The 57,542-nt window shown below is 38.3% G+C and overlaps 1 protein-coding gene across 5 annotated transcripts; it reads left to right on the plus strand.

Annotated features, from left to right (window-relative positions):
* The first annotated feature begins 2,619 nt into the window (after positions 1–2,619).
* On the plus strand, positions 2,620–41,897 carry LOC111155472 (lysophospholipase I). 5 transcript variants are annotated; one of them, XM_022515638.1, is made up of 9 exons: positions 2,620–2,737; positions 3,646–3,677; positions 24,644–24,709; positions 26,573–26,620; positions 28,905–28,975; positions 31,866–31,939; positions 34,418–34,519; positions 36,172–36,306; positions 40,146–41,897. In XM_022515638.1, the coding sequence occupies exons 1-9, from the start codon at positions 2,669–2,671 to the stop codon at positions 40,197–40,199; spliced, it is 651 nt and encodes a 216-aa protein (XP_022371346.1). In that variant the 5' UTR covers positions 2,620–2,668; the 3' UTR covers positions 40,200–41,897. The 5 variants fall into 5 exon arrangements, with proteins under 5 accessions (XP_022371346.1, XP_022371349.1, XP_022371345.1 ...); XM_022515637.1 differs by having other exon boundaries at positions 2,621–2,737; positions 36,130–36,306; XM_022515641.1 differs by lacking the exon at positions 34,418–34,519 and having other exon boundaries at positions 36,130–36,306.
* The last annotated feature ends 15,645 nt before the right edge of the window (positions 41,898–57,542 follow it).

The following is a 57,542-nucleotide window of genomic DNA, read 5'->3' on the forward strand; positions in this document are numbered from 1 at the left end:
AGGGCTGTCCCTGACAGAGAGGGCGACCCTTCTAGCTTTATAGACTAGCAGACTAGCTTTTATAGAACAAAGGAGAACAAAGGCCATGTGGTTGGGCCTGGCCATGCACAGGTGGCCAATGAAATTGTAAAACACAGAGAAAGCTGCACAGTCATGCTAGGTGACCAATTGAATTACAATTTACCCTAGTAGACATTTGAACCAGCCTATCACCTTGGTTAGAATTGGCACCCGAAAGGTGCCCAAAGGGCAGGGCCCATACTCCTTGGTAGCTAGGAGACAGTATGCGCCCCCACTGATTGAATACCTCCACCTGGTCTGACCCACTCTTGTATTTGGACTTTGTTACCTGGGACTGGTTTCCGGGACTTGTTTTTAAGTAAGTTCCGGGGGGGGGGGGCAGGGTCAATTTAAGTTTTACAAAAAATGGCAGTTCCACCGGGGTGGGGATGCTCTGGCTGAATATGCCCTTACATTCCTATTCACTTACTTGACATTTCTGTGTGCTGGTGGCTTCATGCTTTTCCTGGTGTAGGTCTGGTATATTCTTGCCCAATTTTTCCTGAATATATTTTTTAAAACTTCTATCGTGAATATTTTTTTCTTCCATTACTTATTCTAACCAGCTAGTATTTGTAGCTAGAAAAACTACTCATTTTTGTATATTGATTTAGTAATTAGTGATATTGCATAATTTTCTTGTAAATTTTAAATAGCTTTTGTTAAATTTTCCCTTTGTGTGGGAAACAAAGGCAAAGAAAAAATTAAGTTTCCTTACTGCCTACAGCCCCTTGACAAGTCCTGTGAAACCGGTAGAGCTACTTTCCTCTGGGAGCTCAGCTGCCTCTATGTTAAAATTTTTTGCTAAGGGCAAAAGGCAATCTTTCCTTAACATTATCCAAACCCCCAGGATCCTATAAGTCTACTTTAACATATAAAAATTCCTTTGGAAACTTCCTTTATCTCTACACCACTAGATACATGTTAGCAATCATTTCCTAAACATATGACCTACTGATATACATCTGAAGGGTCTAATGACTAGGGTTTTACTATAGAGTAATAAATGACCTTTTCCTAACCATAGCTAGAGTCCCCCCGCCCCCCCCTTTCACCCCCACCCCCCAATCCTCTCCCCAGGCTTTCACAAACCCACCTTTTTGTACCATATCCATCTCAAGATTTTTTCTTGGCCATCTCCTACAAACCCCAACCATTTCCTACATCATAGTCATCTGAAAATAATGATAATTTTGTCTTTTTTCAATTATATTTATTTCATTCCCTTACCTGAGGAAGAGAGATCACAAAGTTACTTAGAACACAAGTTCTAAGAACTCGTGCTTAGACACAAAGAACACAAAGTTACTTAGATAATGTAGGACTTGGGAGAACCTTGCAGGATAGGGAAAGAGGGACGGGTGACTGAAATACATCAAATTGAGCTGTCCTACTCCCCACTATTGGAAGTTAATTGTTAGAACCCATGCGTGGCCCCTGGAGCTCTACATACCACATCATAGAAAGATTCGCATACTAGGGAACAAGTTATGTTCACAGTAACAGCCACAGATAGCTTTTCTCTGTTTATATCACAACCAAATACTTAAAAGCCTGACATAAACACATGTACTCTAAGGTGAAATAAGTCACATTACCATTTTCAATAAATCAGCATTAATTTACCATTTCTGAATTCTCAGCACTCAAAACCACCATAGGAGTCATTAAAAAATAGTATGATTAAGATTCCCCAAACCTTCAGCATCTGGTTATCATGTGAATTAAAGTAGAGTGAGTTTTTTTTTTTTAAAGATTTTATTTATTTATTTGACAGAGAGAGATCACAAGTAGACAGAGAGGCAGGCAGAGAGAGAGAGAGAGGGAAGCAGGCTCCCTGCTGAACAGAGAGCCCAATGCCGAACTCGATCCCAGGACCCCTGAGATCATGACCTGAGCGGAAGGCAGCGGCTTAACCCACTGAGCCACCCAGGTGCTCTAGAGTGAGTTTTTTAAAGCCTTTTTTTTTTTTTTTTTTTTTTTGATCACCAACTTCCTTCCCTGTCTTAGACTACCCCCTAATGATTGTATACCTCCTTTAAGTTTCTCCACTGAATCCTTCTGAAGGTCAGGGCATTTTGCCTTTAAGTGTTTCAGTCTCTTATCCCCTCACAAATCCTACTGAATATACCCCCTACATTAGGAAACAAAGGAGTATCTGCGGCCGGATACGACTGCCTTTGGGGATAATTCTTTTCTCTACGCGGCCCCAAGAGCGGAAGATAAAGCCAGGCTCCAGGGACCACGCAACCCGCCTGGGACTGAGAGCCTTCCAGCCGGGGGGCCACCCGCACCAACAAGTGCTGGCCGCGGAGCAGGAGAAGGTCAGCTCCGGTCGGTTCTCGTTCTCAGCCAATCAGCGGAAGGAGATGCGGGGCATTGTGACACGCCGAGAAGAGAGCGGCGGGGGCGGGGCAGGCTGACAGGCCCCTCCATGCGCGGGCACGCGGAACCGGCGCAAGGCGGCGCGGCGCCTCATTGGCGCGCACGCGCCTGAGCGCGCGCCCGGAGGGGCGGGCCGGGACTCGCCGCTCGCACGCCCTTGGGCCAGGGCCGGGCGCCCGCTGTCCGTTTTGCCTCCAACGCGCGCAGTCAGTGGAGCTGGTGTATGTGCGGCAATAACATGTCTGCCCCGCTTCCCGCCACCGTGCCTGCCGTCCGGAAAGCCACCGCTGCGGTGAGTGGCGGCGAGTAGGGTCGGAGGGGCCTCTCGGCCCGCTGCGGGCTACCGCCTTTGGCGCGGGTTTGGCGTCGCAGGCTGGTGGGCGACCGGTGGGTGGGGACGCTCTGCCCTGCGGGTGCGGAGGGAGTGTGATGAGATGGGGAAGGCTGGTCCGGCGCCGGTCGGTGCTGTCTGGAGAGAGCGATGGGCTCGCGGCCGGGGTGGGGGATTCACGTCCCACTCCTCCCCTCCCACCCGCCACTGGCAGCCCCCGACCCCGAGTCCTCCTCCGCATTGCGGAGTGAGTGCGGCCCGCGGGACCCCCGGACCTTCCCCACCCCCACCCCGGCTCCGGCTTGGAGGCGCTGGCGTTAGTGGAGAGGCGCCCTAAGTCGAGGTGGCTTTATCTCGTGTTTCTGTCTCATTGGTGGATGAGAGAATGATTTTCTTGCCTTGCACTCTTGTTCTAAATTAAAGAAGTTGGAAGATTTCGTGTCTCACAAAATCAGAGGTGCTGTTTTTTCTTTTCCCCTAATGTAACTTGTGTATGAGGATCTCAAACTTGTTTTTAAACCACCCCCCTCCTTTTTGCGATGGAAAACTTCTACAGCTTTTGTGAGAGACTTCAGTGGTTTGACTAGAAAGAGACAAACTCTTTTTCTTCGAATGTGGTTGGTGATCATGGGCACTGACGAATGTCTGAGACCTTTAAGCTCTAAAACGCAACGTTAATTATCTTAGGAACTCAAGGAGAGAAGTTAAGGATTTTTTTTTATTGAAGAGGTCTGTAGAGATTAACTAACTTGCTGAGGGCAGTGCTCTGTAATTGTAGGATCCACCTTAACCAAAGCTTCAGTGTGTAACAACAGTTCGGTGTGGGTTTATTTAGGCATTGCTTATTAATTTTTCCTCTTCTCTTATAGGTGATTTTCCTTCATGGATTGGGAGATACAGGGTAGGTACATTCGTTACAGTAATGAAATGGGGTTATGCAACTGTATACTATGAAAAGTTTATTTAAGGACACTAGGAATGTAGAAAAGATTGGTAGTCCTACTTACAATCCAAGAATAATAATAATAATAACAACTTTTTCTTTTTTGAAAACTCCCAGAATTTTTCTCTTATCATCTTAAATTTCTCATTTTTCAACTCATGTTCCTGGAACATATTAAAATTGCAAACTCCTTGAATTGCTGTGGTTATTAGATGCCGGAGTAGAATGTTTGTAGAGACAGTGTGCAACTGAGAGCTCTACAGGAGTTAAAATTTCAGGGCACGTTGAGAAGTAGTTGATTTTGATAAGGAAGTAATAGCAATATGAGGTATACAACATTCTGATTGAGTGCTTAGGTATTCCCTTAAAAGAAAAAAGCAGTGGAAGTGCAGGAGAGGCCCCTGAAAGATTTGGAGTCTGATCAAACGAATTATGTTGTGCTAACTTTAGATATATGATTTGTCTTTCCCTTAGGCTTTTTCTCTATTGAGATGTTTTGTTTTTAATTTAAAGCTGTGATTATCAGGGCACCTAGCTGGCTCAGCCGGTAGAGCTTGCAGCCCTTAGGCTCAGGCTGGTGAGTTCAAGCCCCACATTGGTATGGAGCAGTAACAAGCAGTTATTTCCTATTTGAAACTCTGGCAAAAGTGTTGTTACGAAATTACAAAACTGGAGGAAAACTGCAGATAAATACATTTTAATAAAGTAGCCAAAAAAACCCCCAAAACCCCTAACTATTAAATCTTTACAAAGAGGCATTGCGCTAGATTGTCAAAAGTGATTCCTAATCTTTTTATTTTAAGATTTTATTTATTTGACAGACAGAGATCACAAGTAGGCAGAGGGGCAGGCACAGAGAGAGAGGAGGAAGTGGGCTCCCTGCTGAGCAGAGAGCCCGATGTGGGGCTCGATCCCAGGACCCTGGCATCAAGACTTGAGCTGAAGGCAGAGGCTTTAACCCACTGAGCCACCCAGGCGCCCCGTGATTCCTAATCTTTAATGCCTACTAAGGTGAAGTACATGACACATAACCTTGTATGGAGTTAGGGAAAAGATTGGGGGACTCTTGCTGGCAATCAGGTAGTCCTGTGAAAATGATAGACCTATTTTAACGATTTAACTGAAGAGAGGCTCAGAGAAGCTCTCTTTTATGACCAAACCCTTGTTGCTGAGAGTTAGGGAGAGTTAGGTAGAGAGTTGCTACCCTGTAACTTTCCCATCAAGGAGATCCAGACCTGAATAATCAGTCCAAGAGAAGCAAGCTTCAGTGTAGGAAGGTTCTTTGTGGACCCCAAATTAGCCAAATTCCAGCACTGAAATTGAAGAGTGAACACGATGAAGGAAATGATATTAAAAATACCAAGAGCATTCATGACATCTTGACTAAGAATTAAGTTTATATAAAAAATTAAAGGTCTCCAATTCTAAAAATACTTTGTGAGATAGTACTAAAGAAAAACTGACTCAGAATTCCTGGGTTGCTCAGTTGGTTAAGCATCTGAATGAATCAGGCTGATGAGATGAAGCCCTCCATTGGGGGGAGGCCATGGAACCTGCTTAAGATTCTCTCCCTCTGCCTCTGCTCCCCACCCATCTTTCTCTTTCTCTCTCTCCCCTTCTCTAAAAAAAAAAAAGGCCAAAAAAAAAAAGAAGAAGAAGAAAACCTGACTCTAAGTTTGTTCCATGTTTATATTTGTCAGGTTAACTTGGAGGATGATGGGGATTAAGTGATTCAGTTTGTTGCTATTAAAATGGGCAGCTTTTGCCCTTTCTTTGGTTAAGGTTCTTTTTTGTAGAACTAGCCTTAGGTTTCAAGGTCTGTGTCTTTTAGATTCCCCATGAAAAAATTGGTGGCCAAATAAAATTGAAAGACCTGTATAATTATTTTGTCAATTCTAATATGTAATTTTCCTTATATTTTTAAGTTTCTGAGATTGGTGCTCATTTTACTACATGTATGTTTATTGTGGTGGTGATTTTTTTTCCTTAAAAATCTATTTTTTCCGTGGTTTCCCTCTTATGTCTTAGTGTCTAGGAAATATGATATGGCATATTCTGAAAAAGCCTACGCAGTAAAACATACGCAGTAGAGTGTTTAAAGCTCTGAAAAGTTTTAGTTTAAAGAAATATGACAACCAAAGTGTTCCTAGTAACCTGTATAATTAACTGTGAAACTAGTATTCAAATTAATATATTTTATTATTTATTTATTTAAAGTATTTTGTTTATTTATTTGACACAGAGAGATCACAAGTAGGGAGAGAGGCAGGCAGAGAGAGAGAGAGAGAGAGGAGGAGGAGAAGGAAGTTGGCTCCCTGCCAAGCAGAGAGCCCAATGCGGGACTCAATCCCAGGACCCTGAGATCATGACCTGAGCCAAAGGCAGAGGCTTAACCCACTGAGCCACCCAGGCGCCCTCAAATTAATATGTTTTAGACTATATTGTATGGCATGAGATAGATCACAGTTTTCCTTCTAAAGTAAAACCGACTTGTTATGATTATGAAAATGTTATATTTGTATTATAAAAGAATTCAAACTGTAAGTATGAGAATGAGAATTGGTTGAAATCCTAAAACCCAGAGATATGTGTTTTTGATAGCATTTTAAAAAATGTTTTATTTTTGTCAAGTAAATAAATAAATCTTTTAAAAAAATGTTTTATTTTGAATTATTTTCAAATTTATGGAAGAGCTCCAAGAATAGAGATTTCTCAATACCTTTTACTCAGATCCACTGATCCCTGTTTACTGAATGTGTTACTGTATTTGCTGAAATCCCTGAGAGTAAATTGCAGTTACTTTAATTCTTTTTGTTTGTTTATTTGACAGAGATAGAGTCAGCCAGAGAGGGAACACAAGCAGGGGGAGAGAGAGAAGCAGGCCTTCTGCAGGGCAGGGAGTCCAAACGCGGAGCTTGAACGCGGAGCTTGATCCCAGGATCCCGGGATCATGACATGAGCCAAAGGCAGATGCTTAATAATTAAGTCACCTAGTCACCCCTACCTTGATCCTTTATTTCCACACCTTAGCATGTATTCCCTAAGAACAAGGAGAGTCTCTCGTGTAACCACAGAAGAGTTATCACATTCAGGAAATTTAGCCCTTAGTTAATATTATCATCTAACATACTACATATTCAAACTTTGCAAATTGTCCCAGTAATGTCCTTTATAGTAATCCGCTCTCTTTGGAATCCAATTCCCAGTCACACATTTTGCATTTAGCTGTTATATCTCTTAAGTCAGGAACAATTCCTCAGCTCTTCTTTGTCTTTCATGACACTGACATTTGCAGAGATGAGGGTAGTCCCTGAGATTAGGTTTATTTGCCATTTCCTCATGATTAGATTCATTAGATTAGTTTATGCACTTCTGGTACAAATTCCATATAGGCGATATGTCCTGTTCAGTGCATCATGTTAGGAGACATATGATAGCCTTTGTCCCATTACTGATGCTAACTTGGATCACTTGATTAAAGTGGTAATTTCCAGGTTTCTCTGCTGCAGTTATTTTCCCTTTGTAGTTAAAAAGCAAGTTGTAGGGAAATACTTTCAGACTTTGTAAATTGTATGATAAACTTTCATCCAATATTTTCAGCATCCATTGGTGATTCTTGTTTGACTCAATTGTTAACATGATTTGATTGTCTAAGTCTGTCACACTTTATTAGTTTGCCCCTCCCCATTTAATACAGACTATAGATTTGTGTAATGAGTTATATTTCATCATTGTTAGTTTTAAAATTTTTAACTTTTTCTTTTAAAATAACTTCAAATTTACATAAATATTGCAGAAATAGTGTTCAGATCTCCTCATACCCTTTCAGATCACCCAATTAACATATCTGAAACAGGGGCGCCTGGGTGGCTCAGTGGGTTAAAGCCTCTGCCTTCGGCTCAGGTCGTGATCCCAGGGTTCTGGGATCGAGCCTGGCATCAGGCTCTCTGCTCGGCGGGGAGCCTGCTTCCCCCCTCTCTCTTTCTGCCTGCCTCTCTGCCTGCTTGTGATCTCTGTCTGTCAAATAAATAAATAAAATCTTAAAAAATATATATCTGAAACATTGGGCATATTGTAGAAATATCGCCTCATTACTCCATAAAATTTTAGTGTGTATTTTGTAAACACAAGGACATTTCCACATCACCACAGTATAACCATCCATCAGGAAGTTAACATTGATCTAATGCTATCATCAAATTTCTTGGTTCTATTGCATTTTTTTGGTTTGACCCAGTCATGGCCTTTTATGGGCCCAGGATCCAATCCAGGATCACATGTTGCATTCAGTTATCATGTGTCCTTAGTGTTTCCTTCAGTCTAAAGCAGTCTTTGTCTTGCATGACCTTTACTTTGTAGACTGTCCTTCAGCTTGGGTTTATGTGATGTCTCCTGACTTAAGCTTTTTTGACAGGAATATCACAGAGATGTTGCTATGTTTGTCTCAGAGGATTGTATCAGGTGCACACTATGTTGATTTTCGTTCCTTTACTGATAATGTTATATTTTTTCACCTGGTTAAGGTGGTATTTGCCCCGTTTCTCCACAGTAAAATTAATAAGGGTATTTACTTAAAAATATTTTGTGGGGAGATGCTTTGATATTATGAAAACATGTTTCTCACTAAATTTTAACCTACAGATTTAGTGTCCATTAATGATTTTTATCTCTATCTATTATTGTGATAGTTCCAGATAATGATCTTTAAAAAAAAAAATCCTTCGTTCTAGATTTATTCATTGGCAGCTCTCTCTTCTCCCTTATTTATTATGTATGCATGTATTCATTTATTCATATTAGTGTCAAATCAGGACAGACTCTTGGATTGCTCTTTTACTCTGAGGGTTACAAACCGTTAAATCGGTCATATTTTTGATGGTCACGTCATCCTATACTTGGCTATTAGAAGCCCCTTCATCCTGTTCTGATATCTTTGGGACATGCCCCATCATTCTTTGAGCACTTTCTTGCTTTCCAGTGCAGCAGGGTCTTTTCCACGATCATCTTATATTTTTCCTGCTTCAGTCCTGGGATTCAGCCATTTTTTTCAAGAGCCCCAGTTCCTTTCAGTAGAGAATATTTAGGAACCAATATCTGGGTGCTTTATGTGCTAATTTGTAGAATCATTACTTCTAGATCCTTTCAATGGACAGAGCAGGAGTGTAGCTGCATTAATATACATGTGTAGGCACACATCTATATCAATTTAGATATTTTCATATATTAAAATTAGGGGGTGTATTCTGATTCCTCCAGTTCTAGTCAGCACCACTGGGTTTATTCTAGCCTTCCCCCCTTTCCATATTTGTAATTCTGTGAGAAACCTTGCTTCTGTTCTGGCAGTTCTGGCCAGAAGTGCACTGTGGCATTGCCTCCCACCCCTCTAGGTGTCCCAGCCCACAGCTTAGCTTCAAACTGGTAACAACTCCCTCATCTTACCCCCGTCCCAGCTGACACCTGAAAACTCAGTTTCAGTTAAGGGGAGCAGAAAGGAGAAAAGGCCAGGTGGAAATCTTGGCCTTTTTGTAAACTTACCCTTCCTTTCATATATTCCAGGAGTTACTGGTCTGTGTTACCAATCTATGTGTGAGTTTTCTAGGCTGTGGAGATTGTAAAGCTTAGAAAACAAAGTTTCAGAAGAAAAAAAAATAAGAATAAAACAAAAGTTTCAAAGACAGAAACTGGTTAAGTAGATTAAGCCTTACTGAGAGATCAATACAGAGAGTATTGAAAATAATATTGAATTGGCAACATGGGTATATTTTACGACCATTTGTTTGCAAGTCCTTCTATAATCAAGAACTAAGAGAATTATAGAATGTTATTTGGAGATCATTCAGTTATAAGGACTAGGAAACTGTTCAACTAGTTTAAGCAAAAAGTGGTATTTATGGAAGGGCATAAGGATAGCTGTCTTGTATATAAACTCCATGAAGGCAAAGATTTTTTTTTTATTTCCTTGATATATAACTGACATGCTATAAAATTCACCTGAGAACACAGATATTTTCTATTTAACTTAACACTGCATCCCATGGCTTGGACAGTACTGGATATGTAGAACAACTATCCATTGAGTAAATAAATGAATGAGGAATTAAGGGGGAAAACATATAATGGTTATTAGTCACGAAGTATATTGTTTTCCTAGGGCTGCCATAGTTAAAAACCATAAACTAGATGACTTCAAGCAACAGAAAATTATTTGCACAGTTAAATAGGCTAGCAGTACAAAATCAAGGTGTCAGAAGGACTATATGAACTCCCTCAAAGGCTTTAGGGGAGAATCCTTTGCCTTTTCCAGGTTTGATGGCTCCTGGCATTCTTTGGCTTGTGGCAGTATACTCCAATCTTCTGCCTCCCTCAGACATGACCTTTTTGCTATTTAGCTGTGTTCTGTTCTTTTCTTTTCTCCTTTCTTCCTTTTCTTTTTTATTTTCCCGTTCCTTTCTTCCTTCCTTTCTTTTTTATTCCTCATAGCTAATAAGGATACCAGTTAGTAGATTTTTTTTTTTATGGTTGGTATATTGACAGGCCATTTGGATAGCCTTTTTTTTTTTTTTTTTTTTTGGTAAAGATTTAATTTATTCATTTGACAGAGAGAGATCACAGTTAAGCAGAGAAACAGAGAGAGAAGGGGGGAAGCAGGTTCCCTGCTGAGCAGAGAGCCTGATGTGGGGCTCAATCCCAGGACCCTGAGATCATGACCTGAGCCAAAGGCAGAGGCTTAACCCACTGAGCCACTCAGGCGCCCCTTGGATAGCCTTTAACAAAATAATCAGCTCTCCCAAACATCCAGACTTTTTTTTTTTCATTTTTAAAAAAATGAAACATATATAATGTATTATTTGCTGCAGGGGTACAGGTCTGTGAATCATCAGGCTTACGTACTTCACAGCACTCACCATAGCATATACCCTTGACAATGTCCATAACCCAGCCACCCTATCCCTACTCTGTTTTGTGAGATTAAGAGTCTCTAATGGTTTGTCTCCCTCCCAGTCCCATCTTGTTTTATTTTTTCCTTTCCTACCCCCCAAACCCCCCACTTTGCTTCTCAAATTTCTCATATCAGGGAGATCATGTGATAATTGTCTTTCTCTGATTAACTTATTTCGCTCAGCATTATACCCTCTAATTCCATCCATGTCATTGCAAATGGCAAGATTTCATTTCTTCTGATGGCTGCATAGTATTCCATTGTGTATATATACACCATATCTTTATCCATTCATCTGTTGATGGACATTTAGGTTCTTTCCATAGTTTGGCTGTTGTGGACATTGCTGCTATAAACATTCGGGTGCACATGCCCCTTTGGATCACTACATTTGTATCTTTTTTTTTTTTTTTTAATTTATTTGACAGAGATCACAAGTAGGCAGAGAGGCAGGCAGAGAGAGAGGAAGGGAAGCAGTCTCCCTGCTGAGCAGAGAGCCCGATGCGGGGCTCGATCCCAGGACCCTGAGATCATGACCTGAGCCGAAGGCAAAGGCTTTAACCCACTGAGCCACCCAGGCGCCCCACTACATTTTTATCTTTAGGGTAAATACTCTGTAGTGCGATTGCTGAGTCATAGGGTAGCTCTATTTTCAACTTTTTGAGGAAACTCCATGCTGTTTTCCAGAGTAGCTGCACCAGCTTGCATTCCCACCGACAGTGTAGGAGGGTTCCCCTTTCTCTGCATCCTCGCCAACATCTGTTGTTTCCTGACTTGTTAATTTTAGCCATTCTGACTGGTGTGAGGTGGTATCTCATTGTGGTTTTGATTTGTATTTCCCTGATGCCAAGTGACGTGGATTACTTTTTCATGTGTCTGTTGGCCATCTGGATATCTTCTTTGTAGAAATGTCTGTCCATGTCCTCTGCCCATTTCTTGATTGGATTATTTGTTCTTTGGGTGTTGAGTTTGAGAAGTTCTGTATAGATTTTGGATACTAGCCCTTTATCTGATATGTCCTTTGCAAATATCTTCTCCCATTCTGTCTGTTGTCTTTTGGTTTTGTTGACTGTTTCCTTCGTTGTGCAAAAACTTTTGATCTTGATGAAGTCCCAATAGTTCATTTTTGCCCTTGCTTTCCTTGCCTTTGCTGATGTTTCTAGGAAGAAGTTGCTGTGGCTGAGGTCAAAGAGGTTGCTGCCTGTGTTCTCGAGGATTTTGATGGATTCCTTTCTCACATTGAGGTCCTTCATCCATTTTGAGTCTATTTTCATGTGTGGTGTAAGGAAATGGTCCAGTTTCATTTTTTTGCATGTGGCTGTCCAATTTTCCTAGCACCATTTGTTGAAGAGACTGTCTTTTCTCCATTGGACTTTCTTTTCTGCTTTGTCAAAGATTAGTTGACCACAGAGTTGAGGGTTTATTTCTGGGCTCTCTATTTTGTTCCATTGATCTATGTGTTTGTTTTTGTGCCAGTACCATACTGTCTTGATGATTACAGCTTTATAATAGAGCTTGAAGTCTGTAATTGTGATGCCATCAACTTTGGCTTTCTTTTTCCTCATTCCTCTGGCTATTCGAGGTCTTTTCTGGTTCCATATAAATTTTAAGATTATTTGTTCCATTTCTTGGAAAAAAATGATGGTATTTTGATAGAGATGGCATTAAACATGTAGGTTGCTTTAGGTAGCATAGATACTTTCAGAATATTTGTTCTTCCAATCCATGAGCATGGGATGTTTTTCCATTTCTTTGTGTCTTCCTCAATTTCTTTCATGAGTACTTTATACTTTTCTGAGTATAGATTTTTTGCCTCTTTGGTTAGGTTTATTCCTAGGTATCTTATGGTTTTGGGTGCAATAGTAAATGGGATCAACTCCTTAATTTCTATTTCTTCTGTCTCGTTGTTGGTGTAGAGAAATGTAACTGATTTCTATGCATTGATTTTATATCCTGACACTTTACTGAATTTCTGTACAAGTGTTAGCAGATTTGAAGTGAAGTCTTTTGGGTTTTCCACATAAAGTATCATATCATCTGCAAAGAGTGATAGTTTGACTCCTTCTTTGCTGATTTGGATGCCTTTAATTTCTTTTTGTTGCCTGATTGCTGAGGCTAGGACCTCTAGTACTGTGTTGAATATCAGTGGTGATAATGGACATCCCTGCCGTATTCCTGACCTTAGCAGTACAGCTCTAATTTTTTCTCCATTGACAATGATATTCACAGTGGGTTTTTCATAGATGGCTCTGATGATATTGAGGTATGTACCCTCTATCCCTACACTTTGAAGGGTTTTGATCAAGAAAGGATTCTGTACTTTGTCAAATGCTTTTTCAGCATCCGTTGAGAGTATCATATGGTTCTTTCTTTTATTAATGTATTGTATCACATTGATTGATTTGTGGATGTTGAACCAACCTTGCAACCCTGGAATAAATGCCACTTGGTCATGGTGAATATCCTTTTATTTTATAGATTTTGTTTATTTATTTGACAGAGAGAGAGAGAGATCACAAGTAGGCAGAGAGGCAGACAGAGAGAGGGGGAAGTAGGCTCCCCGCCGAGCAGAGAGCCCAATGCGGAGCCCGATCCCCGGACCCTGAGATCATGACCTGAACCGAAGTCAAAGGCTTAACCCACTGAGCCACCCAGGCACCCCTGAATAATCCTTTTAATGTACTGTTGGATCCTATTGGCTAGTATTTTGGTGAGAATTTTCCATCTGTGTTCATCAAGGATATTGGTCTGTAGTTTTCTTTTTTGATGGGTTCTTTGTCTGGCCTTGGTAATGCTGGTAATGCTGGCCTTGTAAAATGGGTTTGGAAGTTTTCCTTCCATTTCTATTTTTTGGAACAGTTTCAGGAGAAATAGGTATTAATTCTTCTTTAAATGTTTGGTAGAATTCGCTTGGGAAGCTCTCTGGCCCTGGGCTTTTGTTTGTTTGGAGATTTCTGAGAACTGCTTCAATCTCCTTACTGGTTATAGGTCTGTGCAGGTTTTCTGTTTCTTCCTGGTTCAGTTTTGGTAGTTTATCCATCTCTAGAAATGCATCCATTTCTTCCAGATTGTCAAATTTACTGGCATATGTTTGCTCATAATATGCTCTTATAATTGTTTGTATTTCATTGGTGTTAGTTGTGATCTCTCCTCTTTCATTCATGATTTTATTTATTTGGGTCCTTTCTCTTTTCTTTTTGGTAAGTTTGGCCAGGGGTTTATCAATCTTATTAGTTCTTTCAAAGAACCAGCTCCTAGTTCCGTTGATCTGTTCTACTGTTCTTTTGGTTTCTATTTCATTGGTTTCTGCTCTGATCTTTTATTATTTCTCTTCTCCTGCTAGGTTTATGCTTTCTTTGCTGTTCTTTTTCCAGCTTCTGTCAGTGTAGGGTTAGGTTGTGTACTTGAGACCTTTCTTGTTTCTTGAGAAAGGCTTGCATCGCTATATACCTTCCTCTCAGGACTGCCGTTGCTGTGTCCCACAGATTTTGAACAGTTGTGTTTTCATTTTCATTTGTTTCCATGAAATTTTTCAGTTCTTCTTTACTCTCCTGGTTCACCCATTCACTCTTTAGAAGGATGCTCTTTAGCCTCCATATATTTGAGTTCTTTCCAACTTTCTTCTGTTGATTGAGTCTACCTTCAGAGCATTGTGGTCTGAAAATATGCAGGGAGTGATCCCAGTCTTCCGTTACTGGTTGAGACCTGATTTGTGACCCAGGATGTGATCTATTCTGAAGCATGTTCCATGTGCAGTAGAGAAGAATGTATATTCTCTTGCTTTGGGATGGAATGTTCTGAATATATCTGAGATGTCCATCTTGTCCAGTGTGTTATTTAAGGCCTTTATTTGTCTTTTGCTTGGATGATCTGTCCTTTTCAGTGAGGGGGGGTGTTAAAGTCCCCTACTATTATTGTATTATTGTTGATGTGTTTCTTTGATTTTTTTTTTTTTTTTAAAGATTTTATTTATTTATTTGACAGACGGAGATCACAAGTAGGCAGAGAGGCAGGCAGAGAGAGAGGAGGAAGCAGGCTCCCTGCTGAGCAGAGAGCCCGATGCGGGGCTCGATCCCAGGACCCTGGGATCATGACCTGAGCCGAAGGCAGAGGCTTTAACCCACTGAGCCACCCAGGCGCCCTGTTTCTTTGATTTTGTTATTAATTGGTTTACATATTTGGCTGCTGCCGTGTTAGGGGCATGGATATTTAAAATTGTTAGATCTTCTTGTTGGACTGACCCTTTGAGTATGATATGGTGTCCTTCCTCATCTCTTATTATAGTCTTTGGCTTAAAATCTAATTTATCTGATATTAGGATTGCCACCCGAGGTTCTTTCGATGTCCATTAGCATGGTAAATTGTTTTCCACCCCCTCACTTTAAATCTGGAGGTATCTTTGGGTCTAAAATGAGTTTCTTGTTGACAACATATTGATGGGTTTTCCTTTTTTATTCATTCTAATACCCTGTGTCTTTTGATTGGTGCATTTAGCCCATTAACATTCAGGGTAACTATTGAAAGATACGAATTTTAGTGCCATTGTATTGCCTGTAAGGTGACTGTTATTGTATACTGTCTCTGTTCCTTTCTGGTCTACTACTTTTAGACTTTCTCTTTGCTTAGAGGACTCCTTTCAATATTTCCTGTAGGGCTGGTTTGTGTTTACAAATTCTTTTAGTTTTGTTTGTCTTGGAAGCTTTTTATCTCTCCTGTTTTCAGTGATAGCCTAGCTGGATATAGTTTTCTTGGCTGCATGTTTTTCTCATTTAGTGCTTTCAGTATATCATGCCAGTCCTTTCTGGCCTGCCAGGTCTCTATGGATAAATCTGCTGCCAATCTAATATTTTTACCATTCTATGTTACAGACTTCTTGTCCTGAGCTGCTTTCAGGATTTTCTCTTTGTCACTAAGACTAGTAAGTTTTACTATTAGATGATGGGTGTGGACCCATTTTTATTGATTTTCAGGCAGGTTCTCTGTGCCTCCTGGATTTTGATGCATGTCCATTTGCCATATTAGGGATATTCCTACAATAATTCGCTCCAATATACCCTCTATGCCTCTCTCTCTTCTTCTTCTGGAGTCCTAATTATTCTAATACTGTTTTGTCTTATGGTATCACTTATCTCTTGAATTCTCCCCTCGTGGTCCAGTAGTTGTTTGTCTCTTTTTTGCTCAGCTTCTTTATTCTCTGTCATTTGGTCTTCTATATCACTAATTCTCTCTTCTGCCTCATTTATCATAGCAGTAGGAGCCTCCATTTTTTATTGCACCTCATTAATAGCTTTTTAAATTTCAGCTTGGGTAGATTTTAGTTCTTTTATTTCTCCAGAAAGGGCTTTTAATCTCCAGACAGGGTTTCTCTAATACCTTCCATGCCTTTTTCGAGGCCGCTAGCAATTCTAGATCTGTCATATTACCAATGTCTGTATTGATTAGGTCCCTAGCCTTCAGTACTGCCTCTTGTTCTTTTTTTTTGTGGTGAGTTTTTCTGCTTTGTCATTTTATCCAGATAAGTGTATATGAACAAGAGAACATAATACTAAAAGGGTGGCAAAGACCTCCAAAAAATGTATGCTAACCAAATCAGAAAAGACCCCAAATTGGGGGAAAAAGAAAGAAAGGGGGTAAAAAGAAATTTAAAAAAAAATATATGTATATATACTAGACTGGTGAATAGAACAGAGCCACTCACTTGGTTTTGGGTGTATTTTGGTCTCTTAGAAGAAACTACCTCCCCAAATTTTAAAGAAATAAATACTATGTATTCAAAAATAAGGGTAAACATGATAAACAGATGGAATATGATTGTAAAGGTGAAAATCCAAAAAAAAATTCTGAAAAAGGAATTCATAAGTTGGTTGGAAAAAGAAAGAAGAAAAAAGTGAAGAGAATTTCCTCAGGCTGGAGACTAGAACAAAGAGAATTTGCTCAGACTGGAGACTAGAACAAAGCCCTGTGCTAGATTTAGGGTATATTTTGATCTACTAGAAGAAATGTATCTCAAAATTTTTTAGGGGGAAAAAAAAAAACCTGTATGTATACAAGAAATAAAGTTAGATACAACAAAGGATAAAATATGACTATAATAATGAAGGTTTAAAAAGTTTTTTTTAGAAAGGTATTGTTAAGATAAACTAGTTATAAAATGTTAAAAGGGGAAAGAGGAAATAAAAAGAATTAGAATAGGAAAAAAAATAAACTTAAAAAAATTTAATTAACTTGTTAAGACTAAAGAATCATGGAGAGAAAGCCATGAATTCCATGCTTTGTTTCCCCCTAGCTCTGGAATTCCACTGTTCTCCTTGATCAGTGAGCTTGGTCTTGGCTGGATGTTCTTGCTGATCTTCTGGGGGAGGGACCTGTTGTAGTGATTCTCAAAATGTCTTCCCCTGGGGCAGAATTGCACCACCCTTGCCAGGGGCTGGGCTAAGTAATCTGCTTGGATTCGCTAAGTAACCTGATTGCCCTCCTGTAGAGCTCTGGAGGACAGGAATGAAAATGGCGTCCTCCCAATCTCTGCCCAGAGTAGCCAAGAGCTCGGGACCCCAGTCCTCATTTGGCCCTTGGAGAAAAGGGGTAAATTACTCCCATCTCCCTGGTCTCAGGCTGCGCCCTGAGCTCACCCGGCCTGTGACTGAGTGTTTCTGTCTCTGGCGCACAGCCCCGTTTGGAGTCTCCAAACCCTGCAGATTACTGCCATGCTGCTTTTTTGGTGGAAGAAGGTGGGTCTCCCCGGATATGCTACTTGTGGGGTCTCTGCTCAAAGAGCAGTGGTCCGACTGTGCCACAGATCACAGTTTAAGGTAACCCCAAGCTGAGAGCTCCTTCTTTGGCTCCATCTCTGTAATTGGCCTCCCCGCTGTGTACCTGCAAGCTCTGCTACACTCAGACAACCCCGATCCTTCTGTGACCCCGCAGGATTTGAGACTGCTGTGTCCCCGCGAGAGCTCCACCCCTGCTAGCCTCTGGAGTGATGTCCCTCAGCGGAGCAGACTTTTAAAAGTTTGGATTTTGTGCTCCATTGCTCCACTGCTTGCCAGGAGCCGGCCCCTCCCACCCCAGGTCTATCTTCCCGTTGCTTCAGATTCACTTCTCCGCACGTCCTGTCTTTCAGAAAGTGGTCAGTTTTCTCTTTCTAGAATTGCTGCTCTTCTCTCTGATCTCCTGTTGGGTTTGTAGTTGTTCAGAATGGTTTGATAACTAGCTGAACTCCTGCGACCCGTTGTCATCTCAGTCTGCTACTCCTCCGCCATCTTGACTGACAATCCACCAGTTACTAGATTTAGGGTCCATCCTAATCTTAGCGAATCTCATCTTGATCCTTAACAGATTACATCTGCAAAGAGCCTCTTTCCAAATAAGGGCACATTTTGAGGTTCCAGGTAGATAATAATTTTGTGGGGACTATCCAGTCAACTACACCAAAGGTATTCTCTCCGCTGTTTGTACCCTTGTGGTCTCTCACTTTTGGTTCTTTCTGTATATTTGCACAGTTTTCTCTGCTGACACACTTTCCTTGTCACTCCAAAATGGATCAACCCAGCTCTGACTTTTTATAAACCCTAGTTCTGGTGTTTTTTTAAGAATCTGACCCATCTTGGGTGCCTATGTGGCCCAGTCAGTTACGTGTCTGCCTTTGGCTTGGGTCATGATCCCAGGGTCTTGGGATCAAGTCCTGTATCAGGCTCCCTGCCCAGCAGGGAGTCTTCCTCTCCCTCTACCCCTCTTCCCACTTGATGTCTCAATCTCTCTCTCTCTCAAATCAATAAATTATTAAAAAAAAAAAAAGAATCTGGCCCATCTTGGGTCACTCTTCTCTTAGCTAGGTAGTTGGTGAGACTCACTAGGATGTGTAAGGGTAATTCCATGGCAGTGATAATGCTACTTGGACACAGATGGTGATGAGTTGTGTTTCTTGTGGAATCTTTTGAGTTTTTAGTTCTTTATTACTTTGGAGTAGTGAACATTATGAAAATAGATGTAACTTACTTTGTAGTCTTTTCTAAAAGGACAATTCAGAAGTAAAATAGAGTGAATTTGTAATATTTCTTGGGATGTGCCTTGAAATTCACTTTCTGAACCCATAAAACCTTTGTGTGTGTCTGTTTCATTTTCTTTTTGTTTCTAATAATTAAGTGAAATATATTCTCATTGATCTAGGTTTCTGAACATTAGATTCTATTTAACTGAAGCTTTGTGTAGGTTTCTTAAATCTTGAGGTTTCCACTGACTTTGACAATTATCAAAAGGACAAGTTGGCCATACTTTTGTATAATTCATTTATAGTCAAAGATTTTTATAATCTGTGGGGACCTTTGAAATCATCTAGTACAACCAGCACAGGTTATGGGTGGGAAAACAGAGAACTGGAAAGGCATTGGTTCTCATACTGAAGCATGCATAAAAGTCACATGGAAGGCTTGATTGTTGGTCCCCACCACCTGAGTTTCTGATTCACTGGGTTTAGGATTGGGCCCAGGAATTTGCATTTCTAACAAGTTCCCAGAAGATTCTGCTGGTCCTGGGACCACACTTTTAAAAGCCAGTAGACTGAACTGAGGCCACACTTCTTAAAGGCACAGTGAGGACTAGAACTCAAGATTCCTATTCCTTTTATTATTTCTTAGTATTTCTTATGTTCTTAGTATAAAAGTTCTTAGTATTTCTTGTGTAGAGGAGTAGTTGGCAAACAATAGGCCACAGTTCAATTCTGGCCTGCCACTTTTTAAAAACTTAATGTTATTTATTGATAACATGTAATTCACATCCATAAAAGTCACCCTTTTAGAGTGTACAATTCCGTAGTTTTTAGTATACTTACAGAGTTGTGGAACCATCATTATTATGTTAATTCCAGAATATTTTCAGCATCCCAAAAGGAAATGGCATACATGTTAGCAGATAGTCCTCATTCCCTTTACTGGCAACCATTCATCTCCTTTCAGATTCTGTGGATTTGCCTGTTCTGGGTATTTCATATAAAGGGAATCAGGCGATATATGACGTTTTGTGTCTAAATTCTTTCACATAGTGTGTTTTTCAGGTTCATTCATGTTGTAATGTATACCGGTATTTTATTCCCTTTATTGCCAAATAATTTTCTGTGGAGGGGTATCCATGTATTGATCTTAGGATATACCATGTTTCTTAAATTCATCAGTTGATGAACATTTGAATTGTTTCCACTCTTTGGCTACTAGAAGTAGTGCTACTCTGAACATCCATTTGCAAGAATTTACCTAAACACAGGCTTTCAGTTCACTTGAATAATTGCTGAGTCAGTAGTAATTGTTTAACCTTTTGAGGAACTCACAGACTGTTGTCCCCAGTGGCTGTACCATTTTACATTTCTACCAATAGTGTATGAGGGTTCTGATTTCTCCACATTCTCACCAGTATTTGTTGTTATCTTTCTTTTTTTATTATAACCATCCTATTGGGTCTAAAGTGTTAATCTCATTTTGGTTTTTAATTACACTTCCTAATGACTAATGATTTGGTCATCTTTTCATGTGCTTATTGGTGGTTTATATATCTTCACTAAAGAAACATCTATTCAATACCTTTGCCCTTATTTTTTTTTATTTATTTTTAAAGATTTTATTTACTTATTTGACAGAGAAAACAAGAGAGGGAGCACAAGCAGGGGGAGTGAGAAAGGGGGAGGGAGAAGCAGGTTCCCTGCTGAGCAAGGAGCCAGGTGCGGGACTCCATCCCAGGACCGTGAGATCTTGACCTGAGCCAAAGGCAAACGCTTAACCATCTGAGCCACCTAGGCACCCCAGAGCACAATAGTTTTAATCCAGATAAGTTCCAATTGATCTTTTTTTTTTTTGGTTGCTTGTGCTTTTGGTGTTTATATCTAAGAAATCATTCCATATCATTGGTACCAAGCTTCTCCAGTTGTTAATCTTTTATGACATTGTGCATTTGTGCATGCTCTCAAAGCTCTTTCTCTGTCTCCATATGTGTACGTATATACTCACTATCTAGTGATCAAAGTCTTTTTTTTTTTTTTTAATTCTTTGAGATCAGCCTGATGGAAGCATGATCTTCCATCATCACTAATTACTCCAGTGTTGCCCACACATGAGAATACTGTACCTGACCAGCATACGGCACTCCAAAGTAGGAAATCAGCATTGATCCAATACTACCATCCAGTCCAAAGAATCCATTCAAGTTTTTCCACCTTTCCCAATTATGTGTTTCCTTCCTGGTCCAAGATCCTTTCCAGTAATTTGTGCTTTATTTAGAAACAGTTTATTAGCCTTTCATATCCTTCATATTTTTAATGTGGAGCCTTACCTCTGTACATTCTATAGAGTGACCCTCAGGTTGAATTTAATGTCTCATGACTGGATTTAGGTCATTTATTCCTTTTTAATTCTTTTTATAATGGTTTGGGATGTAATTTGATTACCACACAATTCACCCATTTGAATTCTGTAGTTCAGTCTTTAATATATTCACAAAGTTGTGAAACCATTTTTATCACTCCAAAAGGAAACCTTGTACTCTTTTTTACCCCCAAGTCCCCTAGGTAACTAAGCTGCTTTCTTTCTTTTTTTTTTTTTTTAAGATTTTATTTATTTATTTGACAGAGAGAGATACAGCAAAAGAGGGAACACAAGCAAGGGGTGTGTGAGAGGGAGAAGCAGGTTTCCCACTGAGCGGGAGCCCGATGTGGGGCTTGATCCCAGGACCCTGGGATCATGACCTGAGCCCAAGGCAGACGCCCAACAACTGAGCCACCCAGGCGCCCACTAAGCTACTTTATCTCTATAGATTCAGCTATCCTGTACATTTCATATAAATGGAATCATAATATAATATATGGTCTTTCGTAATTGGCTTTCTTTACTTAACATAATATTTTTAAAGTTCATGCATGTTGTAATATATATAGGAATTTTATTCCTTTTTATTGTTCATCATATTCCTTTGAGTAGAATTGCTGGGTCATATGATAACTTCATGTTACTAGCAGTATGTGAAAATTCTGCTTTCTTCCCATCCTCATTAACACTTGTTATCGTCTTTTTGATTATGGCCATCCTAGTGGGTGTGAAGTGGTATCTCATTGTGGTTTTATTTGCATTTACATAATGACTAATAAGGTTGAGGATCTTTTCCTGTACATGTTGGCCATTTGTATATCTTTGGAGAAGTGTCTGTTCAGGTCCTTTACCTCTTTATTTTTAGGTTGTCTCTTTGTTTGTGGGTTTTTTTTTTTTTTAAGATTTTATTTATTTATTTGACAGAGATCACAAGTAGTCAGAGGCAGGCAGAGAGAGAGGAGAAAGCAGGCTCCCTGCAGAGCAGAGAGCCAGATGATGCGATGTGGGGCTCTATCCCAGGATCCTGAGATCATGACCCGAGCTGAAGGCAGAGGCTTGACCCACTGAGCCACTCAGGTGCCCCAATTGTTTGTGGGTTTTAAGAGTTGTTTATATGTTATGGATACTGCATCCTTATTGAATATGGTTTGCAAATAATTTTCCATTCTGTAGTTTATCTTTTTCTTCATAGTGCCCTCTGAAGCATAATAGTTTTTAATTTTGATGATTAATTTTTTTTCTTTGTTTTTTGTGCTTTTAGTGTCTAAGAAGAAACCATGGCCAAATCCAACATCACAAGATTTTCATATATTTTCTTCTAGGAGTTTTATAGTTTTATCTCTTACATTTAAGTCTTTGGTACATTTTGAGTTGATTTTTTTGTATGGTGTGAGCTAGGAGTTCAGCTTCATCCTGTTGCATCCCAGCTACTTTTGTTGAAAAGATTATTCTTTCCTCATTGATTTTTTTCAGGGGCACCCTTTTCAGAAATAACCATAAATGGCGGGTTTATTTCTGTATTTTCAAATCTGTTGATTTATAGATCTTTCCTTGTTTCAGTACCACTCTGTCTTTATTACTATTGCTTTGTAGTAGCTTTGAAATTGGGAAGTGTGAGTCCTTCAACCTTACTCTTTTTTAAGATTGTTTTGAGTCTCCTGGGTCTCTTACATGTGCAACTGAAGTTTTAGAATTGGCTTGTCAATTTCTGCAAAGCCAGCTGTGATTCTAATTAAGATTGCATTGACTGTGTATATCATTTTGGGAGTACTGCCACCTTAAGAATATTAAGTCTTGGGCTTCTGGGTGTCTTAGTTGAGCATCCAACTTTTGATTTCCCTTAAGTCGTGCTCTCAGGGTCCTGAGATGAGACCGTTGTCAGGCTCCACACTCAACAGGGAATCTGCTTGAAGATTCTCTCCCTTTACCCCTCCTGCCACTTGCACACTCTTTTTCTCTACAATAAATAAATGAATGTTTTAAAAAGAAGAATATTAAGTCTTTTGGTCCTTGAACATGGGATGTCTGTTTATATGTCTTTAATTTCTTTCAACATTTCTGTAGTTTTCATAATGAAGCTTCATATATATATCTCATGTATCTACATACATATACACAAAAGACACACATGAACTCACATATAAACACACATGTACACATGCAAAGCACATGTACAACTCTAGAATAGTGCCTGACTCATAGCTAGTGTTATGTAAGTGTTAAAATTACTTCTTTGTTATTAATTTTTCTATATGTCTTTAACACTTTTGGGAAGGTGGATTAAAATAGAGAAATAGTTAATAGAAAATCATTTAACATTTATTTATTTAATTTCTTAAAAAGATTTGTTTATTTTAGAGAGGAGAGTGTGTGTGTGCGAGTGGGGAAAGGGGCAGAGGGAGAGAGCCTTCGCACAGACTCCCCACTGAGCACAAAGCCCATCACAGGGGTTGATCCCAGAGCCCATGAGATAATGACCAGAGCCAAACCCAAGAGCCTGCTTAACTGACTGAGCCACCCAGGCACCACGTTATTTATTTAATTTTAATTTTTAAATTTTAAGGTTTTTTAAATTTTTAATTATTTTTAAAATTTAAGTAGGCTCCATAGCCAACATGGGGCTTGAACTCATGACCAATGGAGGTCACATCCTCTACCAACTAAGCCAGCCAGGCACCGTTTAAGTTAATTTTACTTTATCCTTTAGTAAAAGTAACATGTTAGGGGATCCTACGTGGCTCAGTTAGTTAAGCAGCGGACTCTTGATTTCTGCTCAGGTCATGATCTCAGGGTCATGGGATCAAGCTCCACATTGGCTCTGTGCTGGTTGTGGAGATTAAGATTCTTTCTCCCCTCTGCCCCTTACCGCCAAAATAAAAAAAATTAAAAAAAAAAGTAACATGTAAAAAGTATCAGTTATAATGTCAAATGTAAACAAGCGGGAAACTGTATGTATGTATATTATCCCATTTTTGTAAAATCTGTTATCTGTTTCTTAAGTGATAAACATGAAAGAATTGGAAAGAAATACATCAGAAGATTAACTGTTTATTTCTGACTTGAAGGATTATGATGATTTTCAATTTTTCTAGTATTCCATTTTGAACATGTATATGTACATGATACACACAAGTAAAGAATGTGAAAGTTATTTTTAGTAGTGCAGTAAACATGTAGAGTTTATTTATTTATTTATTAGCATGTAGAGTTTAAGATAACGAATTTACTCCTGAGACGACTTTTGTCATTATATGGTGATTCACATTATATAGTATAATGTGAATTGTATTATCTATCTTGCCTATTTTGTTAGGCACATTGTTAGATTATAAAGAGATAAGCGTATCTGTGTTTTGTGAATTATAAAGCCTTATAGAAATATATGGAAGAAAACACACTGCTCTTCAGAAATCAGGAGACATCATCTTAACTTGTAGGTAAAGCTTGAGCTGTATTAGCCTTTGGGTTGTTTCTGGGTTGGTTGTGGTATTTTGCTACCATTGATGGTCCACACTTCTAAGACTTTATAAGGAGTTAACATTTATCCTTGCAAGTTTTTAAAAGCTACTATTCTGTTACTAATTTATTGGGATTTAAAATCATATCTAATGGCATCATTCAAATAATTTCTCTACCAGCCATGGATGGGCAGAAGCCTTTGCAGGTATCAGAAGTTCACATATCAAATACATCTGCCCACATGCGTAAGTATTTTAATCTTTACATTTGTGATTCAGAATCTGGAGAAGAATAATTGTGATAGCTTTATTTTCCTAGAAAAGGATTTGAATATAACCAGCTTTTTATCCTTTTAAGTATTCAGTTTAAAAATAAAGATTAGTAAATTTTTTGAAACTAAACTGGTAACTTGGCTACATAGAATTTTTTTTTCTTTTTTGTTGGGAAATTTAAAATAATGCTTTTGTGGAGGTCAGTTGAACTCAGGCTTAGAAAAATTCCTTTAGATTCACAAACATCTGAGATCTAAGGATATCCCAGAAGGGGATTTATTTACTTATCAGGTTTGTGAGAGATCTTTATTTACTATGTTGAAAACACTCCTAAATTTTATCAGCTAAAGGCAATGTGATGTTCGTGGAAAGAACACAGGTTTTGAAGTCTGATAGATTTGGTTTCAAATTCTGAAAATGTTTGTGGATGTCTTGAGCAAACTCAGAAAATTGCTGAGATTGGCAAGGTTTTAGGTCAAAAGGTTGCCGAGAGACAGTAGCTATGAAGGCAAATGGGATTAGATTCATGCTAATAGGTTAGTAATTCATCCTCAGAAGTGGTAGTAGCAGTAGAGATGATAAATGTGAAAGAGAAAATGGAACGAGGAAAAATACCTGATGAGGTAAGAAAACTTTTTGTCCCCTTTTTATCCTGAAATAGAAGTTTTTGTTTTTGTTTTTGTTTTTAAGATTTTATTTGACAGAGATCACAAGTAGGCAGAGAGGCAGGCAGCCAGAATGAGCTGGGAAGTAGGCTCCCCACTGAGCAGAAAGCCTGATGGAGGGGATCATTCCCAGGATCCTGAGATCATAACCTGAGCTGAAGGCAGAGGCTTTAACCCACTGAGCCACCCCAGCACCCCATAAGACAGAATTCTTGATTATGTTAGTATTTCTGCTGTATTGTTACTGGACCCAGGATTGATTTTATTTAAGGCTATTCCCAGTCTAGGGAAATTCATGTCCTCAAAGAAATTTTGATAAGATTTTGTAACCTCTAAGGTAGATTGTTTCATGAATTAGAAGGTTAGTGGTGAGATGTAATTTTAGTGTCTTTTTCTTTTCTTTTGTACCTAACTATATTCAGGTTATCCAGCAGATTTTTCATCACAAACCTGAATTGGGTATAGTGGACGCTTAGGCAAAACTTATATTTCCCATATTTATTTAGAGGTCTCTTAAATAACCACATACAGGGGCACCTGGGTGGCTCAGTGGGTTAAGGCCTCTGCCTTGTGGCTCAGGTCATAATCCCAAGGTCCTGGGATCGAGCCCCACGTCGGGCTGTCTGCTCAGCGGGGAGCCTGCTTCCCCTCTCTCTCTGTCTGTCTGCCTCTCTGCCTACTTGTGATCTCTGTCAAATGAATAAATAAAATCTTAAAAAAAAAATAACCACGTAATAGATAAAACTTAGAATATAAGCAAAAATGTAATCTGACCATATGGGAATTGATGCTACTTTATCTGTGCGGTACATTGCTCATTTCCTTAAACCCTTAGCCAGAGTCTCATATTTTATACATTTCCAACTGTCTTGATTACTTGTTTTCCTGGTCATGTTTGGTTTGAAAGTATTAAATAAGGGAGTTGAGAAAGGAAAATGTTTTTTATTTGCCAAGCTTAGCCCTTTCCAGCTGTTGCTCCATCTTCAGAATACAGGATATGTAGAAAAAATGACATATGTGTGGATGCAGTGATACGGTTCATATGTTAAAATTGTAGCATACAGTTTTGTGTAAACCTCAAGTAATTATCTCTTCTTAATTGATGAAATTTATCAGGTTTTATGCCTTGTTACATTACTCTTATTTTGCTGTTTTTTTCTTTCCTGCGTAGACCAATTATGCCTGTAACATTGAATATGAACATGGCTATGCCTTCTTGGTAAGTCAGAATTATTCAGTAAGAACTTTTTATTTATACTTTTGTGTTTTTTGTTTTAACTGGAAGTGCTTTTGTGTGTAACAATTCTTAATTATCCTTTTAGGTTGCAAAGTTATATAATTAACTTTACATTTAACCTTAAACCTTCGAGTTTAACCTTAAGGTTTTGTATTTTAGATTCAGGGGTAACCTTAAAGAGCTGTACCAACAGGTAGAGATACAGGAGAAAATGGGTAGACAGAAATACTGTAGAAAATATCTCTTACTGCTTAATAAACCTTTACTGGTTTCAGTGACCCATCATTTGAATGATCCCATGTGGCATACACTCTAATTAAGCAGCAGCCCCTCTCCCTTCCAATTTCTTTTTTTTTTTTTCCCCTAAATTTTTATTTATTTATTTATTTGACAGAAAGAAAGAGATCACAAGCAGACAGAACAGCAGGCAGAGAGAGAGGGGAAGCATGCTCCCTGCCGAGCAGAGAGCCCCATGCGAGGCTCGAACCCAGAACCCTAAGATATGACCCAAACCAAAGGCAGAGGCTTAACCCAGTGAGCCACCCAGGCGCCCCTCCCTTCCAATTTCTTGCCTGTCTGGAGAGTTGACAAGCTTTTAAGGAAACCACTTCCTCTTCCACCCTCTCAAGATATTTTTACATTCCCTTCTATGTTTTTACTTATTTATTTTTTAGTCTCTCAGGGATCTTGTTTTAGTTTCTACCATGGAAGCAGGACAATAAGAGGAGCAGATTGGTAAAAGCCACTCTTTCTCATCAAAATCTAGATCAGTGATGTTTAGTGTCATTTTAATAATTTTTAAAAATGTTTAATTTTTTAAGTTAACGTATAATGTATTATTTGTTTTGGGGTACAGTTCTGTGATTCATCAGTCTTATACAATACCCAGCGCCCACCACAACACATACTCTCTCCAATGTCCATCACCTAGCCACACCATTCTGTGACCTCTCTCCCCTCCAGCAACCCTCAGTTTGTTTTCTAAGATTAAGAGTCTCTTATGGTTTTTTTCCCCTCTCTGGTTTCCTCGTTTGATTTTTTTCCTTTCTTTCCTTGTGATCCTCTGTCTTGTTTCTTAAATTCCACATATCGGTGAGATCATACGATAATTGTCTTTCTCTGATTGACTTATTCCACTTAGCATAATACCCTCTAGTTCCATCCACATCGTTGCAAATGGCAAGATTTCAATTTTTGATGGCTGCATAATATTCCTCTCTCTGTGTGTGTACCACATTTTCTTTATCCATTTATCTGTCGATGACATCTGGGCTCTTTCCACAGTTTGGCTGTTGTGGATATTGCTGCTACAAATATTGGGGTGGAGGTGCGCCTTCAGATCACTACATTTGTATCTTTGGGGTAAATGCCCCGTAGTGCTGTTGCCAGGTCGTAGCATAGCTCTGTTTTCAACTTTTTGAGGAACCTCCATACCGTTTTCCAGAATGGCTGTACCAGCTTGCATTCCCACCCTTGTGTGTTTTATATCAGGAAGTAGAGTCAGTTCTTTGTTCCTCTAAGCTACTTCCAGTCTGTTGTCATCTTGTCCTCTCTGCTTGTTCCCACCCATATCTTACCCACCCCTTCACTTCCTTTTTATCTCTTCTGGAGTCCTTGACAGCTTTCACAAGTTCCTGCCTGCTGTGCCCATTGGTTCTTTCGTCTTCCCTCTCTGGCAAAATTCCCATCCAGAACAGAATTTCTGGCTAATGTGGCTAGAGACCATTAATGAAAGGATGTAACTTGATAGAGAAATGGAAAGGGCCAGAGGAAACCTTCCCTTGGGTCTCTAGTTGGAGGTATCTACTATGTGTGATGAAAAAGTTTTGCAGAATGTGGATAGAGCTCGGTATAATTCCTTTGCTTAATACATATGAAGGTAGTGCATGTGAGAATGACATGGTAAAGTAGCTCTGTTCCCAATTGGATTGACTTATGATGCAATAGAAGGGGAAAGGAATGGCTGGAATTTATTGCAAACTTTTTAGGGGAGTGTGTGTTGAGATTCTTGCTTGGCTGTAAGATTAGACTAGGTATTTTCTTAGATTAAAATTATGTGGTATTATGATTTTTTAACATTAAATCTGTATCTAGTTGGTGAAAGGAACAAGTAGAATGTCAGAATCACACATTTAAGTTAATTTTTTGGCCTCTGAGACATTTTATTTTGAGTTTCATTTTCATGGTTAGCCCTTTTTATCTTGAATTTAGTGAAACATACTTTTAGAATCAAATAGCTCTTTTAAGATTTTGCCTTATTTTCCAGGTTTGATATTAGTGGGCTTTCACCAGAGTCACAGGAGGATGAACCTGGAATTAAACAGGCAGCAGAAAATGGTAAGTACAGAAATATTTTACAAAGACAAAAGCATTCTTTTTTTACTAGGTTCAATAGTTTTATTGGTGTTGATAAAATAATATATAATTATCTGAACTTAGGAGGTGATGCTATTTCCTTCCTTTGTGATCACTCTCTAACTTGTTTGCCATGATGGCTACATGGACTCCCTTAACTGTAAATGAAGATGAAATAAATGGGGAAGAATGGCCTTTATCAAACTGTATTTATTATCTCAGTTGGATACATAATTTTGCTTTGATTTACATAGACTAATAGAGAAAATAGTAATTTTCTTTCTTCATTAAGGAGACTTGAAATAAGGTTGGGTATAGTGATATAATCATATATAACGTAATTTATATTGGGTAATTTTCGTGTGGTAATAATAATAGATGCCACTGATTGAATACTTAGTTATTAAACAATCCTGGTAATTCTTGTAAATCATCTAATTTAACACTTCTATGACATAAGTCTTAGCTCTACTTTACAGAATCTCCAAAGTGTGTTCTCTGGTTGGTATTCCATGTTTCTTATGGATGTGATAATTCCATTTATTTTTAGAGTGAAAGCATAAAGAACACTAGCTTATTGGGAGAAATCTGATTTTAGAAAATGTATAGAGTCATCCTTTTATGATGTGCTGAAGTTTTTACAAGTAGATGGGATCACTGGGATTGACTTAAGAATAATTGGGTGGTGACGCAGCAGATATTGATGAAACAAGCCTGGCTATGAATTGATACTATGAATTGATAGAGTTACTGCACACTTTCTATTTTTAGATTTGTTTGAAAATTTCCAAAATGGCTTAAAAACCAGTAGGATCCTTTTAAAAAATGTTTCTAAAGAAGAACTCTTAAAAACTTCAAAACAGGGAAGATACACTCAAAATGCTTTGGCAATTTTGGATGGTCAAACCAAGAACACTGGCTTTTAGGATCATCAAAATGTAGGTCAAATCGAGAATCCTGGAGCTAGGATTTTTTCAAACAGTAATTTGATGACAAAAATAAGTATTGGGTTTGGGAGTGAGTTGTTAGATCTTGTGGAAGATAGGGGAGGGGCAGGGCCTTATGGAGAAGACTGGTAGGCCTGGTGATTTCCAGAGTGAAAAGTTCAACCCTAGCAATAGAGTTGGCATGTGACATACTTGACATTTCTTTCCTTTCCAAGGTGATGTATTACTGGAGAAAGTGAGGCTCAGACTCAGAGCTAGGAAAGAATGGAGCCTCTGTTGGAGGCCTATAAGAGTAAGCTCGTGAACAAAGAAAAAAAATGCTCAGGTTAAGGTCCAGGGAGCACAGTGGTGCCCTTGCCCGTATGCAAACAGTGATTGAAATTGGAACACTACTGCTCTACTGCTGACTGCTGTCTTTGTGGTTTGTCAATATTATCTCAGCGCTTAGTGTAACCTGGAGGGTTAATTAAAGTTTTGTGAAACTTGGGGGGAAGTAGTCCCAACAACTCACCCAGTGGCAAGCAACTAACATTCCCCAGGCCCTTACCTGAACCTTCCCTCCTCACACCTCGGCCATTATTCCCTTTCTTTGGTGGTTGGGGTGGGTGTTAAGATTTTATTTTTTTAATTTATTTATTTTAGAGAGAGCATGTGTGTATTTGCACAAGCGATAGGGAGGAGCAGAGGGAGAGGGACAAGCAGACTGTGTACTAAGCACGGAGCCTGACACAGGGCTTGATCTCATGACCGTGAGACCATGACCTGAGTCAAAATCAAGAGTTGCCGCCTAACCGTCTGAGCCACCCAGGCACCCCCATTCTGCCACATCTGCAGTCTCTATCTGACTGAGGCTATGCAGTCTCCTGTAAATAAATACCTCACATTTCTCAGTACTTCTTTTATTTCTTAAGCCCCCTTTACTGTTCTCTAGCCCATTCTTCCATGCCATAGTCTGGGCGTTACTTTCCATACTCACTGTAACTCAGTACTGAACTTTTTATATAAAAGGAAAATAGTTTTTCATTTGGGTGTTTGTTTTTCTCAGTGTTTTAGAAAAAGCAAATTTTTATTTTTTGATAAGAAGTACGAAGTTGGAAATTTTAATCTTTAAAAATGAAACTCTTGGTGCATCTAGGTGGCTCTAGGTGGTTAAGCATCTTCCTTTGGCTCAGGTTACGATCCCGGAATCCTGAGATGGAGCCATATTTCTGCCTCCCTGCTCAGCGGGGTGTCGCTTCTCCCTCTCTGACCATCACTCCTGCTTGTGCTCTTACTTGCATGCTTGCTCTTAAATAAGAGATCTTTAAAAAAAAAAAAAAAAAAAAAAAGAAACTCTTGTACATATGTAAAAACGAGAGGACATAATCTGTAAAAGGTGCAGTTACTAAAAAAAAAACAGGACAGGTTATAAGGAAAAAAGGAAATTCTAGGAGTCCTCAAGTTTTATAGTTAATTATTTGTGTCAAAGTATTTTGCAGAAACAAAAGACTCATTTGATTTTTTTCCCCTGCGTCATTTATTGGCTATAGGAAAAAATTAGTACTGTAGTTTTTAAAATAGAATGAACTTTTTAAACACTATAACAAATTGTGTAATATATTTATATTTTAAAGTGGTAACTTTTAGGTTGATTCATTGAAGAGCGAGAAATATATTTATATGAGCAGAATTGACCATAGATAAAAGAATAGCTGTTGATTGATAAGAGAAAGAACTATTGTTTATAAATTATAATAGAAATAATTGAACAGTTTAAACAACACCTGCAAATGAGTTTTATAATGAAAATACATTCTAATTTTGTATTTTAGTTAGTAGAGTGCTTCAAGTTTTTCACTTGTTTTGACCTATTTTATCCTATTTAAAATGGTGTATTTAGGCTTAACTTTGAAGGTATTAGTGATTTAATTTTATGTTGTTTTTAGTAAAAGCTTTGATAGAGCAAGAGGTGAAGAATGGCATTCCTTCTAACAGAATTATTTTGGGAGGATTTTCTCAGGTAAGGTAAAGTTTGGATGATATGTTATTGGTATATTTATCTAGGAGTCTGTGGATTCTGTCCTTTTCTATAGAGGAGTCTTTTTTTTAATATGTTATAGAATCTGATGTACTGTTTTCTTTGTTTTTAATATTTAATCTCTTTGTTTTTAATACTGTTATCTTTAATGCTGAATTAAGTTTGAATGGACTAGATATAGTTAATTATGAGAATGTATTCTTTCTGCTTTTCTAGTTTTCTCCAGCAATTGCCTTCAATTTCTAGATTATGTCTTGAAAATTTATTAATAAGTAAATTGATTCACACTTGGAATGTATTTTCTTAAAATAATTATCACACATGTAGTTAGGTATCTAAGTTGATGCTATGTACCCCTTTTAAACAAAATTGTGATTTAATAAACACAGGTATAATTCCCCTGTCTTAAGAGGAGACTACTAATAGGAACAGTAGGATAGAAAACAAGAGAATTTCTTCCCTCTTTTTGTTACAGATTCCCAGTGGTTGAGCCCCACAGACTCCCCTGTAGTCAGTCCCCTTGGGACACAATCCAAGTAGGGTCTCCCACAAAGTGACCTATAATGCTGGAGGTTGCTGGTTGTTCCCCCTGAGTTCTCTTCTTCCACTGCAGAAACGAGAGGTTCTCGGGAGACTCTCTGGGTGATGCTGCACTGGCTTGGGAGAGGGGCAATGCAGTCAGCGTGTAGCCACTTCTCTTACCTTTTGGCGTGGTCTCTCTTGGTTTCTGTGGTTCAGAGGGTGCCTCAGCCTCACCCTCTCCCCTCATGTGCTAAGATTCTCGGTGGTGTCCTGTCCATGATTAGATGCTAGTTCTTGTGGAAGGGAGCAAAGTTAGGAACGACCTGTGTCCCATCATGATGATGTCACTCTATCATCTTTCCTCTTTTTGTCTTGTAGAACAGATTTTAGATTTAAGTATGTGATTTTTGACATCTTTCTGTACTTTTTCTCCTACCTCCTATACTTTTTCTGCAGACTTAGTTACCTCATATTGACCTTACGTCTTTATTTCAGCTTATCACATGTTCACCTTGTCACCCATCCCAGATTGCTCCAGCTTCTTCTTTTTCTTTTTTTAATATTTTTTTATTTTATTTATTTGACAGAGAGATCTCAAGTAGGCAGAGAGGCAGGCAGAGAGAGGAGGAAGCAGGCTCCCCGCTGAGCAGAGAGCCTGATGCGGGGCTTGATCCCAGGATCCTGAGATCATGACCTGAGCCGAAGGCAGAGGCTTTAACCCACTGAGCCACCCAGGCGCCCCAGGTTGCTCTAGCTTCTAATCTGTAAACCTTCTAAATCAACAACTTAGTGTTCAGACTGCCTGAATTAGGACAATGTCAGAATTAGGGAATTCTTTAGAAGTTAGAATTCAGTAGAAAGATAGGTTGCCAATACAGTATAGTAAAAAGAGGTTACTGGTTTGGTATTTGTTGAAGTCAAGATAATGTCTTTTGTAATACACATTGTGACATAAATGTAGGTACAGAAGTGAATGTTTGATTCGGGAAAAAAAACTAACATAGGAGACTATATAGTGAGATTTGTTGATTATGATTTACAGAAAGGAATTCCTCTTGCCTTAAGCAAGAAAGAACAGATTATGAGTCTGTGGGATCACATCAGGAAAACAAAGGATGAGAATGAATCAGGGCCTCAGGAAATAGCTAAGACAGTGGAAAGCCCTCATGGCTTTCTTTCTTGTCTCCTGTTTTTCTGCCCATCTGCTTCATTTGCCTTTTCATCTACAGTTGGTGCTCTCCACCTTTTCAGTCTATAGCTTTTCCAGTTCTTGCAGTCTATAGCTTTTCCAGTTCTTGAATTTACAGGTTACTGTTCCAGCCACACAAAGAGACAGGCTGATAATCACTGAATCCCAATTTCAAAATCTTGAGAAAAGGAACATGACTATCTTCGATGAGAAAGAATCTCATATTTTCATGGGGCCCAGTGACCAAAGGCATGGTCAGAGTGACTTGGCATCTAGAATACTAAAGGGAATGCTCTTCCCAGAGCGCAGGGTATTGTAAGCTGGGGAGACAAATACTCTGAAGGTGCCTGCTACAGAGTCCTTATGATCTTGAATTTTTGCTGTAGAAAAGATTACCAACTTAAGACTACGTTTGATTTTATACCTAAGACTTTTCAGAGCAGAAAATAAGTATAAGTTTAGAATGTTCCTAAGGCGATTGTAAGTGCATTTAAATATTGTTAACTGTTTCTTGACTGATTCCGTGGTTGCTATGTTCTCAAAGTGGTATTCAGTATAGAGAATCATGTCCTTCAGGGCATGGTGGGGTGGGGTATGTATGTATTTCTGCTAGTTTGCGTGATTTGATTTGACATCAAATGTCCAGGTTGATTTTTTTCTTTAATGGACATTATTAATAATAAGAAATCTCTTACATTGCTGTTAGCAGAGGATGTGTTCCATTGACTTTTCTCTGCTTGTCTTTCCAGGGAGGAGCTTTATCTTTATACACTGCTCTTACCACTCAGCAGAAACTGGCTGGTGTCACTGCACTCAGTTGCTGGCTTCCACTCCAGGCTTCATTTCCCCAGGTAGCCTGACTGATAATTGTAGCATTAGATTACTGAGCTGGGAGATCACAGATAATGTTGGTGAGAGGTCATTTTTTTTTTAATTAATCAACTATATATTTTTAGAGCAGTTTAATAAGTTCATAGCAAAATTGAGCAGAAAACAGAGAAAGTTCCAGTCTGTGCACAGGCTATGGACACCCTGCAGCCCTGTGGTACCTTTGTTAGATTGTGTATCATCACTCAAAGCCCATCGTTTACCTCTGTCATACTTTCTTTATTTTTCATTTTTTTAAAAGATTTTATTTATTTATTTGACAGAGGGAGAGAGGGAACACGAGCAGGGGAAGCAGGAGAAGCAGGCTCTCCACTGAGCAGGGAGCCCAATGCAGAGCTTGATCCCAGGACCCTGGGATCATGACCTGAGCTGAAGGCAGCTGCTTAATGACTGAGCCATCCAGGCGCCCCAAGTCATCCTTTTTTTTTTTTTTAATATTTTATTTATTTATTTATTTGACAGACAGAGATCATAAGTAGGCAGAGAGAGAGAGGGGGAAGCAGGCTCCCTGCCGAGCAGAGAGCCCGATGCGGGGCTCGATCCCAGGAGCCTGGGATCATGACCTGAGCTGAAGGCAGAGGCTTTAACCCACTGAGCCACCCAGGTGCCCCCCAAATCATCCTTTTTAAAAAACAATTTTCTGGCACTTTTGCGATGTACCTAGTAGGCTTTATCTGAATACTATATTGTCTTTATTGTGGATTGCAGAGAATGAAGTAAGAAATAAGTCTTGTCATAAATCTTATATTTGAAGTGTTTGGTACATTTTAAAATGTATATATAAGTTTAGGACAATCTTTTACACACAGAAATAAAATTTTCAAATGTTCAGTATTTTTACTGCTTAATAGCAAAATTTTACCATAGAATAGAATTCCTAAGTACTCAGTAGTGTGTAAAGCAATATATGATACACATGGTAGAAGTGGACATTTATTTTCAAATTCATTTTTTAAATCTAGGATCTTTTTCCTCATCACTATATATAGTAATTCTTTGGTGTCTTATATATACTAAATGCTGTTTATTAACCATCTTATTTAAATCAGTTAAATAAGAACTGAGAAGAACATGATTCTGTTAAAACACACCTCTTATTTCAAGATACTGTGAACATATAAAGAATAATTAAGATTGAGTCTGCTTCAAGAAACCACTTCATTGGGAAAACAGTAATATAAGACAGGGGAGGGGCACCTGGGTGGCTCAGTCAGTTAAGCATCCGACTCTTGGTTTTGGCTCCGGTCATGATCTCAGGGTCATTAGATCAAGCCCCACATCAGGCTCCATGCTCAGCTGGGAGTCTGCTTGAGATTCTTTCTCTCCTTCTCCCTCTGCCACTCTCCTGCTTGCACACTTTCTAAGTAAATAAATAAAATCTTTTAAAAAAGCAAGACAGGGTGATCATATATCCTATAAAAGTTTAACTGAAGAGTTGTGGGGAGTATAGGGAGAGAAGGAATTTTATTTCTGTGGCCGAGTAGAACCTATGAAATAACATATTATATTTGCATATCTAGCTACAGTTGTAAATGCTGGCATATAATGCTCTGTTTTCTTTTATTTTTTGCAGGGTCCTATCAGTGGTGTTAATAGAGATATTTCTATTCTTCAGTGCCATGGAGATTGCGATCCTTTAGTTCCCCTAATGTTTGCTTCTCTTACTGCCGAAAAGCTAAAAACATTAGTAAATCCAGCCAATGTCACCTTCAAAACCTATGAAGGCATGATGCATAGTTCCTGTCAACAGGTAATTGTTTGGGAGCAGTGATTACAGAGATATATTTGCAACTTTTTTCATGTGATATTTTTAATGTAAGTAGCATTTGATTGCTTGGGTATTTAAAGGAGTTAATTAATGAATTCACATTGAATCATAGGTTAGCAGGATTTAGATCAGAGTTTATTCAATTTAATTCAGCAAGCATTCACTGTTTTCCTATTACATGCCAGCTTTGTGCATAATTCAAAATACAAAACATTCCTTTTTATTAAAATTTAAGCCAAATTAATAAAATTTAAAATGTAATAGGGGAAAAGGATATATATCCAAGTAATTGTGGATATATATCCAAATAATTGTATAGAAAACAGAATGTGATAAGTGTTATATTTGAAGTTTTCAAAGTTCTCTAAAACACTGAGAAGAGTGAGATTAATTTTATCTTGGGAAGTACTGAGAACATGAAGCAAAAGCTAGATTTGGAAGAATGGGTAGGATTTGGATAGCAAGCGTGCAGAGAAAGGGAAAGGGAAAGCAAGCTGTCCAGTTGGGCCATGGTCTCATGAAAAGCTGGCTGTCCTAGAACAGGATGCCATTCATAAAGTAGGTATAAGGAACAGTTTTAGGGTAACAGGAAGGAGATAATACTGAGTTCAGTGAACATACTGAGATTGATAGGCCCCTCTGATAACAAAATGGGTTTTGGAAATACTTGTCTGAAGCTCAAGCCTGTGATAGAGATTTAGAATAATTGCCAATATTATTAATCACTGAAGAATTACCATGGGAGAATATCATGAGAAAAAAGCCAAGGGATAGAACCTGGGGGTGAGAGGAGGGATTAGAAGGAGTTAGATGTGGAACGAGAGTACAGGAGGAGAGAATTCCAGAGTGGTGGTGCACCTGGCTGGCTCAGTCGGAAGAGCATGCAACTCTTGATCTTGGGGTTGTGAGTTTGAGCCCCACGTTGGGCGTAGAGATTACATACATAAACAAACTTTTTAAAAAATTGGTTAGGTTATTTAAAAAAAAAAGAAAAAGGGGGTTCCTTGGTGGCTCAGTCAGTTAAGCATCTGACTTTGGTTCAGTTCATGATCCCAGGGTCCTTGGATTGAGTCCTGCTTCGGGCTCCCTGCTCAAGGGGGAGCCTACTGCTCCTGCTCCTGCTCCTCGCCCCCCGCTCGCTTGCTTTCACTCTATCTCAAATATATATATAAAATCTTTAAAAAAAAAAAAAAAAAAAAGAATTTCAGAGTAGAAGGGAACAGTGTCCCATGATTCAGAGAACAATTGACAAAAAATAGACCAGGAAGAAACTACCCAATAGTAAGCCATTTGTGACCTTGGATGTTTGGGGAGATGCAGCCTGCAGTGGATTGTGTAAAGTGGATAGGGAAATGGGAAAAGTAGAGGCAACATGTATCAATATTTATTTTATTTTATTTATTTTTTATTTATTTGTCAGAGAGAGAGAGAGAGAGAGAGCGCGAGCACAGGCAGATAGAGTGGCAGGCAGAGGCAGATGGAAAAGCAGGCTCCCTGCTGAGCAAGGAGCCCGATGTGGGACTCGATCCCAGGACTCTGGGATCATGACCTGAGCCGAAGGCAGCCGCTCAACCAACTGAGCCACCCAGGCGTCCCGTATAAATCTTTATTAAAAAAGTTTTTGTGAGGGGGGAAAAGGATAAAAAGACTCTTTAATGGTTGGGAGAAAAAGACTCCCTTGATGAGGGAAGGAGGAAGAAAATGCGATGAAGAGAAGGTAATATCTAATAGGGGGAGTCTTAGGGAAATCGAATAATGTAAATAAGTCCTAAAATGGGTAGTGCTTGCCTTCAAAGAGGAAAACAACACTTGAGAATCTAGAAGAGGGTCAATGAATATGAACAAAGATTGGTGAGGTAGTAGTATTTGAGAGTTCACATTAGATCCTCTTTATCTTTTCAGTAAAGTTGGAGATATGGTCACTTGATAAGAATGAAGGAGGCCTGCATCAGTTTGGAGGCTTGAAAAGGCCTAGAATAAAAATTGATAGCCAAGCACTGAGGTAGTCCCACATAAAACTGTTTTGTAACCACCCAGCCTGGCTGAATCATTTGTTTTATAGACAGAGAAAAGAGGTAGTAATGTGGTTTATCCAGAAAGACAAGGGGGCCTGGGATTCTAGGCTGTTATTGAGAACATAGTTGGAACCATCAGCAAGTGCTGAATCCAGAAAACAGGTGGGCTGGCACTCCAGGTATTCAGGAGGGACTGAGAGCCCAGAGCACTGGTTTTCAAAGTAGGCTTTATGTTATAAATACCCTGGAGCTTAATAAATATTCAGACACCAGAACTCCACAAACTCCACAATTCTGATTCAGCACATTGGGGGTTAGCAGGTAAACTCAGGTATTTGCGTTTGTGTGGATGTGTTTTTAAAATAAAGCTCCAGGGGTGCCTGGGTGGCTCAGTCAGTTAAGCATCTGCCTTGGGCTCAGGTCATGATCCCAGGGTCCTAGGATCTAGTATTGTGTCAGGCTTCTTGTTTAGTAGGGAGCCTGCTTTTCCCTCTGCCTGCCACTCCCCCTGCTTGTGCGTGCTCTCTCTCTCTGACAAATAAATCAATAAAATCTTAAAAAAAAAAAAAAAAAAAGATTCTGTTTACCTAATCTCTACACTCAGCGTGGGGCTGGAATTTACAACCCTGAGATCAAGAATCACACACTGTTGGCACACCCCAAGCATATGACTCTTGATCTCAGGGTTGTGTGTTCAAGCCCGAAGTTGGGCATAGAGCTTACATAAAAAGAAAAAAAAAAGTAAAAGGTGATGATTTTTTGTGCAGTCACATTGGAGAACATTGGACTGAATGATGAGGAGCAGAAAGTGAGAAGAGGTAATAAGAGGTAGTCACCAGGAAACTTCTAGGACTTTAGAGCGTTGTAAAAGAGAGCACTTCTGTGCTGTGGCTTTATTTTCTGATTGACTAAATTATAAGGGTGAAGGTTCTTTGTGTTGCTAATTTGTGGGTTTGTGGAGTTAAGCCTTGAAATATTAGAGATGAGGGGCACCTGGGTGGTTGAGTGGGTTAAGCCTCTGCCTTAGGCTCAGGTTATGATCTCAGGGTCCTGGGATTGAGTTCCATATCGGACTCTCTGCTCAGCAGGGAGCCTGCTTCCTCCTCTCTCTCTCTCCCTGCCTCTCTACCTACTTGTGATCTCTGTCTGTCAAATAAATAAATAAAATCTAAAAAAAAAAAAGAAAGAAAAAGAAATACTAGAGATGACAGTAGGAAATTATTTGAGGGGAGTAGGAAAACCGAGCCACATGCAGGAGTCTTATAGAAACTTTTTTTTTTTAAATGAATACTTGATATATTCTTTTTTATCTTTTATAGGTACATGTTGTCTTTCAAATTGTTGCTTGTATGTAAATCCTTGTGAAAGGCACAAAATATTTTATGCTACGAATTTAGCGTTTCATTCTAATGAGGGAAGGTTAAAATCTAGGTTTTTCTACCTGTGGTTAGTTGACCATAATTGTGTCCTTACGGATATTTCTCTGGATAGGTTTTGTTACTTCTAAGCCCCTTTCTCTCCACCTGTGTTTTTTGTTCAGCTATAGCAAAGTGCAGACCATTTTCATAGGACTGCATAATAGTTGGGAGTGATCATTTGAATGTACAGTTATAATCCTAATCACAGGAAATGTTCTGAAATTTCTGTTGAACCCTCATTTTTCTGTTACAACTTTTCATTTAATTGACATAGTGAGAATATGGTTTTACCTTACCTTGACACACCACACATTTAGTTGGTGGTATTTTAGTAGGGATTTAATTTCTGATTTTGTAACTGCTTATTAAATCACTTTATTCCAAACAGGAAATGATGGATATCAAGCAGTTCATTGATAAACTTCTACCTCCAGTTGATTGACGTCACTAAGAGGCCTTGTGTAGAAGTGCACACCAGCATCATTGTAGTAGCGTATAAACCTTTTCCTGTGCCCAATCTTGAAACTTCTAATGTTTGCAGTGTTCGAATGTTTTGCAAATACCCACCAATGACACAGACTACATAATACTCTCTCCTTGTGGGAAATATGGTCTTTTAAGTTTCTATACATGTATTTGTATAATAGGATTCAGAATATACTAGTATTAAAATAGGTGAAGCAGCTAAGCTTCTTTTTCCCAAATGTAATTCAGCAAAATAAAATACCGTAACCAGATTTTTTTATTACATCATTTGACAATTATTAGTATGCTTAATGAAAATTTGTTCAGGTATAAATGAGCAGTTAAGATATAAATGATTTATGCATGCTGTGACTTAGTCTATGGACTTACTCCAAAATTACTTAGTCACCATGCATTATCTGTATTTTTATAAATGTATTCGTTATATACTTAATGTTTGTAATACATAATAAGAATGAGGTGTTACTACATTATTCCCAATAATAGGGATAATGTTTCTTCAGTAAAGAGTAATACTCCTCTGTTAAGTTGATGGCCCTTTTAATTTGGGGACCAGGCTTTATTTTCCCTGATACCATTTCTATTTAATATTTTTTTTCCTCTCTAAAAATGTATTCTTTTTTTTTATCCTCCATAACAGACCAAATATTGCTTCTTTGCCATAGACATCTGCTACCAGTACATGCTGTAATTTGACATTTTGAATCACAGATTTGATGGTATTTAAAATGTATTTACTCTTACATAAAGAAACCTTTAAACTTTCTACACTTATTTCTTAAACTGCACCTTAGTCCACAGTTAGGCCTATATAGTCACTAGAATCTTCAGTCTAGATAATGGGAATAATTCTGTGGTTGTATTTTTCTGTAATTAACTTAAAGAATATGTAGGTCATATTCTAGTATGTCCTGAAATATTTAAGACATCTTAAAAACTAATTTCTAAGATGATTTGCTCTAAGATGATTCTCCTTGAGCATAGTTTTAGTTTACTTGTTTTGTAGATATGTTTGAAACCAACTACTGTAGAAAATAAACAGTCCATTAGAAAAATTTGCTTTATTTTTATCTGCCAATGAACTTATTTGAAAACTTCACTTTAGTCAGGTGGGTTTTTTTTTTTTTTTTAGTTAGTTTTTGTGCAAAATTAGCAATTACTTGATTTTAAGTAGTTGAATTTTTCAGATTATTGGTAAAGATTATTGGAGAACAAATTTAAGGGTGATAAAGATTAATCACAACTCAATACATATGGTATAGTTACAACAGTTTAATATGTAGCAAAAATGCATACTTGATATTTCTAAACTGTTGGTAATTTTTCTGCTGTATTCCAACTGACTAAAACAATGTTAGGAATGCATCTTTATAAATGGGTGCTAATTGATAATGGAAATAATTTAGTAATGGACTGTATAGAATGTTAATAATGAAGCCATATGTTTATGTCTGGATTTAAAAATTTTAAACAATCATTTAATAAGTCATTTTGCTTTACCTTGAGGAATAAAAATTATTGTTTTAGTTATACAAATCAGCAAGATCTAACTTATAGCAAGAAATATTCCGTTGAAATGTGCTGTCATGTGGGAAAATGTAAATCTTTTTCATGGTTTCTACCAGTGTGAAATAAAATTTAATTCTGAGTTTTCTGTGACTGCTTTCTCATACTATTTTTAATATTTGGGTTTGCCTTTGAATGGTTGTCTATACTGAAAAGGGGGAAAATGTCAATGCAATCATAACATACATTCAAGAGAGAATTTTTGTTGATGGTTGTTGATCTGGAATAGAACAAGGCATGAGAAAAGCTTCTCGTTACTCAATTTGAATAAGCTAAAAAAGTATTCCTAAATTTGGTTTTGTGTTTCTAACGTGTTTAAGAGAAGTTTTGTTTGCTGTTTCCAAGCCTCCTCTTCTCATGCAGTATTCATGGGATTTTTAAATTAGTGTCATGAGGCAGTATCTAAATAATTTTTTCTCCTCTTATTTCACGGTTGACTTATAGCATTTCCCAATAAAGGAATCCTTTCTGTCCCATCTCTTAAGCAGTCCTTCACTTTTTGCTTCTGAGTACTTAAAATTGACCAGCTCATTTTTTTGTGAGGGAGCTTGTTCTGTTTTTGGATCACCCTAATGGTAAGGGAGTTCTGTATACTAAAATATTGTATGCAACTTTCAGACTTCATAACAGCATCTTATTTCATATGGTAAAGTTTTATTTTGTCATCCTTTCTCAACTATTGTGTTCACAGTTAGATGTGGTCAGTGTGGTATTGTTAATCTCTATTGACAGCATTAGTGTCTTATGTATATATAAATAATTGAGGAATTTGTCTACTATTGCAATCAGTGTTACAGATATTTTTAAAAGTAGGTACATGATGAGCTCCTGGCTAGTTCAGTCAGTAGAGCATGTGACTTTTGATCTTGAGGTGAGTTCAAGCCCCATGTTGGCTTAGAGTTGAATTTTTAAAAAAAGGTAAAAGTAGATACATGACATATTTCCACCCTCTAACAACATACTACTTTATTTTGTAAAAATTACTAAAGTATGAACAGAATTTAAGTAGTTGAGATATTCTAGTCACTATACTAAACATTTTACATTCTTTATTAGTGTAATCCTCACATCAACTTTATCTTTGCTTTATAGGAAAAACTGATAGCTAGAGGGATGAACTGTTTGCCTATACTTACAGAGCTATTATGTGTAACAGTCGGGATTCAGAGTGATGTGCCTGACTCCATGGTCTGCTACCTTGCTCTTTGCCCTTGTGAGGTAATTTAAATGCTGTAAACAAATAAAAAAGCTTATTCCATATAATTCAGAATGCTTAGAAGTAACTAAACTAGGATAAGAACCAGCTTACCATAAAGAAATTACAATCTCCAGTGTCCAGAGAGAACTGAAAAAGAAACTAAAAACCCGCATGGTATACCTAACTTTGGGGCTCAGAAAATAACTCACTGTCGTACAGCCAGGACCCTTATAAGGGCTGCACTCTGTCCACAAAGTGAACTAGAAAAACATTCAGCCTCTTCAGGAAGGAAGGGAAAACTTACCTATTTTGGCCAGGGCCCTGGATTAGAAGAGGAAGCTTTTCCCTTGACAATGTTTAACTAGGATTTTGTATTAATATATATTTGGATTTTGAATTTATACTATTTCTGTGGCCTGGAAAACAAGCTCATAAGTTAACATCAAGAAACTCCTTGAACTAGATCTGCCTCTTGAGCATTTGGAAGAAGCAAAGTCTTTATGGACGGTGACATCCTTAATCTAGTGTGCTGAGAGTGAGCTCAACTCCCCAAATTCAAACCATAGGAGGGAACAGTCTGCCTGCCATAAATGATACCAGGTGACAAAAAAGCTAAAAATCATTAGACTCTTGGGAACTTTAAGAAACAAAGTATGAGGGGTGCCTGGGTGGCTTGGTGGGTTAAGCCTCTTGACTTCAGCTCGGGTCATGATCTCAGGGTCCTGGGATCGAGCCCCACATCGGGCTCTTTGCTCAGTGGGGAGCCTGCTTCCCCCTTTCTCTCTATGCCTGCCTCTGCCTACTTGTGATCTCTGTCTGTCAAATAAATGAATAAAAAACTTCAAAAAACAAAGTATGAGTGTTAAGCTGAGACAAAAGAATCAAGTGTAAACACAGTATCAGAAATTGCAAATTGGAAAAAAATTTTCTAGAAATGAAAAACAGTCACTCAAGTAAAAAAATATTTCAAATGAGAAGCATTATTTATGATAAAATATTTGAAATAATGCAATGTGGAATTACAAAGCCCTTTCAAAACAAACTATCATACATCTATATAATGGGATGCTGCACAGCTATAAAGAAGAAATGAGGGTGCACTGTACTAATTTGGCAAGGATTCAGAGTACATTATTGATGGGAAAATAGTGTAAAAACTAAAAAGGGTGGAGGAAATAAGACCTATATTTGACTTGGTTAGAATTTACATTTGTAAAACCAAATTGCTAGAAGGATATTAAGAATCCAATAAAAGTGGTTATAGAGCATGAATGGGGAAGGAATAAGATGGGTAAGGACTGGAGAGGAATTAGCCTGTTCTGAGTATCCTTTTTTTTGTATTTGTTTGTTTATTTTTTTATGGTAAAATAAAATTTACCGTTTTAACTATTGTGAATATATACTTCAGGTATTAAGTACATCACCATCATCCATCTCCACACTGTCAGGTTCCCCAGACTGAACCCTCATACTCCTTATTGTTCAGATTTTGAATTGTGTTAATGTATGACCTACACAAAATAAATGGATGAGTTAAACTGTCATATGGGACACAAGAGAATTGTGTCTGAAATGGTCTTTGAAAGTTCTAAGGAATTTTCTCAGGAGAAATCCTAGCAAGCAAAAGGAAGGGTAAGAAATTAGAAAAATAAGAGGTCCAAAATAAAGTTTAATGGAAGTTGCAGAAGAGAACAGAGTGAGAGAGAAGCAACATGTGAGGGTAAAATGGCTGAAATTTTTCCAGGAAGGGTAAGAAACCTCAGATTCAGGAAGCAAAATGATTTACTAACAGGATAAACTAAATCCCTAATGAGACATTTCATGGTAGAAAGCACAACTGACCACCATAGAAAAAGATAATAGCAGCTAGGAAGAGCCTACTTAAACGGTCATATACAGTACACTTAAAAATAATGTCGGGTTGTCTGTGTGACTCAGTCCTTAAGTGTCTGACTTCAGCTCAGCTCATGATCCCAGAGTCCTGGGATGGAGCTCTGCATCGGCCTCCCTGCTCCTTGGGAAGCCGGCTTCTTCCTCTCCCATTCCCCCTGCTTGTGTTCCCTCTCTTACTGTGTCTCTGCCAAGTAAGTAAAATCTTAAAAAAAAAAAAATTTTTTTTTTTAAAGTAATAATGCCAGAGGGACACCTGGGTGGCCCAGTCAGTTAAGCATCTACCTTAGGCTCAAGTCCCGCATTGGGCTCCCTGCTGAGCAGGGAGCCTGCTTCTCCCTCTCTGTGCTGCTCTCCCTGCTTGTGCGCTCTCTCTCTCTCTCTCTCTCTCTCTCTCTCTCTGACAAATAAATAAAATCTTTAAAAAAAAATACCAAAAAATAATGCCAGAGTCAGAATAACGGAATAATATCAGTTGTAAGGAAAATGGCAATTTGGAACTTTCTACATAGGCAAACTCATTTAAGAGAAGGGCAAAAGAAAACCATTTTTAAAAGATTTTATATATGTATTTGAGAGGGCATGAGCAGGGGGTGGGGGGAAAAGCAAAGGGGGAGGGAAAAGCAAACTCCCCACTGAGCAGGGAGCCCCTACACAGGGTTTGATCCCAGGACCCTGAGATTGTGACTTGAGCCGAAGGCAGATGCTTAACTGACTGGGCCACCCAGGCACACCAAAAGAAAACCATTTATAAGTAAGTAGAAAGTTTATAAGGAAGCGCATACTGACAGACCTTTAAAAGATGCTCTTTCAGAGGAAGGAAAAGGATCCAGAGGAAAGGAGAGCTACAAGCAATGGGGAACAAAGACGGTGATAAACGTTTGAGTAACTAGAGAAGCATTGATTGCATAAAATTAATATAAATTTGCGAGCTGAAACATTAGATAAAAATAAAGTACATACAAAAGAATATAAAACTGGGGGCGCCTGGGTGACTCAGTTGTTAAGCATCTGCCTTCAGTTCAGGTCATTATCCCAGGGTTCTGGGATCGAGTTCCGCTTTGGGCTCCCTGTTTAGCAGGAAGTCTGCTTCTCCCTCTCCCACTCCCCCGATTATGTTCTCTCTCTCGTGTGTGTCTCTGTCAGATAAATAAAATCTTTAAAAATATATATAAAATTGTATTTTTTATACCAACAATATAACTGCTCAACAGAAAAAAGAAGTACTTACATGTAAATTAACAAATCATGTACATGATTTGGAGGCTGAAAACTACAAAAGAGTGATGAAAGACATCAAAGGAGATCTAAATAAATGGGAATCTATATCATGTCCATGGATTAGAGGACTTAACATAGTAAAGATGTTTAATTCTCCCCAAATTGATAGTTTAATGCAATTCCCATTAGAAACCCAGCAAAATTGTTACAGCTATACACAAGATTATTCTAAAATTTATATGGAAGGGTCAAGGAACAAGAATACTTAAACTATTGAAAAAGGAATTGGGAGGGGAGCCTGGATGGTTCAGTTGGTTGAGTGTCTGACTCTTGGTTTTGGTTCAGGTCATGATCTCATGGGTCTTGAGATCAAGCCATGCTTAGGGCTCTGCTCTCAGTGGGAAGTCTGCTTGAGATTCTCATTCTCTGCCCCTCCTCCTGCTTGCTTTCTCACTTTCTCTCTCTAAAAATAAATATATCTTTTATAAAAACAAAGTGGGAGAAATCTTTCAAATTTCAAGAAATTATATAGTAACAAAACTATGTATTATTGGCAGAGAGACAGACACAAGAGGAATTGAACAAAATGCAGCAGAAATAGCCCCACACAAGAGCAGCCAAGTGATTTTTGACAAAGGTACAAAAACAACTCAATAGGGGAATGATAGTCTTTTAATAAATGGTATTGGGGCAATTGGATATCGATAGACCAAAAAAGTGAACCTAAATCTCCTACTGTATACAGAAGTTAATTCCGTATAATGAATTATGGATTTAAATGTCAAACATAAAACTATAAAAATTCTACAAGAAAACACAGGAGAAAATCTCGGGATGTTGCGCTTAAAGTGTTTCTCAATAAGACACCAAAGTAAAGACACCTAAAAGAAAAAAATTTAATTGGACTGCATCAAAATTTAAAACATTTTTGCTCTTTCAAAGCCCCTGTTAAGAGGATGAAAAGACAAGCTAAGACTGGGAGAAAATATCTCCAAACCACAAATCCACATGCACAGTTGGTACAATACATAAAAGAACTTTCAAAACTCAACAGTATTAAAAAAAAAGACAAAACCACACACACAAAATAGGCAAAAAAAACCACGAAGAGACACTACCTAGATGGGAAATAAGCACATGAAATATATTTAGCGTTACTAAACCATTAAGGAAAGAGTAAAACCACAATGGAATTATCACTATATGCCTATTAGAACAAATAAAATTTAAAAAGGCAATGGCAAATGCCAGTGATGATGCAGAGAACTCAAATCTCTCATACGTGGCTGGTGGGAATGTAAAGTGGCATAACCACTTTGAAAATTTTGGTAGTTTCTTTAAAATCTATATATAATAGTTATCGTATGACCCAGCAGTTGTACTCTTGGGGATTTATGCCAGAGAAAGGAAAACTTACATCTACACAAAAACCCATACATGATTATCTGTAGCAATTTTATTCATAATATCCAAAAAGTAGAAAGAAAATTATGGCACAACCATACCATTGAATACTACTTGGCAATAAAAAGGAATGAATTATGATGTACACAACAATTTTGCTGGATCTCAATGTCATTATGCTGAGTAAAAATGGCTAATCTTCAAAGGTCACATATGGTCTGATTATATATAACTTTGTCAAAATGATAAAATTATAGAAATGGAAAACAGCTTAGTGAGTGGCAGAGATTAGAGATGGTTGGGGAGAAGGTAGGGGGTGTGACTACAAAGGGGCATCATGAATGAGATCTTTGCAGTGATGGAATACTAATGTATCTTGATTGTGGTGGTAGTTATATGAATTTATACATGTGATAAAATGAAAAGAATATGCACACAGAAGTGCCAGTTTTTGGGTTTTGATATTGTATTATAATGAAAGGTGTAAGTATCTCTACAATTTCTTTTCAACCTGTGAATGTTTCAAAAGGTGTTTTTTTTTTTAATGTACAATGGGAGAGATGATAGAATTTGAACTATTCTATGGTTCGTTCCACTATTTTCTGAGAGTAGATAAGAAATAGTCATTCCCTTTAGATTAGATATTCACAATATAAAGTCAACTAAAAAAACCAAAACCAAAACCAAACAAACCCAAAATACAAAAACATGTATGTAACTTCCAAACCGGGGCGGGGGTGGGGTGGGGTGGGGATGAAATAAAGAAAGCTCAATTTAAAAGACAAGGTAGGAGGAAACATGTAAAATGTAGAACAAGATATTTCATGATATGATAGACACAAATCCAAAAATAATAGTAATTATAATTGTGAGTGGGCTAGATTTGCCAGTAATAAGACAGAAGTTATCATTTTGGACAAAGTGACATGAAGCTACATCGTAGCTACAAGAGATTCTGTTTAATTACAGAAAGATTGAACATAAAGGGATGGGAAAATGCAAGAAGCAAATACTCCCTAAAGTAAAGTAAAGTAAGCTGGCTTATCCTATACTAGTATGATGCGAAGTCAGTTTTGAGGCCATGAACACATGTCTGCACAAACACTTGTACATGGATGTTCATAGCATTATTATTCATAATATCCCAAATGCTCAAAGAACCTAGATGTCTGTCACTGATGAATGGATAGGGATACCTGAAATGGGGCATATCCTTCCCATAGCATAGTTTGCAGCAATAAAAAGGAATGTTATAACATGGGTGAATCCTGAAACATAATGCCAAGTGGTAGAAATGAGTTACAAATGACATCATATTGTATGATTTCTTTTATACGAAAAAACAGAATAGGCAAAACTGTTTTTAAAAATAGACTTTAGGGGCACCTGGGTGGCTCAGTGGGTTAAAGCCTCGGCCTTTGGCTCAGGTCATGATCCCGGAGTCCTGGGATGGAGCCCCACATAGGGCTCTCTGCTCAGCAGGAAGCCTGCTTCCCCTCCTCTCTCTTTGCTTCCCCTCCTCTCTCTTTGCCTGCCTCTACCTACTTGTGATCTCTGTCAGGTAAATAAAATCTTAAAAAAAAAAAAAGACTTTAATGTAAAGGGAATTGTTAGGGATAAAAATGATCACTACCTCACGATAAGAGTGGTAATTCTCTGGGGAGATATATTAATTTTTAACATGTATGTACCCAGTACAGTCTCAAAGCAGGTAAAACAGAAATGAGGGTGACATCAGTGAAAGAGGTGGGGGAGGGAATGCCAAAGTCCTGTGTCTCCACACAAATACCAAAAACAAACAAACAAAACAAAACCTGACCAAAACTATCAGAATCCACTTTATGGATCTCTGGAAATTAGTCAAAGTTTTCCACCAAGCAAGTGAATGCTTGAGAAAAACTTGATTGAAACCCAGTACAAAAGTGTTGTGTCATTTTAACTTACTCTTACTTAACCCCCCACTTCTAGGTCTTGAAGATGGAAGTCCATATTCCTAACATAGGTTCCAGATATTGGAGAAAGCAAAGCAGATTTTTGTTTCCAAACAATTGTGGTTGACTCTTAGGTGGGTCCTTGAAGGACTAACACAAAGGCTTTTCCCCTCCTTTTTCTTTTTCTTTTTCTTTTTCTTTTTCTTTTTCTTTTTCTTTTTCTTTTTTTTCCTTTTCTTTCTTTCTTCTTTTTTTTTTTCCTGCCCTAACTCAGAACTCTCTTAGGCTGGAAAAATAGCTACACGAAGGTGATTCCCCCCAAAAATATTTAAATGCAAAGAAACCAGCCACTACCATAGTTGGGGCAAAAATAGATACACTGAAAAACCTGGGAAGAAAAGGCTAGGGAATGAAATGCCTTGGGGGAATAAAGACTTCGAAAAGCTTCCACATATTCTTATAAGTCTAGAAGGCCATGTGCATGAACAGCCAGGGTGCATGTTTAAAAAGACCTGAGAATGCTCTAAGCACTCATCTCTGGCTGATCTTGAAGCCCTGGGCAAGCAAGATATGAAAGTAAAGGCAATGTTTTATGCTTCCCAGCTGAATATTGTAGGCATGCCCCAAGACACATGGAGCCCAGATGTAAGCACTGGGAATTGTTTTGTCCCCAGGCACTGAAGGAAATATCTGTGAAATCACCAGGTGGACAGTAAGCTAACAGAGACTTAGTGACCACTCATGACAATAAATTTAGTCTTTACCAAAAGGAGTTTAGAGAAGTCACTAAACCGAACACAGTAACTAAACAACGAAAACCAAAACCCTCAACTAACAACAATGATGCTGATTTCCAAAGTTACATTATAATATTAAAAATGTTAAGTTTTCAACAAGAAACAAAGCATGCAAAGAAACAAGAAATTCTAGCCCATTCGCATATACGGTAAAGGAATCTTAACATAAACTGCCCCTGAAGATGCCCAGACTTTGGACTCACTAGACAAACACCTCAACTGCCTTAAATATGCTCAAAGAACTAAAGTAAATAATGGATAAAGAACTAAAAGAAACCGAGGTTTGTGGGGAGATGGGGTAACTGGGTGATGGGCATTAAGGAGGGCACTGGATGTTATAAGCAACTGATGAATCACTGAAGTCTACCTTTGAAACTAATAATAAACTATGTTAATTGAATTTAAATTAAAAAAATTTAAAAAAGAAATCAGGAGTGGGGGAGGAGTTAAGATGGTGGAGGAAGAGAGGACCCTAAGTTTATCTGGTCCCTGGAATTCAGCTAGATAGTTATCAAATCATTCTGAATAGGTACGAAATAAATCAAAGATCTGAGAAAAGAGATGCTGCAATTCTACAAATAGAAAAGCTATCACTTTTTGGAAGGTAGGAGGTACAAGGACATGAATCTGGGGCAATATATTGGAGGATAACATGGGGAGGAACCTGGGTAAGGAGGTTACCACAAAGTATTATAAACAGTGGAACACAAAATCAACTTTTAAAAGTCTACTGGGGTAGGGACCTCCCTGGCTCAAAGGTGCTGAGGTGGCAAAGTGGGGTAGAATTCCAGGTGAGAGAGCATGGTCCAGTGTCCCTGAGGTCACAAGAACGGGGCTGCCTGAGTGCAGCAGAGTTCCCAGGCATTGGAGAGGGAAGCTGGCTGAAAATAGTCTAGGCTTTCTGCTTGATGTTGCCATAAACTGTGAACTGCTGCACAGTTGGGTGACCACTCTCTGGGCAGGGACCCAGCAAAAGGCAAAAGAGTGGTGAGACTCCCCCCACCCCCAGCCCAGGAGGAAGGCAAGAGTTCATATCACAGAAGTCTGTAAAGTTTAGAGACTGGAAACTGGGTTGCATGCGTGAGATAAAAGTGCTGTCACAGGCTGGATGAACACAGAGTTTAGATAGAAATCAGGGAGATAAGAGTGATTGACTGCTTTTCTGTGAGGGCTCACTAAAGAGTGGGGGGCACAGACTTTCAGTACGGCAGCTAGAGATGGTGTGTTGCCATTTTCATCTTTCCAATATGTGCTGAGAGACTTCAGGGAGCAAAAGAGCACCATATAGTGCAATCCTGAGCCACTTACATGGAGCCTGGCCCTCCAGCAAGGGGAGTGCAATTCCCCCGGGGAAAGACACCAAAAAAAGCAGCACAACAGGCCCCTCCCCAGGAAGACCAGCAGGAACATCTGGCTAATACCAACTTTACTGATCACACAAAACTGCAGAAGTCCAGGGCTAGGGGAAATCAGTATATAGCATGCATGTTTTTTTTTTATTATTCTTTAGTTTTTCAGATTTTTAAAAAATTGTTATATATATGTTACATATATAGTTTATATGTGTATATTTCATAATATAAATACATATATTTATATATTATAAAATTATATGTATTATAAAATATATGTATTTATATATAAATATATAAAATATATTTTATGTATGTATTTTATGTTTCCATTAGTTGTATTTTATTATATTTTTGTATATACATGTTTTTCTTTCTTCCCTATTTTGTGATCTAGTTTTTTTTTTTTTTAAGATTGTATTTATTTATTTGACAGTGAGAGAGAGAGAGAGTGAGAGCAGGAATATGAGCAGGGGAGTGGAAGAGGAAAAGCAGTCTTCCTGCTAAGCAGGGAACCCGATGCAGGGGCTTGATCCCAGGACCCTGGGATCATAACCTGAGCCAAAGGCAGACACTTAATGAATGAGCCACCCAGGCACCCCCAGATCTAGTTTCTTTTAACAAACAGACCAAAATACACCAAGGATCTGGTTTATTGTTTCATTCTGTTTTACTTTTCTATTACTATTATCTGTTTTACTTCTTGTTTGATTTTTTCTTGTTTTGTGTCTGTTTTCTTCTGGTTTGTTTTTTTTCTGATGTTGTTACATTTGTCTTTTCTCTCACTTTCTTTTATTCTTTTCTGGATATAATGAGAAGACAGAGAAATTCACTCTAAAAGAGAACATGAGGAAGTACTCCCTGCTGGAGATTTAATCAATATGGATATAAGTAAGATGTTGGAACTAGAATTCAAAACAACAATTGTAAAGATACTAGCTGGGCTTGAAAAAAAGCATAGAAGACACTAGAGAAACCCTTATTGTAGAAATAAAAGAACTAAAAATCTAATCAGGCCGAAGTTAAAAATGCCATTATTGAGATGCAGTAAGAAATGGAGGCTCTAACAGCTGAGATAAATGAGGCAGAAGAGAAAGTCAGTGATCAGTGATATAGAAGACAAAATGATGGAGAATAAGGAAAGTGAGAAAAAGAGAGAAAAACAACTACTGGATTATGAAGACAGACTTCAAAATCAGTGATACCATAAAGCAAAATAAAATTCAAGTAATAGGGGTCCCAGAAGATGAACAGAGAGAGGGGGGCAGAAGGTTTTTGAACAAATTATAGCTGAGAACTCCCCTAATCTGGGGAAGGAAACAGACATTCAAGTCCAGGAGAATCCCCCTCAAAATCAGTAAAAACAGGTCAATACCTCAACATATAATCGTGAAGCTTGCAAATTTCAGAGATAAAGAGAAAAATAAATGAATAAAATCTTAAAAAATAAAATTCTTTCTCCCAACCTGTGACTGAACTTTTCATTCTTAAGTGTCTTTTATTTTACTTCTTTATTTATTTTTAAAATGTTCTTTATTTATTTGACAGAGGGAGAGATAGTGAGAGAGGGAATACAAGCAGGGGGACTGGGAGAGGAAGAAGCAGGCTTCCTGCTGAGCAGGGAGCCCAATGTGAGGCTCAATCCCAGGACCCTGGGATCATGACCTGAGCAGCAGGCAGACGCTTAACAACTGAGTCATCCAGGCACCTCACCAACAAATAAACTGAAGCAGTAATCAGAAATCTCCCAACAAGGGTGCCTGGGTGGCTCAGTTGATTAGGTGTCTGTCTTCGGCTAGAGTCATGATCTCAGTGTCCTGGGACTGGACTGAATGTCAGTCTCCCTACTCAGCAAGGTGTCTGCTTCTTTCTCTCCCTCTGCTTCTCACCCTGCTTGTAATCACTCTCTCTCTCTCTCTCTCAAATAAATAAAAATCTTTCAAAAAATTTGCCAACAAACGAGAGTCCAGAGCCAAATGGCCTCCCAGTGGAATTCTACCAAACATTTAAAGAAGAATTAATACCTATTCTTCTGAAACTATTTTGAAAAATAGAAATGGGGGCGCCTGGGTGACTCAGTGGGTTAAAGCCTCTGCCTTCGGCTCAATCACGATCCCAAGGTTCTGGGATCGAGCCCCGCATCTGGCTCTCTGCTCAGCAGGGAGCCTGCTTCCTCCTCTCTCTCTCTGCCTACTTGTGATCTCTGTCTGTCAAATAAATAAATAAAATCATTAAAAAATAGAAATGGAAGGAAAACTTCTAAAATCATTTTATGAGGCCAGCATAACCTTGATCCCAAAACCAGAAAAAGACCCCACTAAACTGGATACAGACCAGTATCCTTGATGAACATGAATGCAAAAATTCTCACCAAGATACTATCTAATGGGATCCAACAGTACATTAAAAAGATTGTCCACCACGATCAAGTGGGATTTATTCCTAGACTGCAAGTGTGGTTCAACATCTGCAAATCAATTAATGCGATATACCACATTAATAAAAGAAAGGACAAGAACCATATGATCTTCTCAATAGATGCAAGAAAAAAAAAATTGACAAAACACAGCATCCTTTCTTGATAAAAACTCTCTGCAGTGTAGGGATGGAAGGAACATACCTGAATATCATAAAAGCCATCTATGTAAAAACCACAGTGAATATCATCCTCAATGGTGAAAAACTGAGAGTTTTTCCTTTAAGGTCAGGAACACGACAGGGATGTCCACTCTCACCACTGTTGTTCAACATAGTACTGGAAGTCCTAGCCTCAGCAATCAGACAACAAAAAGAAATAAAAGTCATACAAGTTGGCAAAGTAGTCAAACTTTCACTCTTCGCAGATGACATGATACTTTATGTAGAAAACCCAAAAGGCTCCACCCCCAAATTGCTAGAACTCGTACAGGAATTCAGCAAATAAAAATAAAAAATTCAGCAAATGGCAGGATATAAAATCAATGCAGAGAAGTCAGTTGCATTTTTGTACACTAACAATGAGGCAGAAGAAAGAAAAATCAGGGAATTGATCCCATTTACAATTGCACCAAAACTCATAAGACACCCAGGAATAAACCTAACCAAAGACATAAAGCATCTGTACTCTGAAAAGTATAATACGCTTATGAAAGGAATTGAAGAAGACAAAAGGAAATGGACAAACATTCCATGCTCATGGATTGAAAAAACAAATATTGTTAAAATGTCTATGCTACCCAAAGTAATCTCCACATTCAATGCAATCCTTATCAAAATCCCATCAGCATTTTTTCACAAAGCTGGAACAAACAATCCTAAAATTTTTATGGATCCACAAAAGACCCCAAAGAGTGAAAGTAAAGTTGAAAAAGAAAGCCAAAGCTGGAGGCATTACAGTTCTGGACTTCAAGCTGGATTACAGAGCTGTAATCATCAAGACAGTATGATACTGGCACAAAAACAGACACATAGATAATTGGAATAGAATAGAGACCCTAGAAATGGACCCTCAACTCTACAGTCAACTAATCTTTGACAAAGCAAGAAAGAAAATCCAACAGAAAAAAATACAGTCTCTTCCACAAATGGTCTTTGGAAAATTGGACGGCCACAGGCAGAAGAATGAAACTGGACCACTTTCTTACACCAAACACAAAAATAAACTCAAAATGGATGAAAGACCTAAATGTGAGATAGGAATCCATCAAAATCCTAGAGGAGAACACAGGCAGCAATTTCTTTGACCTCAGCTGCAGCAACTTCTTGCTAGACACATCTCCAAAGGCAACAGAAACAAAAGCAAGCATGAACTATTAAGGACTTCATCAGGAGAAAAAGTTTTTCCACGGCAAAGGAAAGAGTCAACAAAATGAAAAGGTAACCTACAGAATAGGAGGAGGTATTTGCAGATGTCTTATTAGATAAAGGACTAGTATTCAAAATCTTTAAAGAACTTATCAAACCCAACACCCAAAAAACAAAAGACCTAATCATAAAATGGGCAGAAGACATGAACAGACAGTTCTCAAGAAAGACACACAAATGGCCAACAGACACATGAAAAAATGCTCAACATCACTCATCATCAGGGAAACACAAATGAAAACCACAATGAGATACCACCTAACACTGGTCAGAATGGCTAAAATTAACAAGTCAGAAAACAAGAGTTGGCGAGGATGTGGGGAAAGGAGAATGCTCTTACACTATTTGTGGGATGCAAACTGGTATAACCACTCTGGAAAACAGCATGGAGTTTCCTTAAAAAGTTAAAAATGGAGCTACCATAGCACCCAGCCATTGCACTACTAGGTATTTATGCAATGGATACCCAGCCATTGCACTACTAGGTATTTATGCAATGGATACAAGCATAATGATTTGAAGGGACACATGACCCCCAATGTTTATAACAGCAATGGTCACAATAACGAAATTATGGAAAGAGCCTAGATGTCCCTTGACAGATGAATGGATAAAGAATATGTGTTATATATACACAAAGGAATATTACTCAGCCATCCAAAAGAATGAAATCTTGCCATTTGCAAAGACATGGATGAAACTAGAGGATATTATGCTAAGTGAAATAAGTCAGTCAGAGAAAGAGAAATATAAGATTTCATTCATATTTGGAATTTGAGAAATAAAATAGATGAATATAGGGGAAGGGAAGGAAAAATAAAATGAGATGAAAACAGAGGAAGACAGATCATAAGAGACTTAACTATAGAAAAGAAACAGGGCTGCTGGAGGGGAGGTAGGTGAGGGGATGGGGTAACTGAGGGTGATGTGCATTAAGGAGGGCACTTGATGGAATGAACACTGGGTGATATATGCAACTGATGAATCACTGAACTCTACTTCTGAAACTAATAATACACTATACATTAATTAAATTGAATTTAAATAAAAAATTTAGAAAAAGAAACCAGGAGAATAATATCTCAATATGAGTAGAGAGTGTCAACAATAAAGAGACAGAAGTTATGAAAGATTACCAAACAGATATCTGAAACCAAAAGAACAATAATTGAAATGAAATTTCACTACAAGGAATCTACTAAATTGGAGCAGTTAGGAGAATCAGTAGACTTGAATTTAGGACAATTGAAATTAGCTGGTCTGAGAAGCAGAAAAAAAGAATGAGGAAAAAGAAACAGAGTCTAAGTAAGTTGTGGAAAACTATTAATTGTACCAACATATACACAATGGGAGTCCTAGAAGAAGAAAAGAGAGTCAGAAGGAATCCATGAAGGAATGAATGGCAACTTCCTCCACCCCTGGCACCCACCAAATTTAATGGAAATTAAGAATTTGTACATCCAAGAAGCTTAATGAATTCCAAGTAGAATAAACTCAAAAGACATACACATTCAGTCAACTGAAATCAAACTGTCAAAAGACAGAATTTTGAATGCATCAAGAATGAAGCAACTAAAAAAAAAAAAAGAATGAAGCAACTCATCATGTCCACGTTTCCTCAATAAGATTAACAGCCAATTTCTCAGCACAAATTATGGAGGCCAGAAAGCAGTAGGATGTTATACTTAAAATATTGAAAGAAAAAATTTCAATGAACAATTCTTTTTCTGTTTTTAAAGATTTTATTTATTTATTTGACAGAGAGAGAGAGAGAGACAGAGAAAAGGAACACCAGCAAGGGGAGTGTGAGAGGGAGAAGCAGGCTTCCCCTTGAGCAGGGAGCCCAATGAAGGGCTCAATTCCAGGACCGTGGGATCATGACCTGAGCTGAAGGTAGACACTTAATGACTGAGCCACCCAGGTGCCCCTCAATGAACAATTCTATCTAGCAAAACCATTCTTCAAAAATGGAGTAACTAAAACATTCACATAAACAAAAGCTAAGGCAGTTCAATGCCAGTATACTTCTTTGATAAAGGAAGTCCTTCAGGCTGAAATGAAAGGACATTAGACAGTAACTTGAAGCCATATGAAGAA

Source organism: Enhydra lutris, unplaced genomic scaffold (assembly GCF_002288905.1).
Source record: "Enhydra lutris kenyoni isolate GAN:26980312 unplaced genomic scaffold, ASM228890v2 scaffoldscaffold41, whole genome shotgun sequence".
Lineage (NCBI taxonomy): Eukaryota > Metazoa > Chordata > Mammalia > Carnivora > Mustelidae > Enhydra > Enhydra lutris.

Coding starts and splice junctions, on each gene's coding strand:
- LOC111155472 (XM_022515637.1), top strand. CDS start 2,669: ATGTGCGGCAATAACATGTCTGCCCCGCTTCCCGCCACCGTGCCTGCC. Junction 31,940..34,417: donor TTTTGGGAGGATTTTCTCAG/GTAAGGTAAAGT, acceptor TTGTCTTTCCAG/GGAGGAGCTTTATCTTTATA. Junction 36,307..40,145: donor TGCATAGTTCCTGTCAACAG/GTAATTGTTTGG, acceptor TATTCCAAACAG/GAAATGATGGATATCAAGCA.